Source organism: Dendronephthya gigantea, unplaced genomic scaffold (assembly GCF_004324835.1).
Source record: "Dendronephthya gigantea isolate DGI-Jeju-01 unplaced genomic scaffold, DenGig_1.0 000044F, whole genome shotgun sequence".
Classification (NCBI taxonomy): Eukaryota; Metazoa; Cnidaria; class Anthozoa; order Malacalcyonacea; family Nephtheidae; genus Dendronephthya; species Dendronephthya gigantea.
The window spans coordinates 705367-777455 of record NW_021163054.1 but is presented as its reverse complement, the minus strand read 5'-3'; the positions used below and the strand labels follow the sequence as shown (position 1 = coordinate 777455).

At 36.8% G+C, this 72089-nt stretch overlaps 3 protein-coding genes across 3 annotated transcripts; all 3 read left to right on the top strand.

Annotated features, from left to right (window-relative positions):
• Positions 1 to 32076: 32076 nt before the first annotated feature.
• Positions 32077 to 32610, top strand: LOC114527391. Its single transcript, XM_028549021.1, has one exon. The coding sequence runs from the start codon at positions 32077 to 32079 to the stop codon at positions 32608 to 32610; it is 534 nt and encodes a 177-aa protein (XP_028404822.1).
• An 18111-nt stretch (positions 32611 to 50721) lies between these two features.
• LOC114527413 lies at positions 50722 to 52513 on the top strand. Its single transcript, XM_028549041.1, has 2 exons — positions 50722 to 50802; positions 51461 to 52513. Exons 1-2 carry the CDS (start codon positions 50731 to 50733, stop codon positions 51713 to 51715), a joined length of 327 nt encoding a protein of 108 aa, XP_028404842.1. The 5' UTR covers positions 50722 to 50730; the 3' UTR covers positions 51716 to 52513.
• Positions 52514 to 55936: 3423 nt separating this feature from the next.
• Positions 55937 to 57752, top strand: LOC114527390 (cold shock domain-containing protein 3-like). The gene is made up of 10 exons (XM_028549019.1): positions 55937 to 56216; positions 56297 to 56350; positions 56474 to 56500; positions 56599 to 56640; positions 56756 to 56779; positions 56915 to 56968; positions 57052 to 57078; positions 57182 to 57235; positions 57339 to 57359; positions 57517 to 57752. The coding sequence occupies exons 1-10, from the start codon at positions 56036 to 56038 to the stop codon at positions 57669 to 57671; spliced, it is 639 nt and encodes a 212-aa protein (XP_028404820.1). The 5' UTR covers positions 55937 to 56035; the 3' UTR covers positions 57672 to 57752.
• The last annotated feature ends 14337 nt before the right edge of the window (positions 57753 to 72089 follow it).

The window sequence follows — 72089 nt, the reverse complement described above, 5'->3', positions numbered from 1 at the left end:
TCATATGGGCACAACATGTGGAAAGCATTTCTAAAAGGATTGCTTCGGCCATTGGAGCCCTTAAAAGGATACGGCAGTTCATAGATACAAACACTGCCCTTAAAATTTACGGAGCTTTAATTCAACCGTATTTTTATTATTGTAGCCCAGTTTGGGATGGTATAAATACTACATTAAACGATAAGTTGCAAAAACTGCAAAATAGACCAGCGAGGGTAATCACCAAATCTCGATTTGATGCTAGTTCCAGCGACCTTTTTAACAGACTAGGTTGGGATATTCTTTTAATACGCCGGAAAAAACATAAGGCTGTAATGATGTTCAAAACTCTACATGATTCAAAGCCGAGGTATCTTCGAGACTTATTTCAAGTTCGCAGCACTAGATACAACTTACGAAATTCTGAAAATACTTTATTTGTGCCAAAACCGCAAACAAATTATGCTAAACGAAGTTTTAGTTATAGTGGCGCATTGTTGTGGAATGAGTTACCACTAAATGTGCGAGCATTATGCTCCCTTAACCAGTTTAAGTAACAAGAAGGAACCACCAAAGGAAAGGCAACCAAAGCAAAGGTCTTTAAGTAACAAGAAGGAACCAAAGCAGCTCAGTCAAAGTGATGCATATGTGCAAGCCTTTAGACAGAATCCAACAGATGAATCTCATGTTAAGACATTTTTGACCAATTCCTTCATAATACCATCACAAGCACCTACTGTTCTTCAAAAATTGCATGGTCAGGAGCTCACATATATCTTACAATCACTAGGATTACCTGGGTTAAATGGAAAAAATAAAAAAAGGCAAATTGAAGTATTAGTGAAACATAATGCTGATTGAAAACAATGGGACATTATTTTTCCTGAGAGGGTAAGTCAGTTAATTTGTCAAAAATTGCATACTATTTTCTACAGGAGACTCTTTGAAACAGTAAATGTGGCAGATTTTTGTCGCGTTATTAAACCATGGGACCCAGCTTGACGTGGAAGGAGGTAAAATCAATGGCTTGACTAGCTTTTGAAACTGGTCGCAAAAATTGGGAGTGTGTGTAATTGGAAGAAACGTGTCAGCGGAACAAATTCTTCTTAGCTGATCACTCGTTCTTACAATGACATCTTTTTGTATTGTTTCCGGACTTTTTAGCATTTTATCAAGATCGTTCCCACAAAAGCATATGAATTCTTCCACCTGCCTACTAAAACAGCTCCATCTCACTTTTCCGTTTTCTTTGCCAACTCTCGAATTCAGCTCATTATTTTATATTCTTGGAAATAACCTTCGGATTGCAGGAGGTTCAAACGTGACACCACATATTTTAAATACAGCCTCGGCAATATTTTCATATTTCGCTATTGAATGATGCTTGGTAAATGTGGATCCTCTAAATTGCAGTTTCATTAGGGAATAAATAAGCAACTCTTCAGGGAGCAGTGGGGAGCCGGACATAAAATAGTTCTTTAAATCTTCTACTGAACCCGGTGCTTGATCAGTACATTCAACTTGATGACGTGAATCTACACTCAACCCGCCAATTACAGTTGCACTTGAATGTTCTGCGACGGACATGGGTGAATGGGTTCTGACAGAACTATTACCAGTGGTATCCAATGTTGCTAAACACGGTCGCTTATAAGGGCATTTATTTAAATATTGAACATCAGAATGATCTAAAAATAATGAGATAATCTATTAAATCAATATAAAGAATTAGGTCAACAAGATTAATAACCTCATTAGAATTTATTAAGAGTTAATTAATAATACGACGTATCAGGGCGCTGTAAAACACCCTGTACAGCGCCCTGGACGTATTGAAAATGTGACTGTGACTTGTCGGAGAACACAGTTTGGAGAGAACATTCTCGAAGAATTTGATATCGACGTGTTTGGAAAAGAATCATATTATTGCTGTGAAACAGTGTAGTTCAAGGCATGAATTAAATTACTTATCGTACTGTTTGTGTTTTTATTGCCTCAAATATGTTGAACTCCAGTTAGATATAGAGTGGTCACAATCCACAAAGTTGAGATCACGTGATATCCCAACAATCATTAGGGCAGTCACACGTGATGTAATGCTTTTATCAGTTTGCTTCAATGGTTTGCAGTCGTTTGCTGTACTCGTTCCGATTATACAGAGTTTATTGCAAAAAAACAATACTAAAATTGTTACTGATTTGCCTATATTTACATGTGGCATCTGCAAGATTCAAAATGTGAATGCTACACTGCAGTGTTGTGGAACGTTTTATAATATGTCAGTAATGTCACCTCGGATATCGTCATCCAAAAGCGTTTGAAAAGTCGTAGCGTTCGAAAATCTACTTCTGGAACTAACTTAATGTGTTAAGTCAAGTCAGAAAATAGGAAAACAAAGTAATGATGCAGTGGAAAAGGTCAGTAAATAATTTTTAGTTTCGAATATCTCTTATTTCGAACGTACGTTTTTTTTTATGAAGGCGCTTTGCGTTCTTTGCGTGAGTGTATATTTGGTAATTACATTTTCACTGAATTTCAGCTTCCAAGGAAAAGTTTTTCACTTAGGGAAAAGGATATAAATCAAAATAAAATTTTCCGCGGTTCGGATTTCACGGCCAAACATTGCTCCATCGCCTTCGTCTTCTTCGAGTCAAAACATGACAAAACGAGGCCGAAAAAACTGATTTAAACAAAAAGTCGGTCTCCTTTTAAGGCCTATGTGACAGATAATAACTCTATCTTTGATTGTACAAAATTTTAGGCAACTTTTTTCACCTAGGGAAAATGATATAAATCAAAATATAATTTTCCGCGGTTCGGATTTCTCGGCCAAACATGGCTGCATCGCCTTCGTCTTCTTCGAAAAAACGATGAGCGAAATGACAAAACGAGGCCGAAATAACTTACTTAAACAAAAAGCCGGTCTCCTTTTAAGGCCTAACTAAGTGATATTTACATCTTTGCTGCTTTGTAACAGCTTTATTATATTATATTAATAATAGAACTATTTTAAGAATGCAATTTGCTGACAGTTTATGTTGCAATGTTTACAGTGACTTTTGTTTTCCTTTTTGCGAACTTTTACGTTTATGCGAAGTGCGTTGGACATGATAGCAAAAAAAGCCGGTAGAAGCCGATCTTGACATATATTGCATCGTAAAGCTGAATAAATTTGAAACCATTTAATGTCATTAAATTCACCTAAGGCTACCTAGTGTTCACGCTGCATCTATTTTGATTTCTTTACCGTGTGTAAAAAAGTTTGCTGTTAGTCAAACTGAATATGAAATCACTGGCAAACGAAACATATTTTCTCATTGATGGGGAAAGTTCCTTCATCAAGATGTTCTTAAATTGCACAAGGGAGTATTTTTTTGGAAAATTAATATTTCAAATAGAAGTAAATCTTACCTCTCTCATCACCCTGTTTCCCAAAGTTGCATAAACTTCTTTTTGCCGCCATGATTTCGCTTGACTTCTTGCTTTTCTTGTTAAACGCGCGCTAGATCCAGTCCTCGAGTGCATCACACATAGATCAGGTCATAATGAGCGCGTTTCCACGCCCGTATTTTACAGCGCCGTGACACGACGAAACCTGGAATCGCGCTCCCCTATAGAGCACGAGCAATTAGGCTTTAGTTTTAAGTTGACATTAAAATTTCTTTAGAATGTAGTGTCAGGGCATAACAAGTACGATCGTACTATAGTGGACCAGGAACTGCGTAACCGAGTTTAATTTCTGAACTGCATTGTATTTATAACAAAGGAGAGGACAATGTATTTCTAATCGTTGACGTTTACTATAGGCTGAATATTAATGATATGTATATATTATTTGTTGCAAATATATCAAGAATTGCTTGTAACTTGCTTCAAAGGTCAAAAGTAAAAATTCGAACTCCGTCAATCGATGCGGAATATTGCTTAGAATAATTGTGCCAAGTTTCATTCCGATCAAACAAGTAATGCTAGAGCCTTAGGGTTTTTTTAAAGAGCGTCGCCCCCTAACAAGAAGAAGAAGAAGAAGAAGAAGAAGAAGAAGAAGATTAGCAGCGGTTAGGGACCAGTTCCTGGTCCAAAAATACATCAATCCGATATTTCACGTGTTCTTTTTTGATATATAGGCATATTAGTGTAATTTTAGTTTTTATAGAGTATAGGTCATGCATGTATACATATGACGGACATGCGGTTTTGAAACAATCGTCGACTTAAATTGTAATACTTGTGGGGCATACCTATTGTATGTTAATGACTCTTTTAGGAATTCGTAAACCGCCGTTCATCTGCAGTCATTTAAATATTTTCTGATTAATTTTCTGATAACCACACCACACTTGGCTGTCTTGTTTGCATATAAATTAATTTTTACTCATATTGCGAATATTTATACAGCGCATATAAATATCCTTCTTCTGTGGTTAGGCCTTAAGGTATCTGTGGATTCCCTCAGTTGTTTTCCAAATAATTCCCTGGTCTTTGAGAGCTCTGTTAGCACAAGTGTTGTGCGATTAAGCTGAAACTATTGTATTTCAAACAAGGAATAAAACTCTTTGAGATCAACAATTCGATGTTCTAAACTATTCCAGGGCCTAGGCAAATACCAAATAACGTTTAATTTAAAACACTTGTCTTTGAAGAGGTCGACTTTATCACTAACACTTGTCTTTGAGGAGGTCGGCTTGTCTTTGAAGAGATTGACTTTAGCCGCTATTCAACGAAATACATATATTATAAGCATCGCAGGAAGGGGAGGAAGCCCTCAATCTAAAGTGAGCTCATGATTTGGGTAATGTCGCAGCTCCTCGCAAGAATGATTTTCATTGGTTGAACTTTACAATACTTTTTGTTTCAACCAATAGCATAGCTTTGTTCTTTAGAAAGCATAAAAATGCATTATCCAATTGGACGAAAGCTTCCGAGAGCTGCGACATGTCCCCGTGATTTCAAAGAGGATTTATATATATTTAGTATAATTTCAGCATTGAAGAATGGCTTTCGAGCATTCTGATTGGTTCCTTGCTGGGAAAGAGAGGCCAATCAACTACTATTGCCGAACTTGTTATTAACGATCACATTGTCTCTCTTCTGATAACAGAACAACTAAATAATTATTGCTGCAGAGTGTAGTAGCTCTTTTGAGGAGAGTGGGATCAATAATAACAGACATAATCTCGATAACCATTTTTCTTTCTCTTCAGTCAGTATTACAATAGTACATTGAATAAAATGAACAATCTGAAGACATCAAAAGCAACTGGTTTAAATAAAATCCCAGCACGATCGCTAAAGATTGCCTCGACAATCATAGCTCCATCTTTGACCTATATCTGTCAATCAGAACAGGAGTCTTTGTAGATGACTGGAAGGTTGCACGAGTAAGTAAGTATATATATTTACCAATCAAACGATAGCCGTAAATGTGAGAATTATCGACCAATTTCTATTTTATCTGTAGTAAGTAAGATCTTTGAGAAAAAATATATTTGAACAACTATATTATTATCTAATTGATAATAATCTTTTGTCTTGGTATCAATCAGGTTTTTGACCAAAACATTCTACGTTGTCTCTACTGATTCAAATGTGTGATCATTGGTTGGAAAACCTTGATAACGGTGAACTAAATGGGATTGTATCCACGGATATTAAGAAAGCTTTTGACTCGAAAAATCACCCAATTCTGTTGAATGAATGAGCTATTTGGAATTCAAGGAATGAGCTATTTGGAATTCAACTATTCAAGGAATGGTTTCGATCGTATTTATATAGACGAAAACAAGTATGCAGGGCAAATGGTCATATCTCCTCACTAAAGGAAATAGTACGTTGTGTTCCCCAGGGATCGATTCTGGGGCCTTTACTACTTTTATTATATATTAATGATTTGCCTGACTGTCTTGAGGCTATAGCCTCATATACTGCACCCGGTTTATATGCTGAAGATACTAAAATATATGCATCGTCGAGAAACTTTAACGAACTAGTAAGTAAACTTAATCAGGATCTTGAGAACAAATGCAAATGGCTCTCCAATAATTCTTCACCCCAGGAAAACGAAATTAATGTTTATAGGCTCAAATTAGAATCTTAAAAGCAAAATTGATGCACAAGTGATGATTAATAATATAACTATCACTCGCTTCTCCTCCTTTGGGTGTTTGGGGGTTCAACTTGACGAGAAGTTAAATTGGGAAAAACATATTGAGCACATTTGAGTCAAGATTGGATCCGGAATCGGAATAACGAGGAGAGCTAAACCATTCGTAACGAAAGAAACTTTATTGAATATTTATATTTCAATAATACTACCATATTTTGAATATTCCTCGCCACTGTGGGATAAATGTGGCAGTGTGTTAAGAGAAAAAACTCCGAAAGCTTCAAAACAGAGCTGCAAGAGTTATTTCAGGGGCATCTTATGAAACTCGTTCCCCTGATATCCTCCAGGCTCTGTCTTAAAATAACATTGAAGAAAACGAAAACTAAATCTATTCTAATGTTTAAAGTATTTAATAACCACACTGCTCCCAACCTAAGGGCGTCCTTTATTCGAGTGAACGATATTCAAAATAACTATCAATTACGAAATGGCGAAACTGATTTGATTATCCCTAAACCTAAGAGCAAATATCTTAAAAAAACGTTTAAGTATAGTGGAGCAGTAACATGGAATTCGCTCTCTACAGATGCAAAGCTATCAACTATTTAAGTGCTTTTAAAAGGCATCTTGAAGCCTCGTTTGATTAATACATATTATCAGAGACCTTACAAGATACCTTCTATTCAAATTTTTTTGTTGTTTTTTTTTTATCAATTTTTATGTCTTCATTTTTTTAAGTATGTGTTTTATTGCTTTGCCACTTCTCAGGAAGAACATCAATTTAATGGAGATAAAAATTAAATAAATTGTTTATGTATGTTTATGTATGTAACTATGAGGTAATAGTCGCTACTCAATTGGCTCTCAGCAGCAACTATATTGCTTTTTAAAAGAATATATTGCTGAACTAGGAATTTCTCTGTCATTCATTCGTGTGAAAACAAAGGCGGCAACATGGTGTGAAATTATTTAAAAGATACCTGAATTTAGCAATATACATTTATTTAACAATTTATTTTGCAATTTAGAATCGCACGGCTGCAGAAAAAGTAGTTAGGCGCGACATCAATTAATAACAACGCGAATTCAATCGCTTTGATGATTACGAAACTTTGATTTGACGAAACTATTTCTTTTGATGTACGATTTATCATAAAATGCGAAACATTTAGAACCATTTTTAAGCGATTTGACCCCGTTTTCTGTTACTTTCTGTTACGTTGTTGTTGATTTGAAAGTTTTAGTAGCCGTTTAATTTCCAGGTCGTGCGACACATGTATTCAGGTCGCGTGACTCAAAAACGGAAGCCATTCACTTTGCAATTTATATTCATAAAATAAACTCCTTTTCTTTGTAGCTTTATCAATAAATAAAACTTTTTCAATACTGAAACTATAGTCACCTCGTCTTCGGCGACTAATTGTTAAATATATTATATTATTATATACCACTTGTTATTATTATATACCACAAGTTTGGTGTTCGTAGCATTTCATTGGTCGAGAGCGAATCACGCGAGGGTGACGAAATTTTGATGTCGCCAGCGCGACCCCCTGCAGAGTGAGATAACGTGTTATCTCATGGGAAATAACAACTTTAATCGTGCGACCTTTAGACTGTTTATCCATTTGAAATTAGGTATTTTATGAATAGGTACTTCGTTGTTTACCTTGTAGTTTGGTTTTTCTTTGACAAGTGGTATATAATAAAAAACTTATTTACTGAGAACTCTGAAAACATTATGTTTTGTGGACCCTCGACCATCAATATTTCACTGGGCTTCGCCTCTGTCCACAAAACATAATTTGACAGGTCCACAAAACATAATGTTTCCTTCGTTCGCAGTAAATGAGTGTTAAGTGTTATGGGGGATTTAGAGTTATACAAGTGTTATGAGAGATATAGAGTACCGTGATGATGTAAATTACCCGGCAACGCTCTATTAACTCTCTTTTTAGTAAAATATGGCACCGATAAAAATAATGTGTTTGAACAGTTGAACAAAAAAGAGAGACTGGTTCAAATTTTTATCGATTCAAGGAATGTTAATTGCTTCAAGTAGCAAACAAAAACTCTTCTTTAAAACTATTCTTAAGACCTTTTCGGCAAGAAATCTTTGATTTCGTACATGCCATTTCGTAATTTCGTACATGCCAACATGCAAGGCCTGTTCACATTACCTGTCTCTTACCACCATCACTGACTTTAGATGGACTATGTTCTTAAATATTATTACTGAGGGGAGGCAGAAAAATAAAATCTACGATAACTTTATTACATATGGACTATACTTTAACTTCCAAAACTGGTTAAAGTGGAAGTCAAATCCGTTCGGCGCATAGGTTCTGCTCATAACAAGTGAGAGCCCTCTGATGTGAAAATTGCCTAAATTTCGCATGTTTCTTATTTATTCTAAACATAAACTCCAGTTCATATTTATTTAGAAGCGTAACGAACCTAAATAGTGTTAGAAATTCAGACAGCACATCGTATTTTAAAAAAATAGTGAAGTTCAAAATGTAAATAAACCGTTTGTTTACATACGGACTTGACTTCCACTTTAAATGATGCAGGAAAATGTAAAAACGTTTTTAAAATTAATTATTTTCATGGGCACTGGACCCACGCTGATGGCTTGGGAAGATTTTAAATGACGAATTTGTAATCTCATTACCAATTCGATTATGACTTTAATACGTCCTCAAAAGTCAACAACGCGGGGTTGCGGGTGATCGTCTCTTTAGATTTTATTTCTCTTGTTATTTTAGCTTAGTTGTAAGATTATTTGACGTATTTTCGAGTTTCTTGAATGTTTATATTTCGATATTAGAATGCTTCAGCAAAGACAAGGCGACATCGTCTGGGGCCGGTTGTATAAAAACGTCGTTAAGTTTAATTATGATTAGCGTTAATCACTGTAGTTAACTACACAACTTAACTGCGTTGCACAAAACGTAGTTTGCCGGATGATTAACTAATCACGTAATTAACTTGCGTGGAGCTTGCGTGGGGTTCTTACACAGAGAAATAGCATGAAGTATCCAGAAATTTTTCACCGCTGTTATTGACTTTGGACAAGACTGTGGACTCGTATTTACAAAATTGACAGTATTTTTATGTAAAATATTGGGGAAAATGCCAAAACAAGGAAAAAGTTCAAAATAATTCAACGAAAAAGGCGCTCTTAATGTAAAAAGGTCCCTTTAAGTCAAACTACTGGTTGCAGTTGAAAATGGAGATGGCTAATCTTTGCTAGGATCGTAATTTGGCATCGACACGTCTCCCGAAGCAAAAATGTACTCTTATGCTGCCTAAATGAGAGAAAGAAAAGCATATTGAAAGTTTACAAGCTTCGACGGGGCCTTCTCTGAGTGGATAACGGTTAACAACCTTGGTATGTGCTGATTTTAATGTTTTCTCCCTCCTCAAAAGCTCAAGACGCCATCTTTAACTACGATTTGGAAAGTTAACGATGCCCTTGAGGATAGTTAACTTAATTTAACTACTTTTTAACGGCAGTTAAGGCTAACTACACTTTTATACAACCGGTTTAACTATATGATTAAAGTTACTACTTTTTAACTACTTGTTAACTACTTTTTAACTACTTTTTAACTGCAGCCACCGCTAACAACGTTTTTATACAACCGGCCGCAGGCGGTCTAGGACGTAATAGACCTTTTCGGTAATTACGTCACAACGTGCACCTTAAATGAAATGGATTTCAAGTTTTACTCTCACGAGTTATCTGCAACGATGCAAAACATCTTTCTTCGGGCATGCGTGAAAAAGAATCCTTCATTTTTTCAAGTAAGTATGGAAATAAGTCATAACGCGATAACGAGGAACCTTGGGTGATTTTTGAAGGCTGCTGGCACTCATTTCACATTTGCTGTCTGCATGGAAAAGAGTTTTGCCAAATTTGCAAGGACCATCTGGAGATAGAAATTGAGAAGCTGGTCAGTGTTATTAATGGTACATTGCTTGGAAATTTCCATGAAGAACTAGGAGAAGCGTCTGATGACTGTGATGAAACTATGGATGATGGAAACCATGAGGATGAATCTCTTGATGACATGGGACTGAGGAGAAATAATGTAAACTTTAAATTGTTAGAAATAACTCCACAACCACGACCTGTTGTACCTGCAGTTAAAAGTAAAAATTTAGACAATTGTGAGCAAGAAGTACCACACGTCAAAGTAAGTAGGCCCCACACTGTACCACATGCAATCATGCAAAAAATGGGTATTGACGCTCAAACAGTTTATCAACTAATTGTAAATGTCCGATGTGTCCACCACACACTTGTTCAAGTGCTGACTGCAGGATCAAATATTTTATGCAGCGACATGTAAATGACATAACCATGTAAATAAATGTAAATATATAGTATTAAAAGTATATTGTTGTATATAGGTTGCCAGGTAAGACTACAGTTTATCAATAGAGATAAGTTAACTTCAATAGATAAGCGCTGGTAATAGTTTTATTTAAAAAATGAAACAGATGTTTAAACAAATAATTAAGCCATTTAATATTTCGGTGGAATGCAACTAATAGTTTTGGTAGACATTGAAAGTTAAAAATATTATGCAAACGTATCCTAAAATATCGACCTTTCTTTAAGATACGAACTATAGGCTGTAGTCGTGCCTTTTTTATGTTGTTTGCTTTGATCGAGTTCCGCCGATGCCGATGGAGCCCTACTAAAACTAGCCCGATACGAGGTTCGTCTGAGCATTGCCAACAGCACTTGTATTTAGTTGTAGTGAATGAAAAGATATTAAACAACAACATTAACCATAACCTAAACTTTTATATGATAAACAAAGTATAAACCCTAAAATAAATTTCCTGGAACACTTTTTCGTTGTTGTAATACGGCCTTTGAAAGAAAATGCACAGATTGTACGCGCAAACAAAATTTTTCTCCATCCGAAATAGAAATACGTTTTAAGCCATAATTACTAGGTCTCAATAAGAAAAACTACGAAAACTCAAAAAATCAAACATAATACATCGTTTTCAATTTAATGCAAAACTGAACCTTTTACTCAAACATGCTAGGCGCTTGATAAGAAAGGAACAATTTTTTGCATAAATCTCAACATAGTTAATGAGTTGTATTGTAGTTTTATGTGGTCTCCAAACCATTTATATTCTACATATTAACTGTGAAAAAACTGGCAATTTTCGTTTTGTGAGAAGAACAATTTGTGTCAAACTTTTATATGCCATCATAAGTCATCATCAAATTCCTGATGTGCCAACGCACGATTCCTCGCGCACGTGCCAACGTTTGGTTGCAGTAAAAAGGCATATTGTAAGCCGTTAAACACGATTGAAGTAACGAGAACAAAACAAAATGTTACGAAGGAAGATGCTATTTGGTGAAAATGCTGTAATTTTTGACGACAAACCAGTACCATTAATTCATTCTTTTGAAAGTTTAGGAGTAGAAATTGATGAAAATCTAAGTTGGGTAAAACATATTGATAAAATATGCAAGAAAGCAAGTTCTGGTATCGGAGCTATAAAGCGCGCTAAACCGTACGTCAACACCAATACGTTACAAACCATTTATAAAGCACTGATCCAGCCGCATTTTGACTATTGTTCTACCTTGTGGTCAAACTGCGGTAAATTGCTCCAAGATAAACTGCAGAAATTTCAGTCCCGCGCAGCAAGGGTAATAACTAGTGCCACCTACGATGAAAGGTCACTAGATATTCGTAATACCTTGTCCTGGGAAACACTCGAAAATAGAAGGGAAAAATCCAAGGCTGTATTTATGTACAAAGTGTTAAATGGCTACGCCGCCCCAAGTCTAAAAGAATCTTTCTGTAAAAAGAGTGTGAAACAAAATACTTATAATCTTAGAAGTAGTGAAAAGGATTTAATTCTTCCAAAACCCAGAACGGAATATCTAAGAAAAAGTTTTAAGTACAGCGGCGCCATGCTATGGAACAACCTTTCACCTGCAGCTAAATCGGCAGATACTTTAAACTGCTTTAAACGAGAAATAGCAGTAAACTAGTGGAAGATGCTGAGCCACACGTGTCAAATACGTTTATGTATTTTACATTTTTAACTCCATCTTTTTTTAAACTACTTATACTACATTGTATTATTTGTGTGACGCCCCTCGTGGAAATCAGCTATATATAAATATGCTGTCGAGGCTAGCGTGGGTAAATAAAGTTTTTAATTATAATAATAATAATAACTGTTAACATTTAAATAACCTTTTCTGTAAATCATACTTGCAAATTTACAATCAACAGATCATGTTTATCAAAACAAGGTGGACATAACGGCACAGAGAAAATACTTGAAATAGACTTGGAAACTAGTTCGAGAATCGACCAATCAGACGAAAGTCAACTTTGCTGACGTGAACCTGATTACGTGTAATTAGGTCATGTGGCAAAGGTCGAAAATATGATAGTATATTCGCTGTTTATACTTTATACTATACGTTTTGATGGATTTAATGGCTTGGAGCTTTAGTAGTCAGTTTATAATGTGGCCCAAAGGCAAAAAAACCCGAAATTATTATAAAAACAGCTTACCTGAATGCTAAATGAGATGCTAAATGAGAAAAATTACTCTTCCCACAACGTCACAGGTTGAGCAAGAAGCTACTTCTGCGTTCAATTTTTTGAAGAGAAGAAAAAAGAAAAAAAATGAGATATGAAAAAATATACTGTATACCGAAAACAAAAATATTTTGATAAAAATTGGCAGGGAGACTGACGCAGTTTTTTATTTTGTATCGCGGTATGTCAGTGGTAACTACCATGAGCGAAAGGAACCAAGTGGCGTCAGCAAAGCTCAAAATCCGCCATCTTTTTTGCCTCACTTTTTGGTGGCGAGCAAGTCCTCCAGGGATTATTATATAGCTCAGTGTGACGGATGCAGTTTTCGGCTTTGTATTGTCAGTGTTAACTACCATGAGCAAAAGGAACAATGTGGTGTCTTGAAACATGAAAATATTTTTGCTTTTCGGTAATGTTTTCGGCATATATTTTTCGCATTTCATCTAAAAAGTTTCTGTTCAACAAGTAAATGAAGTCGTAATCTGCACAAAAATACACTGAAAAATAATTAATTTAGTAATAGTTTAGCTGTTTAACATGTGTTGTATGTATTTCACATGATGAAATGTTTGTTTTTGGCATTTATCATGTGCTGTGATCTTTTCAGTTAACGAGAGAAAAGCCGGTTTGAATTATGCAACAGACGGCGCCTAATAAATAATATACTAAAAATACATGCATGCAGAAACCCCTCGCCTCGGTTTAACAAAATTAGTTATTAATTAAGCATAGGGATGGTAACATGATTGTTAGAAAATTTATGTATGTGAGAAAAAGAAATTGAGAAAAGTGTGGAAATATTTTTCTGCACGTGGAAGCACTGTAGTCATAGCAACTCGCAACGGCCGTATATTTTTAAAGAATCAAAGTTTACCCTCATCACAGATTAACACCCAGATGTCTCACTTCTGACTCAAAAGCGTAAGCGATTCGTCACTGCGCATCGCTTTCTGCGCACGCTTAGCAAGTGACTAGAGGCATTCACCCCCCCGAAATAAGATTTCAAAATGGAGACGAACTGAATTGAAGTGAAAAACTGCACGATGTGTCAAATGAGTCGGAATATATGTACACTTATTGATTTGTACAGGAAGTTCCATTCAATGTAAAGATATTCAAACACTTTTTAAAAGAAATATGTTTGAAAATATGGTGATTTCTACTGCTTATAATTTTCCGCTCCTACGACAATCGAAAAAAGATAAAACACTCGTACAATATTGAAAACGAAGTACTCTAAACTCACTTTTCCAAAGCGCGTATAGATGATGATGGATTCGGAAACAAACTTAACTACACAGTCGCCTTCTCTGGCAAATGAGAGGAGGTTTTTTTCCATGTATAAAATAGTTCGGCTCCATTTTGAAATTTCGAGGGGGAATGCCTCTAGTCACTTGCTGAGCAAGCGCTTACGCTTTTTTAATCAGAAGTGAGACATCTGTGTAATCTGTGCCCTCATATTTTTGTGAAAAAATGGCAAAAATACGACAAGATTCTTACCTTTTTCTGGAAGTTAAGTTACTCATCTATAGTCAGTGTTATGGTAAATTATTTTAATTATTAATTACCATGAAATATAACATCAGACGTCTCATACAACTTTCGAAGTTTTTTGTTACGCTTCGACTGGTTTTTGCCCGGGAATGTTTTGATTTTCTTTTCTTTTTGTCATTATGAAAACAGAGTTCATAAATAAAATTATAATGTCGTTTATGACATAACACATTCAGATTTATAGTGAAATACATTTGAGAATATTAAAGTTGTGTTTACCACAAAGGAATTACTTTTTAAAGCTGTGGATGAAATATTATCAAGTCTAAAATCTTCCGACTTTATTATACACGGTGAATTCGGGCAAAAATTTGGTCTTGTTATTTGTTAAACCGTGAAAAGTCCTGACCACATTCGAGTTTCCCTCTAATTTAATTAAAAATACATATATTCTTTATTTTATGAAAACACAAAATTTATAAATTTCATCAAAATTTTGCGAAATGACATTATTTATTGACGTTTAAAAATACAAATTTTTGTCTTGACCAATCAAGAGCTTAGTGGTTCACACTGGCGCATGCGCATAACGTAGAAGACCGTCCATGGCGTGAGGTCCATTGCATAATGGCGGACAACTTTGATTTCGCATTTGCACATCAGGGGCACTGAGCTATATAATAGACAGATTTAGATTGAGGACGCGGACGTAAGAGGACGTGAAATTGCGCGCAAAGGTCTGGGTCGAGAACGCCGTCGTGTCGAGTACCAAAACAGATTTAGATTGTGTAATCAGGACGTCAAGAAGACGTTTAAAGCGTATTAGAATACAAATGCAGTAAAATGAAAAAGATTCCTTTCACAGGCCCAGACTCACCTAATTTTTCATGATTTTTTCCGACAAATTTGATGGGAAAATTGGATGTTAAGAGGAGATTTTTTTAAAAATTGAGAAATTTGGGCTCAAAAATACCGTCATGCTTTGCGAAAAATATGTAAATTTTGTTGTTTTTTGGAACATGGCGACAAAGGAGTGAATTTATTAAATTTTGTTCTGTTTTTGATATGAAAACATACTCGATGGTTCATCTAAGAGACGAAATTTTAAATTCAACATATTTGACTGTAATGGATATACATTAGCTTGGTCCGCGACGTTTCAAATGAGAATAATGCGCCTCGAACACTGGGGCCGTATTCTTCGAATGTCGAACACACAAAGGTATGGTTATCTTAACTCTTTTGTTTCTATTCTTATGTAGTTAGATCTCGAAAATATTTCTATGGATGGCAACATATGTACCCAAATGTTGTGTCTTGCCAAGATCGGTTTGATCTTGACCCCAGGTTATTAAGTTTTTTCCCTTTTAAATGAGCGACCTTTTTTTCAGGTCTAAAAGCCTCATTAACGACGGCCTTAAAAATTATACTGCAAATACACCTTGAAATTGATGCCGATCACAAAAAAACTGTATTCCATGTGTAAAAGCGTTATCGTATGCGCAAATAAACGTCAAGTTATTTTTGTTTTAAAGAATACTGATAGAATAAAAATTCATTTTTGATCGGCAAATATTTTTATTGTATACCATTTTTTCGGACGGTTTAGGGTGTCGATAATCGTATCATATTGTAGATATTTCTAAGTTTAAACCAATTGGCACACTGTGGGACCTATATTACATTATACTACAATGTATATGGAAAAAAACAGTGCCTGTTTCAAGGAATTTTAAGCGAATGGTCCTCGCGAAATTTTACTAACTAAAGATATTAGTCACTCCATTTTCCCTACATTGAGCAAAAATTGAAGGTTTTATTTTGTTGGTTTTAGAATACTCTAGCTATTGGTTAAACAATAAAATGTTTGATAATTATGTAGCTCTAAGATCAAATATCATCATAATGGAAGCCATATTCTAGCAAGAAACTTAAAAAAAGAATTATGAGACTTTTTTATTTTGAAAATGTCAGCTTTTTGCATGACTGAGCACAAACATGATGAAAGGCTTCACTTAATTGAAAAAATAATGTTTAATATTGATTGGCACACTCCAAGGTAGTTTTATTCTTGAAGTTTATGTATCACACTACAAAATAAAGGTGGTTTTAAAAAATTTGGATGGTCCTCGCAGAATTTGACTATTTTCATTTGTATTTCCATTGGGTTCAATTAAGGTGGTCCTGTGATGTTTTCCAATCCCTGGTTAACTCTCAAGGCTTGTCCAGGGTTATAACTTGCTCTAGATAAAAACTTGTTTAAATTGTATTTTTTAGCCTTAATTATCTATCCACAAGGTGTTTCTTTGGCAACAGTGATTTACTTGTTAATTAAATAATTGGATTTTGCATTATTTTTGCCAACATTAGTGCATCTTTTATAACCCTCAGTCTTTCTAGAATATTGGCAAAGATGAAAATATTGCAAAAATTGGCTTGTACAATATGAGTTTGTGTGACAAAATTACAATGTTTCAACATGAAACAGATTTTCTATATACACAACCTGTATTTACTTGAATAGCCCAGTGTTGCTAACTGATTTTTGGATATAAAATAAAGAGCTATGCTGTCAGCTGTGTAAACAATTGGCTTTAAACCCATTTTATATTTCTATGGAGATTGTATATGGTTTTATTTATCCTGGTTAAACAAACACATGTTGCACAAATTTGTGCAAATACAGGCCCCAGCTTGTCTCTGGATCCTACATCCTAAATGCCTATCTCTGGATCCTACATCCTAAATTTGTCTACAGCATCCTTTCTTGTTAACCCCAGATTTGTCCTGATAAATCTCTTATAGAGGAATTTTCCATTGCATGATAAAAAATATGAAAAATCCTTATTTACATATATGAAAAATCCTATATTACTTTTTATTGCAGACTTTCTTTAAAAACAGTGGAAACAACTCAAGATTGGAAAAACACTTTTTATTACTATTATTGTTATAATATTTTAACAATAAAGCCACATTATAATTATATATTACCTATACTTATAGTTTTATAATTTTGGAATGAACTGTCCCATGATTGACCCATCAATTGTCCTACATGAGTACATGTCCTATATCTGTACCCACCACACAAGGAATTGATTGTTAGAATAGAGAGGACAGTTTTTTTTAAATAAATCAAAATAGTTTGACTTCCTCCTTGTTTGTGTTGTTTCTTGAAAGAGATTATTTAGGTCTTTTTATTGTTGTGATAAACTGATCTTCAACCTATAACACAGAGCATGCAATAATAAACCATCCACTCTCCCACTGCAACCCAAATGCGAGTTTACCGGTATCTGAAACTATTGTTCATATTTTCCAAGACGTGTTGAAGACCTAGGAATAAAAACCGTAACATTTGAAATTTTTATTTTATCACAAGGCTTATAAATCACTAAAATCAGTATATTTCAATATGTTACACATTGCCATTGGTGTGTGTCACTCCTTCGCGCTAATAAAAATGTGCCCATGGAAAATTATATCATTCAAAATACCAAAAAAATTGAACGAACACTCACCTGATGTTCTTCTTTATTTCAAGGAGCTTTTCGCCTTTTGAAATTCTCCAAAAGTTAGTAAAACAGCTGTCACTCGACACGAAAACTTGACCAAACTTGTAAATTCAAAATGGCCGCGAAGCATATTCTAGCGAAGGCCTGGTTGCTAAGTTTTGAGCCTTTTTCACAAAAAATACGCGATTTTTAAAAAAATCTCCTCTTAATGCAAAACAGACATGGTAAAAACCACAACCAAATATTGACAATGTTTTAAATTTATGAACAAGTTAAATCGTATAAAGTTTATTACCTCGCGTGCGTAGCGCAGCGAGGTCTTAATTTGCCCAGCGTTTATTTTTCTGTCGTGTCGAGAATTTTATTGGTTGAGGCCAAGATCCGGCGCCATATTTGGAAAACTGAATGCCGTGCTGAATGCGAAATTAAGCGCGTGATCGTGGCGTGATGGCCACGACCAGGGCCACGACGCATGATCTGCTCGCCGGCTCACCCTGCTGTTTTCAATCTCATTGCTTCTCTATTCCTGATCAATAGCGAGCAATTTCGACAAGCTCTTTGAGAAATATGGCTATCCTTCGTTTGTTTTTCAACGACAATCCCTTGACTCGCCAGGGAGCTGTATGTAACACAGAAAGGCGAGAAGACGGTCAACGTGCTGTCGACAATTCCTTAACATGCCAGGAAGCTTTATGCAATGGAAGAGAAAGGCATGGAGATAGCCAACGTGCTATCGATAATCCCTTGACTCGCCAGGGAGCTGTATGTAATCGCAGAAAAAGGCGAGGAGACGGTCAACGTGCTGTCGACAATTCCTTGACATGCCAGGAAGCTTTATGCAATGGAAGAGAAAGGCATGGAGATAGTCAACGTGCTATCGATCAAAGACAAAGCAAATCTATGAATCTATCGAAATCTTATGAGAAACTGAATCTACCAGACAAAGACAGTACACATGATACTGAGAAATACGTGCAATCACGCAGACAAAATGTCACACGCAGAAAGCGCGATAGAGAGCCGTCAAGAATAACAGTGAATTACGACACTGAAACAAGACAATCACGAAAGTCGCATGTCAGAAGACGTGATAGAGTACCAAAAGACTCAATTTGTCCACGTGAAAGCAAAACCAGAACCGAACAAGGAAATCGTGAATTAAATTCGTCAACAACTTTTACTGGAGATGTCAATATTCCTTTACCAGTCCGTGGACAAGACCTAAGATCACGCCATGATAGATTTCTGTACGACAAACGTTACAAAATATCTGTTTACTCAGTGAAAATCGCAAAAATCAATTACAGTGCAAAGCACCATGTTCGCCCACGTGATCGAGAGCCGAGCAGATTTCCTGCTAAAAAACTATGTCGTTTTATGAGAAAAAGCAGAAAGTTGAGAAGTAGCTTTCGAAGATATATTAGGAAAAATGTACCGAGATCATCTCCATAGGCGTACGGGCCTAGAAATTTTGGGGGGGCGGGGGATAGTCTGCCCGACGAGCGCCGAAGACCGAGAAATCGGAAAGGGGAAATCGTTTTGCGGTGTTTAGGCAGCGGCGTAGCCAGGGTCACTGTTTTGAAGAGCCGAGACGCGAACGCCGAAGGCGTGAGCCATACTAGGGGGGTCCGGGGGCATGCCCCCCCGAAAATTTTTGAAAATTAGCGACCCGCAAATGTGATTTCCTGCATTTTCCGCGTGAGATTTTGCAGAATAAAGTCAGGATTCTGAGGTCTATCTAGTGCATAAAGAACATGATTTCCTCCCCCCAACTTCAATTAAATCTCGGACTAAATTATGTACAGTTGCTATAAAAGTTAGTAAAATCAAAACTTACAAAACAATAGAAGTGTTTCGTAAGTTCATGGTGAGTTTTGTTGCGCCAATCAGTTGTGGCACATAGGGTAGCCAGTGGCACAAACGGAAAAGCATGTTTATTTCAATTATTTTCGTTTCCTTTAATTCGGGTTTACGCAAGCTGCAAGCATATGTATTCTACCATATTCTACCATATTTGAGCATTCTTAAATATTTTTATGTAGTGTGGAGAACATCAGTAGTACAAATTGCCCGACTCGTAAATACAAATTGCCCGACTCGTAAATACAAATTGCCCGACTAATTAATATTTCTGACTAAACCAGCCCCCCCCCCGCCTCGTACGCCTATGATCATCTCGTATCTTTCGCTTACTTGATGCATCAAGTCATGAACGCAAACGATTGCTCAATGAACAAGTAAGGTACTGTTGTTGTAGACCAAGTTGTCGTCATATAAAATCCAAACAAAAACAGTGTTTGCCACTACGTCTAACATGCAAAATTGGCAACTGCAAGAAGCGTAAATTATGTAAAATAGTTCCTAATTATTCAACAAAATTTAGATGCAGTACATACAAGAACCTGAACCACATGATAAATTGCTGCAAGTTTTATCTTAGTGGAGACATAGAAACGAATCCTGGACCTGTATTTGTTGAGCCTAGTAAAACTATTCACGCACCATACAGCCAGGGTAATGTTGCTGTATTTGGCACCAACACAGGTCAACAATGTGTTGCTATGAGTTTATGTGCTTTAATATTTAAGTACAGTAATACATCAATAGCCCAACCAGAAGATCTTATTGAAATTATGAATGTTGGAAATGAATTGTATTCTGCTTTGTCAAGGTTATCTAGACAAACATATTTACTGTTAACTGAATTACCGAACACGATTACATTTCTAGATACAAATTACCAACTTGAGTTCAGTGAAAGTTACACTGGTGGCCTCCATGTATATGATATTGATGAAAACATTCCTTATGTTATGCCTTTTGTTTGTGCTATGCAAATTTTGTTGCAAGAAAATTATGCTTCATTCCTTGTTACAATTGGATGCAATACGGTGTCAGTATATTTGATTCCAAATGGCCACCTAAAAATATTCGATTCACATGCAAGAGATTCCTTTGGTATGGCTCAATCACATGGGACATGTGTATTGTTAGAAGTAACCTCTGTTGATCACTTAGCTGAATATTTCAAAACCTGTTACAGAGGTGATGTTTTGTTTGAACTGAAAGGTGTTAAAATTGCTACAGCAAATGAACAGTCGACAAGTAGCATAAATGACCATGTAAAACCAGATGGGTTGGTGTCAACTTTACATGAAGGAACTGACCAAACCGACACATTCACATTTCCAGAACTTTGTGCAATATACATTTACTCTATTTGCTTTTCCACAATTAAATCATGTACATACTGGGATAATTTAACAAGGGATGCTATAGCAGAAAATGCTAAGTTATTTTATGAATCCCTGAAAATAAAAAATAAGATTATGCCTGAGGACTTCCCACAAAGGTTATCAATACTTGATGCTGAGGTGGACATAGTATACACAACAAGGCAATATGGCATTTTATCTGTTCCGAATAAACATCTATAGAACATCATTATCATCCAGAGGCCTGGAAACCAACGGCCTCTCTGTTTATTTAACTCTCTTTTGTTTGTCGTCATTCCGTGACGAGCATTGTCTTGTATTTAATAAATACACATAAAGGAAATGGATGAAGTCCTATCTCTGACGACAAACAAATAAACACACACCGGACCTGCCCACAGAGACAATTACTCAGGAAGCAAAATATCTTCAACGTAATACCAAGACGAAGTCGAAAAGGATCTGTCGATCAACAACACAGCTGGCGCCATATTTACCAATTGGAATAAATTACCGCCACTCAAACGTGCTTCCACCCGACCAAGGTAATTTTCCAATTAAACTTCACGAAGAGACAACATGCCAAGTCATCGCTGAACCCCGATTGTGAATATGAAACGGCAGATGTTGAAGACGCCCTTGCAGCGGTATTGTTAACAGTACACTCTAACGGAAGTCACAACAACAATCAAGCGACCACAACCATATCCAAAGGCGAAAAAGTAAAGCGACCCACAATTTCCCGGAGCGGCACAAGCGAGGACTGGTCATATTTCTTATCACGATGGAAGGACTATGTCGATGCCACAAAAATAACGGGCCAAGACAAAGTACTACAACTTCTAGAATGCTGCGAGGAACAGCTACGTAAAGATTTAACACGCAACGCGGGGGGGTCCATAGCAAGCAAACCCATCGACGAAGTCCTTCAGGCAATAAAAAAACTGGCTGTCAGAGGAGAGAACCCTATGGTAGCCCGGGTACAATTACATAACATGCGCCAAGATCACGACGAGCCCATTAGAAACTTCTGTGCACGGGCACGCGGACAAGCGAGTACATGCAACTTCTCGATACCCTGCCCAAACTGCGAGACTAACATGAACTATACCGACAACGTACTGAGCGACGTCATTACCCGTGGCCTAGCAGACAACGAAATTCAACTCGACCTCCTGGCAGACAAAAAACAGGACAAAACGCTAGAAGAAATCGTACAATTCGTAGAACGCAAAGAAATAAAAAGGTCAGCTGACCAACTACTCCAGAAACAAGGAGCAGAAGCCACCGTAGTACAAGCGGGGAAAACGCGCTGACGAGACATTGGATAAAGGCAAGAATAAAGCCCCAGAAACAGCCACACCATGCAACTACTGCGGCACCAGCGGACATGGACAAAACGCACCACCAAGGGTCAGACGGAATACTTGTCCAGCATACGGCCACACATGCGAGATATGCAACAGACCAAACCACTTTCAACACGTATGCCGCAGTAAAGACAAACCTAAATTCCACAGTCCACGCAAGGGAAATGCCAACTCAGCTGAAAGTGCACTGTTTGACAACCTCTGTTCCACCCAGACAGATGAGAAAGAAACAAATAATGCCATGCTGGACCACCACCTTTACAGCAATATCGCCAACAAATGGGCAAGAAAAGCATCACGGACACAACCCTTCATCACCGTCCAAGCAACCCTCCACCCAGATGACTACCATAGCCTAGGGCTTAAACCAATCTTCCAATCGCCCCGATCCAAGATGGTAACAGGGATGGCGGACACAGGATGCCAAAGCTGCCTAGCCAGCATGCCCATCATACGCCGTTTTGGATTGCGTGAAAAAGATCTTATCCCTGTCAACACGAAAATGCACGCGGCAAACGGGAAAGATATCAGAATCATCGGCGCCACCTTCCTTCGCTTCACTGATGTAAAAGACTCCGGAAAATCTCCAGAGACCCGGCAGATGGTATACATCACCCACAACACTGATAAACTCTACTTGAGTCGTGAAGCTTGTGAACAACTAGGCATGATCACTAAATCATTCCCAACGATCGGTGAAAACACCTCAACATCACCCACCACAATGCCCACTACCACCACAGCAACCAGCGAACAACATAAAGCCCCACAGCCTGGCAACAACCGAAGAGCACCATGCAGCTGCCCAATTCGCAGTAAACCGCCAACCAAACCGGACAAACTACCATTCCCAGCCACAAGTGACAACCGACAACGCCTACAAAAATGGTTACTAAATTATTATGAAGCGAGCACATTTAACACCTGTGAACATCAACCGCTACCACTCATGGAGACTGTCCCTTTGAGGCTAATGGTTGACCCTAATGCCAAACCTGTCGCCCATCACACACCAGTCCCAATTCCCATCCACTGGCAGACGGCAGTGAAAGAAGACCTGGAACGGGACATTGCGTTGGGCGTGATTGAACCAGTACCAGTCGGGGAACCTGTAACATGGTGTCACAGAATGGTCGTGTGTGCTAAGAAAAACGGAACACCGCAACGCACTATTGATCTACAAGCACTCAACGCACACGCAACCAGAGAAACACACCACACACAAAGCCCCTTCCACCAGGCACGTTTGGTCCCCCAAAACACGAAGAAGACAGTCTTCGATTGCTGGAACGGGTACCATAGCATCCCCCTACACGAGAACGATAGACACCTCACCACCTTCATCACGCCCTGGGGCAGATACCGATATAAGACAGCCCCACAAGGATACATTGCATCCGGTGACGGTTACTCTAGGAGATTCGATGAACTAGTCTCCCACGTGCCCAACAAGACCAAATGCATTGACGATACCTTACTATGGGCAAACGACTTAGAAACAAGCTTCTTCCAAGCCTTAGACTGGCTAGATCTATGCGGCAAGAACGGCATCACCTTAAACCCTGATAAATTCGTATTCGGCAGCGACACTGTAGAATTCACCGGATTTGAGATAACAAACAACAGCGTCCGCCCATGCAGAAAATTCCTTGATGCAATACTCCGATTTCCTACGCCGAAAAACATCACCGACATCCGATCCTGGTTCGGACTCATCAACCAAGTATCATATGCCTTCGCCACCGCAGACAAAATGCTACCGTTCAGAAACCTTCTGAAACCCGGCTCTTCCTTCTACTGGGACGAGAAACTGAACATTCTATTCGAAGAGTCCAAGCAAGTAATCGCCCGATCGATCGAGGAAGGTGTACGCATATTCGACAAGTCCAAACCCACTTGTCTAGCCACTGATTGGTCGAAACATGGATTAGGGTTCTGGCTCTTCCAGAAGCACTGCTCCTGCACATCTGCGAAACCATTCTGCTGCCCAACAGGATGGAAAATCACGCTAGTCGGCAGCCGATTCACCCATGATTCAGAATCGAGATACGCCCCGATCGAAGGAGAAGCCCTAGCCGTCGCGGATTCACTTAACAAAGCCAGATTTTTCGTCCTTGGATGCCCAGATCTCACCATCGCAGTTGACCACAAACCGCTATTGAAGATCCTTAGCGACCGTTCACTAGAGGACATTCCAAACTCACGACTGCGAAATCTAAAGGAGAAAACGTTACGGTATAGATTCAAACTAGTCCACATCCCTGGAGTAAGACACAAAGCAGCAGACGCCCTATCCCGACACCCAAGCGGCCCCAAACAACCGAACGCGCTACCGCTGCCAGACGACACTGCTGCCATAGCGACCCGAAGTACACCCATCAACGCCATCAGACAATTCTTCCTCGACGGTATACGATGCATTGAAGAACAGGAACACGCATCCCACGAGGAAAATATAAGTCTCACAGCTACATCCGCCATTAACACGCTTGCCATCTCATGGGACAAAATTAAACTAGCTACAAACAGTGACCCCACCATGGTGGAACTAATGGCCATGATCGAATCCGGCTTCCCAACATCCAGAAACGATGTACCAACCCAACTTCAAGAATACTTTCAATTCCGCGACAATCTCCACACAATCGACGGCGTTATCCTATACAAAGAGCGAATCATCATCCCACAATCACTTCGCCGCCACATCCTGGACATACTCCACTGCGCACACCAGGGAATCACATCGATGCGCGCACGAGCCGATTCCAGCGTCTTTTGGCCCGGCATAACGACCGCAATCACCAAGCTAAGACAAAATTGCGAACAATGTGATCGCATGGCACCATCACAACCCAATCGCACCATCCAGGATGACCTACGATTACTTGGCACACCATTAGCCCCTTCCACAACCCCGCACCACGCCCAACAACCACCACCAGATAACATTGAACAGCAAACACCACAGCACGACTGAGCTGACATGCACAATGAAAACCCAACCCAACCCAACCCACAACACCAGAGACAACCCATTTCCCCCCCACGCCAACTCAAACAAACCTACAAACACATCCACCACCCACACTAAACAACCACTTGCGCTAAGAAGACTTATGGACTTCAATAACAAAGGACTAAAAGAATAAAAACTTTCATATTCTGAACAATTAAGTCTTTCATTACTGTTACATTTTATTCACGAGTTAAAGACTTAGGGGGAGATAGAACATCATTATCATCCAGAGGCCTGGAAGCCAACGGCCTCTCTGTTTATTTAACTCTCTTTTGTTTGTCGTCATTCCGTGACGAGCATTGTCTTGTATTTAATAAATATACATAAAGGAAATGGATGAAGTCCTATCTAATCTACTTGTGAGGTCAATCTCAATGAATACTGCAACCAACACTGGGTTTTTAGTGTGGTTTTCTGATTTCTGTTTAGCTGGCATATTCAACCATAAAAAATCTGGTACACAGTACTATTTAATTGCATACAATAGGTTGCTAGAAAAAATTGGAATTGAAATTTGTGATAACCCAAGTTTTCTCATTGATAAACTGTATGAATTTTCTATGAAAGTAAATCGTGAAAATGTGTCATATGATATTCAATTTTTACTATGTTCACACAAGTTGTCAAATTCAGATAGACAGAGAGTAGTAAGAAAACACAAGTCATCTAGAGAGAAAAGAACAATATCAGAAAAACGTAAAAGTAATTATAAAAATTTGGAGCCTGCAGAAAAAAAACAATGTTTAGAAAAAAAGCAAACAAAATCAAAAGAAAATTATCGATCTATGGATCCTTTAAAAAAGAAAGCACTTCTTAGTGTAAGATCTGAAGTGTACAAATCAACAAGTGATATGAAAAAGAAAGCCCTTATTGAAAAAAATGCTAATAAATATGGCTCAATGAACCTTTGTGAGAAACAAGAGCTTCTCAATGAGAAAGCTGAAAAGTACAAATCCATGCGATCAGACATAAATCACTGTATATCAAAATTTAAAACTAGAATAAAAGAAGGGCCATTTTTTGTATGTTCAGTTTGTCAGCGGTTGCTGTATAGGAAATCAGTTATTTTATTGCAAAATCATACATATGACAATAGTATGGCTGAAGTAATCACAGATATTAAATCATTTGATGGAAACCGGTACATTTGCAAAACATGTCACTCAAAAGTTTCAAAGGGTAGAACACCATGTCAAGCAGCATGTAATGACATGTATATTGACAAAGTACCAAATGAATTGATGTGCTTAGAAAAACTAGAGCAGATTCTGATTGCACAAAGAATAGTTTTTGAGAAGATTATTGTGATGCCAAAAGGACAGCAGAAAAAAGTTAAGGGAGCAATATGTAATGTGCCAGTTGAATGTGACCAGTCCTGTAATATTTTACCTCGACCACCAGAAAGATCTGGCATCATTATGTTAAAACTCAAAAGGAAACTTGAATTCAGGGGTCATGTGTATTTCCAGGCAGTTCGCCCTCAGTTTGTTTTGAATGCCTTAAACTGGCTTAAAGTCAACAACCCATTGTATCATAATATAAAAATTGATATTAACAGGCTTGAAAATAATTTGTTAAAGTGCCACTGTGACGAAAATTTGTCATCAAAAAGTGTAAATTTTTTTTCAGAAATGACTTTACCAATGTAAAAATAGCCCTTATTCAAAATTTCAGTCGAAATGGAGCAGTACCCGCTCCAGTATAAGTGTTAGAAATGTCCAAAATCATCATCCGCCATTAAAATCCGCCATCTTTATTTCATCTTTTTGAGATGGCTCGTGACGTCATAGTCTCAACACTCCACAATAACACACTGGGAATATTACAGGAAACAAAGCAGTATTTATACCAGTATAGTGCGGCATACACGATATAAAATGTCAATTTCATCCAAATCTAACAGCGTTTCGGAGTCTTTGACCGAGTCAGATTCTTCTGTAGAATCATCGGTTTATTCAACAGCCAATTCGGGGCTATCGCGCGATTCGAACGCTGAAGTTTTTGCGCCGTTTGACAACAGTGTTGAGCCACTTGCGTCACCCGAGGAAGTAGCTGAATACGAAGAAGCCGTGGCCGTCGAACAGCAATTGGAAAATACGCTGCGAATACGTTTTGAGGCACAAGTTGACGTGACTTCTTGGTAAGTGTATGTATAATTGTTATATACACAGCAGAACAAACATTATTTAGGCCTTTTCTTGTTTGCTAGGTGTGAATGTGGCAATTGTTCCCTCGACCACCCATTTGCTGAGACGTTTGTTCATCTGAAAGGAAAAATCAGTGCAGGAAAGTGTTCAAATAGAATTGGTAATTCAGTGCATATCACACATGCAGTTACAATTACTCACAATTGTTAATTTTATTTTCTATTGATTTAATTGTGTGTATCCATTGTGTCTGGTTAATGGCCAGTTTTGCGTACACGTTTGTCAATTTGGCGTTGAGCTCATCTAACTGTTTTTCTTTTGTTTTGCAGCTGCGGCATGGAGTTTCACACAATTCTTGTTCTGGCTATACATGGTAATCGATAAAGCAGAGTATTGTAAATGAAACGACTTATAACTTGCAAATATCAGGTAAATATTCGTGTTTACAACCTCTTCGTTGCATAAACTAATTTTATCCACAGGCAAAGCCGTACTCTTTTCGTCATCCACTGATTCTGGAGTGAGCAAATTCTGAAGCAATATAAATAATTTGTATTCGTATTTATTGCATACATATTTTTGACCCCTTTGCCGACTAAATTTGACCTCTATTATCAAATACAAATTTGTAAAAACTTATTCCCCGATGGAACCTACCAAATTTTCACAATTTTCCACGTCTACCGTTTCATCAATATTCCTTGTTATACTTGCATTGTTTTCCTGCGAATACTCTTTTTGCATGTCGTTTAAAAGCTATATTAATCAAAACAAATAGTTCATTGCGCGAATCTATAATTAGCCTATAAAATATCCGCTACAATTACTAACCTTTCGCCGTTCTCTTGTTGTTAGGTCTGGCACCGCATGTGGTTTTCTCCAAATAGTTGGAACAGCACCGCGCTTGAGTCGTCTTGATGAACCATCCAAATGAAATAAGCGCTCAAAACTATTGGTCGAAAAGTGGTCGGAGCAAACCATAAAGCGATGATTTTTTGAACCCGGGAAAAAATTGGCGCGCTTAGTTTGAACAAATTTTATCCATATTCTTCTCAAAAATTCGTCAGATGGACTAGAATGCAGTGAAATGCCTGCGTTTTCGTCAGACATATTACTGCAATTTTGTACGACACAACGCGGCGATGGCGTATTGAAATAAAATATATTTTTCTAACTGTGTCTGTAGTGTTCCTATAATATAGTATATTATCGCGTGTAGCAAGTGTGAAGACTATGACGTCACACATGGCCTTCTGCGTGAACTTTGCCAATATGGCGGATTTTAATGGCGGTCATAAAATTACGAACTTTATGCGCACATAACGCAGTCATAAAATGACTTGACACACTAATATTTTGCGAGATATTATATTAGTATATACTCTTTACAATAAAGGTAAAAAAAAGGCAATTGAATTTTCGTCACAGTGGCACTTTAAGCCTCCAGGTTCAGCAATACTGTAATGATTGCACAATAAACAAAGACAACATGCCAACAACAGCACCATCACATATTACAGATGCAAAGGATCATGATGTTGATGATGACATTGAAGAACAAGATGACCCTTTAAATGAGCATCGCCAAGCACCTAACGAGACATGCTTGCAATCTGTATTACCAGATTACCCAATTACAATTACACAAAACAGTAATAATTGCTCCTTAGGTACTGAGGTATACAACATTGCACCTGGTGAAAACAAGCACCCTGTTTCATTAATGATGGATAAAAATTGTGAAGAGCTTGCATTTCCAGCATTGTTTCCAAAGGGTAGATTTGGCTTCACACATGAACGGCAGATTAAATTGTCACCAGTAAAATACTTCAATGCTAGACTTTTGCATTATAGTGGAAGATTTGCAACCAACCCAGAATATCTGTTCTTTGCCCAGTTTATAACAGAACAAAAGAAGGTATCTGACAGTATCAACATAGCCTTGAAAAAAATGCAAGGACAGTCTGTTACTGCATCTGAAATAAAATCAAATGTAAACAAATTAAAAGGGTTGATATGTCAAGATCAGGCATATCTGTTTTTAAGAAATATTCCAGGTGCACCACCATATTGGCAAAAATTTATGTATGAAGTAGTAGCTATGGTAAAACAATTGGGAATTCCATCATGGTTTATGACATTATCATGTGCTGATCTTAGATGGCCTGAATTATTTCAAATTATAGCTAAAACACAAGGTAAAAACATGACAGAAGAGGAAGTCGAGACTTTATCTTACAATGATAGATGTTCAATGTTGAATGTTAATCCTGTTGTTGTTGCAAAACATTTCCAGCACAGAGTTGAAACATTTTTCACTGAAGTTTTACTTTGTCCAAGTAACCCAATTGGGAAAATAATCTACTATGCACTTCGCATTGAGTTTCAGATGAGAGGATCTCCACATTTACATGCATTGATATGGACATCTGATTGCCCTAAGTTGACTTCTGAGAACAAAGATGCTTATATAAAATTTATTGATGACCATGTACAGTGCAACCTCCCAGATAAAAACACCGAAGCAGAGTTATATGAGTTAGTTAGCACTTATCAAAAACATAATCATTCTAAAACCTGCAGAAAATACAAAAATATTAATTGTAGATTTAATTTTGGACAATTTTTTACAAATAGAACAATTGTAGCAGAACCTCTCACTGATGAATTAGATGAGGTAGTCAAAACAAACTTACTTGAAAGACGAATGCAAATTCTGAGCTTGGTTAAACAGAAAATTGATGAGAGTCTTAACCCATCCAAGGCAGATTATGATGCTTCATTAACTGAGACAAACATTTTAAATTCTTTAGAAATCAGTGAAGATCAATATTACTGGGCACTATCCATTTCACCTGATTCAGACTTTGAATTGCATCTTAAAAGGCCTGTAGATAGCTGTTTTATTAATAACTATTTTGTTGCTGGAATTAGAGGTTTTGCAGCAAATGTTGACCTGCAACCTGTTTTCAATCATTATAAATGTATAACATATGTATGTTCATACTTCACAAAAGATGAGACTGAATGTTCACAAGCTATTATAAATGCAGTCAAAGAAGCAAAAGCTGCCAATATGGATGTGAGAGAAAGCTTGAAAAAGGTTGGTGCTGCCTTTCTATCCACAAGAGAAGTGAGCTCGCAAGAATGTGTCTACCGTGCAATGCCTGAACTTTGGTTGAGAAAAATATTCCCCAAAACAGTATTTGTAAACACAAATGTCCCAGAACAGAGGATCCGGATGACTAAAACTCAGCAAGAGCTTGATGAACTAGATGATGATAGTACTGATATATTTAAATCAAATATCATTGAACGTTACATCATTTGACCAACATCTATACCCATAGTTGACAGCATGTGTCTTGCAGAATTTGCTGCATACTACTACAAAGATTATAAAGTAGATTGTGAAACACAAGATGCCCAGCCAGGTCTGCTAACAGATGACATAATTGAAAACCAAAGTACAGTCAGCAATACAATAAAAGGTTTGCCAAAAACAATTAAATTGCTTAACAAAAATGAGTATATGAAATGCCGAAAAGTAAAAGCTGTGTTAAGGTACCATATACACCAAGTAAAGAAAAAAAAACAGAATTATATTTCCACCACCTACTTATGCTTTATTACCCGTGGTGAGATGAAAAGAATTTGTTTGCTTCTGACCAAACATATACATCCAAATTTTATGAAGCTGATGTCCACAAAACTGTCCAATTCAACAGATCAGTATTTGAACCTGATGCAGATGCTATTAGTGAAGCATTTGACCTACTGAAAGTTAACGAAGGCAATGTTGGTCCATCATTTGATGCACTTAATGACCAGGAGAATTCAGATATGCTAGATGAGATACCAGACAATTTAAACCAAAATGAATCATTCAATCAACAGATTCCATCACATCTTGACCCAGCACAATGTAATAATGAGTCCACAGCTGGAGCCATAGCAACATACCACCAACCAACTCAGATATCTGATGATGTTTTATGTCAAAATATCAGATCCCTAAACAAACAACAGCGTCTTGCATATGATATATTCCTCTCATGGTGTCGCAATAAAATGAAGAACTTAAACAGTCTAAAGCCAGTTGAGATAGACCCAATCTATCTGTTCTTGACTGGAGGTGGTGGTGCTGGAAAAAGTCATGTCATTAAGACAATATATCACACAGCAGTTAAGACATTTAAACACCCTCCAGTTAACCCTGAGTTACCAACTGTACTGCTCATGGCACCAACTGGTGTAGCTGCAATAAATATTGATGGCACAACAATTAATACTGGTCTTGCTATCCCTAAAGAAGCTGGTGATATTGTACCACCATTGTCTGACCAAAAGAAGACACAATTAAGATTAACATTGTCTGAGTTAAAACTTATTGTAATAGATGAAATTTCTATGGTAGGAAATACAACTTTACTTCATATCCACCAAAGATTGAAAGATATATTCGGTACACCAAGTTCTATGTTATTTGCTAGAATCTCTATTATAGTTGTAGGTGATCTTTGTCAACTACCACCAATACGTAAGAAATTTGTTTTTGATACTTACAGGAATAATATTTATAATTTATGCCATCCATGGAGAGTATTTCAAATGATAGAGCTTGTTGAAATCATGAGACAAAGAAATGATAAAGCATTTATTGAACTTCTTAACAGAGTAAGAACTGCCACACCAACAAAAAATGATATAAAGGTAATCCAATCAAGATCAATATCTCCAGATGACTCTAATTATCCATCACATGCACTCCATATTTGGGCAGAGAACTCACCCGTTGACAAGCACAACAATGAGAAATTGCAAGAACTTTTTGGACCATTGTTTATTTTAAAGGCTAAAGACCAATTCCCACCAAATGTCAAGAAACAAGATATTGATAGGGTTCTAGCAAGAAAACGATCTGAAACAGGTGGACTTGATTTGGAAATTCATATTAAACAAGGTGCCAGAGTGATGCTCACAACTAATATTAGCATTGCAGATAGACTAATCAATGGACAAATGGGAACTGTCTTCAAAGTTGATGTTAATCCAATTAACCGGAAACCAACTGTTCTTTATATTAAATTTGATGATCCAAATGCTGGTAAAAATCTTCTAAATGCCACTAGCAATGTGTTGGCAACATCAAGTTGTCCCAATTGAACCTGTGTTGGCAAAGATCAAGATTAGGCCAGGTAAACCATCATCTCCAGAAATACAGAGAGTACAATTTCCTGTGACACTAGCTTGGGCATGTACTGTACATAAAGTTCAAGGTTTAACACTTGATCAAGTGGTAGTCAGCACTGAGTTAGTAAAACAGAGAGCATTTAACTATGGACAAATTTATGTTGCCTTAAGCAGAGCAACGTCTATACAAGGTCTATATATTTTAGGGGAGATTGCAAGTAAAGATATCAAAACAAATCCAAAAGTTCTTGAAGAATATGAGAGACTGAGGAAAGAGTCTATTGTTTGTCATCCAGTCACTACCTTGCAACATGATAGTGAAGCTGTAACCATAACACTTTTAAATATCAGATCTCTTAAAAAACATTGCATTGATATTAAATGTGATTCAAGACTTTTTACTAGTGATGTTATAGCCCTTACTGAAACTCAGTTGGTTCCATCTGATTGCGACAATGGAATTATTGATACCCTTTGTCCCTTTAAACTGTATCGCCAAGACCATGTCAGTGATAAGTATTCAAGTATGGCAATCTGCTCAAGAAATACTGTTGATGTCAGAGATTTTGAATATTTCCCTTCACTAAATGCAATGAAATATGAAGTGGTTAACAACTTTTCTAATGGGACACAAAATGTTCTTCTCCTCTACCGAAAACAGAACTCTAATGTCTCACAATACATAGAATGTTTAAGATATCTCCTCACAAGTAGTACAGTTGATATAGTTCTTGGGGATTTTAATATTAATTACTTTAATGATAATCAAGTTGAACATCTTAAATCATTAATGGAGTCTTTGAATTATATTCAAATTGTAGCAAAGTCAACATTTGTATCTTCTGGAAGCCTATTAGATCATGTCTACATCAGATCAACAGCAGTTCAAATAATTGAAAATGATGTCGTCAGTGTTTATTATTCAGATCATGATGCTGTGAAACTTACAATTATCTCTAAATCCTAAGCTATTATTTTAAAATTTCAATTACTGTATACCAAGACTACTGCACCTACTGTGACATACAAAAAAAAAGAAAATGTTATCCCACTGTAACTGTAACCGTTGTGATGCTGCTCTGCCAATATGGTTAACCATCAGTCTTCTACATTATGACCTATACAGACTATTAACAATCTCTAAGGTTTAACTGTTTTTTTGTACTTTTTAACTGGTTTTTTGTACTTTTCAGTCTTGTTTGATGTTTTTATAAGTAAGCGGCCTAGCACAACCAGAACCAAAGCACCACTTAATGGTGTGTGTACTGGTATCAGTCCTGAAAAGGATTGATACATCAGTCCTGAAAAGGACTGATACAAAACCTACATACATGGGCATCACCGACCCCATGATGACAAGTGACAACACATGGTAAGTATATTGTGTGGTTATCATTATTAAGCAATGTAATGTGTCACAGGCCTGTCAAAGTTTAATATTCTTTGTCATAAAAGCAAATTGATTGCAATGCTGTTAAGTCTAATCATATTTTCCATGTATTTTACAGACATCAAATTAATAAGTTCAATAACTGTATGGAACTTCTGACACCATCTACACTGCCGAGCCAAAAGGGGTACGATGAACTCCATTCAAACATTACTGCTTCAGTATAATTTATGTGGAGATGGTATGTTGTGCCAAACAATGAAACAATTTTACAAACGTTGAACCCTGGCCTTGTGACACCATCTACAGTTTGCTTAGGCAAAACGGATATGATGAACTCCATTCAGACCAAACATTTCTGCTTCAGTGTACCATGGAGATATTTCTGCTTCAGTGTACATGGAGATGGGACAATATTGTGTCACACAATGGAACAATTTTACAATTGTTCAACCTGTGGTGCTCCCTTACTGACACTATCTAAACTGTCGAGCAAAAAGGGGTATGATGAACCCCATTAAAACCAAACATTTCTGCTTCACTCTACATAGATGGTACATTGTGCCACATAATGGGACAATTTTACAATGGTTGACATGTTGTGTTGCCTGGTCATATTATCATAAACTCTATTTCCTGTTCATTCAAACCAAACATTCCCGCTTCACCAGACATGGTCTATTCAGTTTTGTCCATATACCAGGTGTCAAATGGTTGAAGCAGTCCTGTACAGTACTATCCATTTGAATTTGATACTGTGCTTAGATGCTATTGGATTATAATAAACTGTACTTCACTGTTCATTTAAATCAAACCCTGCATATGGTCTAGCTGGTGTGGTCAGCAAACACTATTACCTAATTACTACAACATGGTCAAGGTACTGAGTGTCATCAATGTGTGTCCCTATGTCCAAAGTGATTAGGAGTGAAAATTCCTAGACCAATCAAAGCATTATTATTATTCATGAAGCAGACTTATATATACAATGGTTGAATCTGTACTATCAATTTCAATGTCATGCTGTGAATGTCAAAGTGTTTGGACACATGGCTATCAAACATGAATATTCATCCATTGACTGTGTGGACATCTGAACTGTAGCAATCAAACCAGCTAATACAGTGGTTCAATTTTTACAACCTGAATTTTGGGCTGCCTACTATCTGTGCTTATTGTACAGTGGATGTTAGAACATTATTATACTATATTCACCATTAATTCAAACAGAACATTACTTGGCCATTCTGCCTGGAAATGTAACTTTTCTACTGATAACATTCTACTGAACAATATAGACTACCCCATCATTTGAATCTGAAAAAATATAGTGAACTAAATCTATGTACTGTATCATACACTATGTAGCAATAAAAAATCATTGTTGTCACATAAATTTCCTAGGTTGTTCATGTTTACCAATTATAAATAATTTTTTTATTAAATTAAGTTTTGCAGTATGAATCCATATTTATATGCATTGTTATTGTTGTTAAATGCAACTCACACCACATCATTGCCAGACTTTTTATACTAGACAGATTTTAAACAAACATATTATAACAAGACTTTATTATTTTTATGAAACAATTTCGAAAAAAATAACATGAACTGCTCATATAAAATATCTTCCCTACTTGTAAACTCCGTTGACCTTGGCTTAGAAAAAGTTAGACATAAATGGTCTGATTAACATCAATTGTAACTTTTAAATAAGACTTCTGTATCAGGAAAGGTATTCACAGGTTAAATCAACTTGAAATCACTTTCAGTTAATTCATTTTTACTGTTAGCTCCTTTGATAAACAATTTTCTCCTCATTTGTATATTATAATAAATATTTGTAATATAAATTCAATTGAGTAATTAATAGTACTTTCACCTCTTGAAAATCTTTCCTCTACAGACTGAATATATATAAAGAACATCTCAACAATTCTACATTTTACTATTCATTATTTCATAGTCACTTTAAATAGTATAATTTCTCTTTTATATACCCAGAATTTTTACAACAAAGATACCAATAAAAAAAGGCTAACCAAAATACTAGTACAACATTTAACGATGTCATTAACAAAAAATATAAACTTGAAGCAAATAAACAGTGGACCAGGTCACAACATGTGAAATGTCAATAAGCATACTACTCAGTCTACTGTCACCTCAACTGTGCAAAACATGACAAAATAATCGTACCATTACGAACAGTTTATTCAACTTCGTGTGCCGTAACTATATCACTCGTGGCAACCAACTGATCCTCAAGACCTGCACTTTCAATTTCCTCCAAGTGACTGTTTGTCGAGCACCCCGCTGAGCTTTCACCACTTTCATCAACTTTCGCTAGATCGTCAATGATATTCCGCGTGTTATATTTGATTCGCAAACCGGTAAGATCTAGAATGCTATCCGTTAACTGGTCGTCGTCTTTCTTAGTGGGCTCGTTGATAACTTTTCCCAAAACTCCCTCAAACACAGTTAACGATAAGGGTGGTTTCTGGGCTTCCTCCAAGATCGTGAACCGAACGGATATCGATTTGGGACAATCCACCACGCGCATTCGGCATTTACAACTGTCGCAAGTAATTGATTTTCCATTAACACTTCACTGGAGTTTCTTCTGACAGTCAAGACGCTTACATTTCAGAAAACGATCGATGTTTTCAATCTCCTCGATGCGATCAACAACCACCACTTTCATCTCCTTTAACTCATCAAGAAGAGTTTTACTCTCAGTCTCATCTAACTGCTCCATTCCTTCCTCTTTCATTTCCAGAAAATTGGAATCTTTTGTAGAAGTTAAGCGTTTCTTGCCATTATACAGACGAACTCTAACGTTCGAAACACTGTAAACATTTCCTGATACAACCTACATTGCAAAAGTGGAATTTAACAACTATTTTGTGCCAAACGGAGAAAGCAACGTTATTTTTACCTTTCTCGGCTTAACATTTAAAGTCATTAATATAGTTTACTACCAGAACAATTACAATAATATACGGCCTGACGACCACAACGCCACATTATAGCCTAGCCTCCTCCGTGCTACAAGACAGGACTACATTAACTGAGTAAAAAAAGTAAACTTTTATTTTCTAGTTTAATATCAAGAGAGTCAAACCTCTCCGAGGTCAGTGCCAGCAGGAAAACTTGTTCCATACCTATTTACCCATTTTCCACTTGCAATGGAGTTTAACTATACATTTGAAATCGAAACGTTTCTATAAGTAATCTATACTACCTAAAAACAAGGCAGCCTGCGCGAAGAGTTTTCCGTAAAATGGACAATACTAGTTTTAATATTACCTTGTAGATGTCATTCTCCCACAGCGAAAGATTTACAAGCGCCGTACCATCATTAATCACCGACTTCTTCATTTTCAGTTTGCCAGCGCCTCTGATTTCGATTTGTTCATCAGTGGTTATCTTCCCCACTACTTCCCCTACCAATTGATTCGCTTTGATCGACTCCATCACTGTCTTCAGAGAAACTCTCGTGCTTGACAACGAAGGCTCATATTGGTAGTCGCATTCATGAGGACTGGCGCCCGATATCTTTGTCAAGTTGTTAATTTTCACGGACGGTTGGCCGCAAAACTCTGCCTTTACATAATGACTGATCTTCAGCGGACTCATGTTGACAGCTGCCTCCTCCAATATCTTTCTTTTTGTGCGAGAAAACACACACACCATTTACATGATCATCTTTTAGTTGTATTTCAAACTCGCTGTATTCTGCTTTCTTGCCTTTTTTTACAGGCGAAAGCCGATGGACATAGCCCACAAGTTGATTCATTTGAGACATGGTAACGTTCAGTACGGTGTGCGCGCAAAAAGAGACCACACCTGCAACGTGACTCTAGTGTTATGCGTCTGATTTCCCATCACGTGTTACAATCAGTGATCACTATTGGTCACTCTCCATCCGGGCATCGCATGTTAAGACCATGAAGAGCTCGTGATCAGAGCGTCACCAGCGCATGTCACTTTTTATAACAATAAAGTCTGTTCATTGTTTACAAATGCCAACTGACAAGTCACAGTAATCGATGTAAATAAATATAAAGTCGGAATATGAATATGACATATTCACTTTAAAATAATGGCAGCTTTAGATGGACCCATAACATTAATTTTAGTTGTCCGAAACAGATCTCCAGTCCTTCACGAGAGTTTAAGCATTCTCAGTATTCAAACCAACACGTTGAAACATTGTGAGGCTGGCAATGTCTGATCAATATTGTTATATATCAGCTGGTTTCAACAACATTGTTCAAGCTACAAGTGTTAAACAACGTTGTTCTAACAATATACAAAAAGCACACACTGTGTGCATGTGTTCGCTCTGCAAATTGATAGACTAGGCATGTATGTACCCTTGTCGTAATGATTTTAAGATTTTAACTTGCAATGATATTATAGAGAAACAGTCAACTGTGCGTTTCTATAGTTCAAATTTTATTTGCTCGGTATCCCAATTGTTATTTCCTGCTAAACGCAAACAAGCATGGGGGGAGACAAAAGCTCTTCTCAGAGCCTTTTTGGTGGCGAAGTCCAGGGCTTTCGAGTTTTCCCTTAAGCACTCCTGTCCGCATTGGGGACTTCAGCAATCTCTTCAATTCTGCTTTGATTGATGTCACTCTGCTGTGCCCAATTCACTTTCGTCTATTTTGTTTCGACACTATCGACATTGACGACGATTAAACGGGGTCTGTCTATACTTCGCCGGATTATGTCATAACGGCTTGCTTGCGTCTTTATTTATTTACAGCAATGGCATAACGGCCTGCTTTGAATTTGGTAAACAGCGGTACAACCGCTTGCTTTTCAACTTTACCAGTAGCGCAACGCTTGCTTTGTATGTGGTCCTACACGTACAATCAGTACCTGGCCGCAAACAATCAGAATCAGTCCAAGCACAAAAGCTCGAAGAACAAACAGAGGCGATGTTCGAGAAATAACGTACACCTATTCACAACTTGAAAATTCACAAATTCACAAAACAAACGGCAGCACTTAGATCGCTTGCCCTACGCGCGACGAAGTTCTGCATCTGTTGCGTTACGATCGTACGCGCCTCGCGGTAGACAATATGTCTAGCGTGTACATTTCTTTCCTGCAGTGTATCGAAATTAATTATCTGGGGCCGGTTGTATGAAAGCCGGATAGCGCTATCCACCGGATAATGATTTTTTCAACCGTTCTAAAAATGCTCGAAAAGCGATAAAATTTCATTTTTGGAACCAGCAATTATTAAAGAAGATACTCGATTTAGGAATACTAAGATTCAATCAAAGTTATAACAAGGCAACGGGCGATATTAAAGCGATTGAAAAAACCACTATCCGGTGGATAGCTCTCTCCGGCTTTCATACAACCGGCCCCTGCTGCAGATGTTGTAGACAATAATATTGTTACATTTTCGCGTGCGGCCATATTTAACGCCAATCAATGACTATAAGTACACTGACACTTTCAAAGTTATATATAATGGTATATTATATTATAGTATATATAACTCGGGAAACGGATTTCGCGAATGTTTGCATGTATAGACTGCAGGCACGCTATGTAAATAGTAAGGTTATCAATTCAACCGACTTTCGACAGAAAGCTGCTGCGCGCGCAGGAGGCGACAGCTTTCAATAGAAGAAAAAAATTCAAAACAAAAAACTTCAAATTTAAATCAAAACTTCACCATCAAACTCAAGCCAGGAAGCTTGAGAAATAAATCATTCCTCGTCATGGTGATGATTCAGCGTTTCGCTTTCAGCCAGCAAGGAGTGTCGCTGTCACGTTGATATGCGCATCCCCGTGTTTTGGGTATCCCCATGCTTAGATCCCTAGTGATATGCGCATCCCCGGTGGGCATGCTGAAACACTGAATGTCAATGACTATAATAGGTGACGCTCCTCATGAGTCATGCACGCGAGGTTAATGCCTAGCAGGCATCTTGTTTTATACAATGTGCCTAGATTGTGACTAAAATAGCTGAAGTGAACTTGTAGCTTTAATATTTTGTTTTAATGATTATCTTTTGTGATTGTTCACAATACACATAATTGATTTTGAAATAAATTTGCCGTTGAATGTCTGTAGTGTACTCAAATTTCGTGATGCTGTCGTGATGTTTTATGGTTTTAGCTGTTTTTTATACGAAATAGTTTATGCCAATAGCTGTGCCAATAGTTTGTGATGGCCCTTGGTGGCTTACAATCTGTTCACGATGCTTTAATGCTTGCCAGAGAAAAGCAGTATATTTCTAATACCGAATTTATTTTGCTGTTTGAATATAATTTATCCAAACCATTATTTCCATACTGGAAATTTGAATCATTTGATCTGGATTCTTGGGATGATGAAGAATGCAAGATTGAGCTGAGATTTGCCAAGTCACACCTGGCCTTGTTACAGCGTTTGCTCAGAATTCCTGACAAGATCACTTGCCAGCAAGGAACTACATGCTCTGGTAGAGAAGGACTATGCATCTTTCTTAAACGACTAGCTTACCCATGCAGGTATTCCGACATGGCTATTCGTTTTGGTAGAAACCCATCCGAGATATGCCTCATATTTAATAAGGTTCTAGAATTGGTCTATGATGCAAACCATCACCGCCTGGAGAGTTGGAATCAACCTTTTTTGTCACAAGAGCTGCTACAGACTTGTGCTGATGCAGTACATGACAAGGGTGCCCCATTGGAAAACTGCTTTGGATTTATTGATGGCACAGTTCGCCCAATAGCTCGTCCAAAAACTACCAGAGAGAAGTGTACAATGGTCACAAGAGGGTGCATTCGATTAAATTTCAGAGTGTTGTACTGCCGAATGGTCTTATTGCTAATCTTGCTGGGCCTTATGAAGGTAAAAGACATGATAGTACAATGCTTCGTGAGTCACAGCTGCTAGCTTCTTTAAGGGAGGTTGCCTTCTACAACAACCAACCACTCTGTCTTTATGGTGATCCAGCCTACCCATTGGGGATACATTTGCAAGCACCATTTAGAAATAGGGAGCTTACACCTGAAATGAGGGAGTTTAACAAAGCTATGAGTGCTGTGAGAGTCTCGGTGGAGTGGATGTTTGGTAACATCACGAAATATTTTAGCTTTGTGGATTTTAAAAGGCAGATGAAAGTACATTTAACTGCAATCGGAAAGATCTATTGTGCCTCTGCATTACTCCAGAATGCCCATACCTGTCTGTATGAGAATATTGTCTCTCAAACATTTCAGCTGCAACCACCAACAATTTATGAATATTTTTGGTGATATTTCACTAACAATGTCTCATGGCTGTAGCTTTGGGAGGGAATAGTTGAGAAGAGTGACATCCCTCTGATATTGGCTGACCTGTCACCAAAATGACAAATTTATTGGCAAATCATTCTATACTCTGCCAAAAATATTTCAGTGACTCAGATCAAAAGTAATAGTTACAGCAAAACATATAAATAACACTGCATTAATTAGAAAGTTTGAGAAAAATGGTATATCTACCAAAAATTTTGCCCCCCCCCCTTTCAACAATTTTGGTAAAGGAAATGTTATTTCTGGGCAGATTATGACATAGACATAGACAGATATAGACAAAATATTACACATTAATTAATTGGCATGAAGAGTTTGACCTTTAAATAAAGTTGTAAACCTGTTTTTGAAACTGTTCAAAATAATTGACTTAATTCACAATTTAAAACTTGTGTTGTAAATAATTACATATTATAATACCTCAATGTTATGTATTTAAAACTTTTTTTCAAACAGTTTTCCCAAAATTTGTGTTTGCTGTTGCTGTTGTTGCATCATAGCCATCATTTGTTGTTGCATAAATTTAAATTCTTGCTGTTGTTGTTGTTGCTGCTGTTGTTGTTGCTGCATTTGCTGCTGAAGGTATTGTTCTGAAAGCTTCATCTGCATTCCAAATTGCTGTTGTGTTTGCTGCATCACTTGCAGAATTTCCAAATGTTGCATCCTCTGTGCGTCCGTATGTTCTCTTTTCTCAGTTTCCTTCACCCTTTTTTCTTCTTTCTCCAACTCTATCCTTTCTTGTAACCATTCCATCATCTCCCCTGATTTTCTTCTCTTTTGTGTTGCTGCACCACTTTCACTTGTTTCTCCCAACCTTTTTCTTGTTTGCCCGACCCTCTCCATCGCTCTCTTCCTTATTTCCAATGCTTGTTCTTTTTCATTCTCAATCCTTTGATTTTTAGCCTCTGTCTCATTTTCCATCAACCGATCAGTGTCGTCTTCCATATCACTCAATTCTTCCAGCAACATTTCGTCTTCAGTCAGCTCAGCACCACCTTCACCTGTTGATCTCTCTTCTCTGGCCATTCTAGCTCGATATCTTTTTGATATCATCTTATAGTGGTCTCTTACTGCCCTTGATGTGACATCTTGACCCATAGCACTCATGTTGTCAGCCACCTTTTGCCACTGCATTCCCCGTTCCCTCAACCTCTGCTTGTGGAAAAGAACACCCTCTGCGGCAACCTCTTTCAGCAATTCAAGGTCTTTTGCTTTTGACCAAACCATACTGCACCTAGTAAAATATTTAATCACAATACTAGCAATATAAATAGCATTGTACTCTAGTCAGACATCATACCATTGATACCAACAACTTCGTAATAATTTTAATAATTTTGCAGGTCGGATTTTTAGTTACCTTTTTTTTGGGCAGTCACCTTCCTTGTCTTCCATAGCAAGAGAATTAGCTGTAAAAAATCACAGTTATCTTTAGTTTATATCTTTGTATAGTAATTACTAAATTACAGCAAATTAACAAGGTACTAGTACACTAAATCGATGTTTAATACTAAAATAATATGAAAAGCGATATATAAAAACTATGAAAACTATCTCTGAAAACAAAAGTAAAACCGTATGCCCAAACATTACGGCATTAAGCGAATTCGTGGTTTATGTTTTTGAGTTTACACTGTGACTGTATATATGTTTGTTTATATAACCAAATACCGAAACCACTGCAAAACTGGAAACAAATTTTGCCAAGTAAATTATGCAAATTAAATCAGCTTGATCTGCATAATATACGAAATCAACAAGGACAGTAATTTGTAACAAAGAATAAATTATGACTTTTATTCCTTTACATACCTTTTTTCAGGAACAAAATAAACAAAAAAACTTGACGTCCTAGGCAGGACGTGAAAACTTGCTTTTGCCGTCCTGAAAATCACGCCATATTTTCGCGCCATATTACGCTATTCAACGTCCTCTTGACGTCCGCGTCCTCAATCTAAATCTGTCTAATAATTCCTGGAAGACCGGCTCGCGGCCAAATCGTGTCCGCAAAAACATGGCGGATTTTGAGCTTTGCTGACGCCACATGGTTCCTTTTGCTCATGGTGGCTACCACTGACATACCGCGATACAAGGGGAAAAACTGTGTCCATCTCCCTCCTGGTTTTTATGAAAATATTTGAATACTTTTATTCATCTTTTTCGCTTCGCGTTTTTAAAATAACGATAAGAGAAAATGCCTTTTTGCTGCGCTTTTGGGTGCCACAATTCTTTTAACAAGGAAAAAAACTTTTCCTCTCACCGGTAAGTTTCCTCAATACAATATTAAATATTACTTGTAGTTTCAATAAACACATAAATAGTTTTTTTCACAAATGTAATACCGGTGTAGCGGTCTGAGATTGTCACCGTGCTGAGATTGTATTGTCACTACTGCGCATGCTCTGTTTGTTAGTGTGCCTGCGATTAATACGGTCCGTGCTGAGATTGTATCAATCGTAAGCAATCGCATATTTGTTTAATTGCGAACACGTGTTTTGAAAATTTGGAAGTTATTTTCGGCATTTTTCTGGAGGAATCTTTTGCTCATTGTCATCCTTCTCGTTGGTATTTTGTGAATTAAAGATACTTGAAGATTGTGCATTCTACAGGTGAGCATTTTTCGCTAAAATATCTTTCTGTCTTAATATAATGGAGATGTATGAAGTAAGCTTGCACAAGCTGCACTAAGTGTGTTTATATTGACAGATTCGAATTATATTTGTTACTACAATCCCTATATAGATTCCTTTTTGTTGTAGTTCTCGGAAACGATGCCTGCTAATATTGTTGGTTCGTGCGATATCCTACCTTCTGGCACCTCTCAAAATACTGGTGAGTCTAAACCGTCTGAAGAAAAGTTAAGTTCAGAAGAGGCAAGAAGAAGAAGACTTGACTTGCATAAACGTCAGTGTCAGAACCTGATAGAATATCTCAAAACTAAGAAGTGCAGATCAGAGCTGGACAAGAATGAAATCAGGAACATAGAAAACAAAGCTGCGACACATATGTTTGACACCACAAGTAAGTGTTCAAGTCATTGCTTTATGTCCCTATTCTTACTGTCGCTATTACTGACCCAAATCTTTGTCTTGGGTTTACTGCAATCTACAGGGTGTATCAAAAAAAGTTAGACAATTTTGAAAGTGCTCTCAATTCCACAAATCTGCTCATGAAACTTAATTTTTTATATGTATGGATGGTTTTAGTACTTGAAATATAAAAAATATAAAAAAAAATCCAAAACAGTAAATTTTTCAAAGAAGGGGCAACCCCCCTGCTTGCTCAGCTAAACGTGGCTTGCGCACAGAATTGCTAAACGCTATTCTTTATTTAATTTTATGTATGAAAAGGTCGACATTTGTTTCATTTATGATGATAATTGGCGAGATTTAACCGAATGTAATCCTCCGAATAGCCTATTAAAACGTCGTATGTTTCTCCGCTGGTGCTCTTCCTGCTTTGTTATAAACGCATAAATTTACATAATTTGCATTGAATTAATAAATTGCATTGAATTAATTAGAGCATTTCAAGCAAAGAACATTTGAAATCTCACATGTACTGGTAGTTAAATTGCACTTTTACATAAAAACAGTTATTTAACATCTGAATTGTAAAAACAGGTAAATTTTACAATTTAAAAGTAACGAATTGCTCTTAGTCTTCAACGTGTCCTCCATTTCTTTCTGTGCAAACTTGCGCACGTCTAACCATGTCAAAAACAGCACGGCGTATCATTTCTCGATCTTGTCTAATCACATCTTCCACGGATTCGTCGTTCAAGTTCGTCGAGATTTTCTGGTGGCGTTATGAAAACTTTGCTTTTAAGATAACCCCAAAGAAAAAAGTCAAGCGGATTAAGATCTGGTGATCTGGCAGGCCATTCCACGGGACGATTCAGTGCGATTATCCGGTTTGCAAAAAGTTTGGTTAATCGAGCAGTTACCTCTCTTCTTCTGTGAGGAGGAGCACCGTCCTGTGCCCACCATACTCGTCTAAATGGGGCATTACGCCTGTTGCGATAACGGGGCAACCGCCGTAAGGCAGGGACAATTTCGTCATTTACTCCAAGTAGTCCAACCGGTAAAAAAGGGACCGATAACAGTTCCATTTCCCATTAATCAAACCCAAATCGTCAACTTATGTCGGTCGTCATTTCGCTGATACTCGAAATCTATCGGTTTTTCGCCTTGTGGTTGGTATTCTCGAATGTTGCGGGTGTTGACCGAAGCATTCAGTGCAAATCCTGATACGTCACCGATGAGCAAATCGTCAAGAAAACGGTCATTCCGATCACGTAGCCACTGGCAAAACTGTACTCGCCGCAGATTATCACCGGGAAGAAGTTGGTGGCGTTTAATCATTTGATAGGGATGGAATCTCAAATCTAAACGTGTTATGCGGTTGAAAGTTGCCGATGACAAACCAAGTCTGTTTCGACGACAGCTTAACCGCGGCCTTTCACCATTCAAAACCTCTCCATTGGCTTCTTCAATAACATTGCGTACAGCTTCAATGTTCTCAGCACTTCTCGCTGTTCTTAGACGACCCGAATTACCTCTGTTTAAGTTACGGCTCGTCCCGTTATCACGATATTTCTTAACATTGTAATAAATTATTGCACGTGAAGGCATTCGGACATCTGGATATTCGTTCCTGAAACTTTGGCGAACCAAGTTTATGTTGTTGCTACAGAGGAACTCTGACACCATAAAAGCTCTCTGCTGTGGCGTAAATTCGGTTAAATCCCGCCAAAACTCTATCATAAATGAGACGAATGTCGAACATTTCATACATAAAATCAAATAAAAAATAACGTTTAGCATTTCTGTGCGCAAGCCACTTTTAGCTGAGCAAAAGTTTACAACTCCCCTGCTTTGAAAAATTTACCATTTTCGATCTTTTTTATATTTTCTATATCTCAAGTACTGAGACAAACCATACATATAAAAAATTTAATTTCATGAACAGATTTGTAGAATTGAGAGCACTTTCAAAATTGTCTAACTTTTTTTGATACACCCTGTAGTGTAGCAGATTCCATATAGTTATATTTCACAGTTCTTGCTGTAACACAATGGACTTAACTGCTTTTAGAGAATGAGCTGATATACATCGGGCACAAGAAAGATTTAAAGAAGAAAGTAATTATGGAGTTGGAGGAAATCTCGGATATTTTGCACCAATACCACTCAAATCCCATGGGTGGCCATAGTGGAATAAACAGCACACTGGCTAAAATTTCACAATATTACTCATGGAATGGTATGAAAGCTGACGTGACTGAATATGTAAGTATATTCTATGGAGAAAAATTCAGTTATAAGTTGTGTGTAGAATAATTCTATAATTTGGGGATGGGTGATATTAAATAATGGACAACATGATCGATATACATGTATTTTGCAAATCATATATATCCTACTGGTTACATCATTAATAATGTAATAACATCCATGTATTAACATTTCTGGCCACCTTAACAGTGTCAAACTTGTGATCGATGCCAAAGACTTGAAAAAATAAAGACGCAAGCTCCTGAATTAAAATCAATTAAGGTCAATTAAGGCCCAATTAAGGCCCACTGAAAGAGAAAGCTGCAGCTGGTATTGCTAATTCTATTAAAACATTTCTTTGCAGGTATGTACTATTATACTATTTATCATACTTTAATATAGGCCATCAAATAGTGAGTATATTGTGTGTAACAAGGTGAAGGCTATTTCAGATATGTCAGAGCACCTCGTCACCAGGCCTCCAACTCGTACGCGGCCACAATATCCAATATGGCGACCAGACATGAGGAGTGTATATTTTAAAAATCCTTAAAAATACGTTAAGTGTACATGCAAATTCAGTATATACGAGTAGACTTTGTAGTTTAATTTTTTCCGCAATAAAATTCATTTCAGAATAATTCATACAAGTACATTATTGTATACTTGATAGAATATAAGGATAAACTTACTCTTCCTGCTGTCACTTGCCAGCCTAGCCGCTATGTGTATATCTGCCAGAAATTACTCAGAGGCAACGGAAGCAATCAAGGGCAGACGAGGGATAGCACAACAGGTAAGGCACCTTTGTGTACCAAGTCTGTCTTTATTCAATTATTGAAAATTATATGAACAAACTGCAACAAACTAGACAATCTTAACTTGGAAAACTTAGACTGGTAAGATACATTCAATTTCCATGAGCATATATAGGGCAGGCTCCCCCGCTCCCCAGAAATTACTCCGCCTTGAAATTACTTGTTGTGTTAGTACCTCCGAAGTGATTAATTTGAAATTAACTATGTTAAATTTGATTAGAAAGGTCTAACCCCTTTGTCGAGATAACATTGATATTTTGTCAGCAAATCACTAGGTTCAATCAGGGGAAATTTGGCAACATGATGCAAAAATGTGTTTGTGAGAGTCTCAAGACAACTAAGTCTCCACTATGTAGAGTTGAAGATCAGATGAGTGACAACAAAGTCAAATGCAAAAAATGTTGCCAGAGCTTCCATGTCAAATGTTTAAATCAGGGATTGCAAACTACTAGACAAGCAAAAGAATGCACCTTAATTCTTCTGCCCTTCTCAACATGTACACTAAGTGAATTTGCTACTCCATGATAATACAGGGTTGTATGTATGTAGCCTGACCATGCACTCATTTTAAATACTCTCTACCAGGCAAGTTAGTCTTAAAATTTTTAGTAGAACCCACACCTTGCAAACCACAACCAACACACTCTGTAATCAGATCAAACTTTAGTATTTGAACAAGAACAAAATGCCAAGTGTTTTGGAAAAGGGGCCTTTTACTGAAAATTCATGGGTGGGGCTTAGGAATTTCCTAAGGGGTAAGCAGAGAAGTGTCATGTCATTTTTTTTTCACAAACATGTTAGAGGGTTTAGTGTCTTGCTCACTTTGAGAAAATTTTGGAATGTCAAGACTCTTGGAAACACATTTTACTGCATTGTTTTACTGCCAAATTTCCCCTGATTGAACCTAGTGATTTGCTGACAAAATATCAATGTTATCTCGACAAAGGGGTTAGACCTTTCTAATCAAATTTAACATAGTAATTTCAAATTAATCACTTTCGGAGTAACTAACACAACAAGTAATTTCAAGGCGGAGTAATTTCTGGGGAGCGGGGGAGCCTGCCCTATATATGCTCATGGAAATTGAATGTATCTTACCAGTCTAACTTTTCCAAGTTAAGATTGTCTAGTTTGTTGCAGTTTGTTCATATAATTTTCAATAATTGAATAAAGACAGACTTGGTAAACAAAGGTGCCTTACCTGCTGTGCTATCCCTCGTCTGCCCTTGATTGCTTCCGTTAATTGCCTCTGAGTAATTTCTGGCAGATATACACATAGCGGCTAGGCTGGCAAGTGACAGCAGGAAGAGTAAGTTTATCCTTATATTCTATCAAGTATACAATAATGTACTTGTATGAATTATTCTGAAATGAATTTTATTGCGGGAAAAAACTAAACTGCAAAGTCTACTCGTATATACAAAATTTGCATGTACGCTTAACGTATTTTTAAGGATTTTTAAAATATACACTCCTCATGTCTGGTCGCCATATTGGATATTGTGGCCGCGTACGAGTTGGAGGCCTGGTGACGAGGTGCTCTGACGTATCTGAAATAGCCTTCACCGTGTAACAAGGGTAATTATATTATATGACACTGAGGATGTTAATGTATTTTGTAGGTGGGGTGTTCCCGCTAGACTTCTGTCAGATCAAAGCAGAGAGTTTGTTGCACAGGTAAGAGAAATATTAATATATGAGTGTTTATGCGAATTAACAACTACCTTTTCTACCTTTGCTGTTCTAATTTTAGGTTAATAATGAAGTTTGTGAGAAACTCAACATAAAAAGATCCATAACAAGTGCCTACCACCCCCAAACCAATGGTCTAGATGAACGGACAAACCAAACCCTGAAGGTCAGAATATCAAAGCTGGTCAATGAAAGCCAGGATAACTGGGATCAGTATCTGGACAAGGTTGCTTTTTCCATCCGTACCCAAAAGCAAGGGTCCACTAAATATACTCCATTCTACCTAATGTTTGGTCGCCATCCGAGGACCCCAATGGAGGTACCTACAGTACTTATTATATAGATCACTAGTCATCATCCCATTGTTATATACAAATACCAGATTTCTTTGCCTAATGTCTAACAAGTTCATGCAACACAAGATAAATGTTATAAGTTATAACTGTGTACCAATAGTCAATGCTTGTATTTGCAGATGGGGGAAGCATCAGAGGAGATCTCAGATATTACTGGCGAGAAAATAGGAGATGAGGAACTAGATGAAATCATTGAGGCTAGAGCATCTATCATGACCAATATCAACCAAAAGGTTAAGTTCTTTTTAACTACAGTGTATAAAGTAGATGTGATCAAAATAGGGTTAGCATAGACCATTAAAAGACCAGCTCTGAAGTTTTAAGAGATCCAAGAGCCTTCCGTTTGCAATGGTTAAAGTAAGGATGTATGTATTTTTTATCAGGTGAAAGAGAATGTCGAAAAAGCTCAACTGAAGCAAAAGAAGGAGTATGCCAGGAGAACTATGAGTATGCCTTTCTGTTTGTATAAATTTGAGTATGCCTTTCTGTTTGTACAAATTTGAACTGACAGCAAGTAAGCAACAATTCAAATTAATTAAAAACATTCAAATAACACCATCTGCGTGTATTTTTCCCCGTCACTCGTGTTTTATTCCTTAAAATTGTGTTGCTAGATTCATATATGATTAATATTTGGAGTTCTGCTTTAAATTTTTAAGTTCAGTTTGGAAATTCAGTCAGAAGAACCAGGGAGTATACTGTACAATCTCAGCACGATGACAATTTCAGACCGCTTTACAACGTGCCAGGATTGCAGGCTCGATTTCGAGCATGCGCAGTAGTGACAATACAATCTCAGCACGGTGACAATCTGAGACCGCTACACCGGCCGAGATGGCGTCAAACTTTTTTACAGTATTACCTAAATACAATGTACACAGGCAGACAGATTACAGATATATGACGGTTTTAAAAATTATTAATCAAATTAGCTATTATAAAGCGTTTCTTATAGTTCATAGGTGTATATGATATGAAAAAATGAAAAACTGTGGTACAGTAAAGGCAGTAAAACCAGTAAATACTGGCAGTGAACGTCAACTTGAGTATATTTATAGTTTTATGGCCCCTTTCTAAACATTAATTAGTTTGAAATGTAGATTGTAGATTTCACTTGTAGATTTCCTGATCTCGAAAAAAATCCTGAGTTGCATGCTGTATGGGTGGAGAACATGAATAAGGATGCAGTAGTAAAGTTTATTCCGACGAAAGGGAGTCGTCTTTGCTCGGAGCATTTCAGTGCGGACATGTTGCAACAGGTTGGACAAAGAATGATGCTGCTGCCAGATGATGTCCCTACTCTATTTCAGGGCTCTCAGGTTTGTACTTTGCACTACTTGTACTACTACCAAAGTAAGGGAATAAGGAAAACCTATATGAATGATACCAAATATCACGTAATACTGCAATTCCTTTTTGAAATTATTATCAGAGGCATGAATTATTGCCCTAGGTGTGAGCAGTGATATGTGAGCTATTGCTTTTATTCAATAAACTGTATAGAAAATGTCATAGCTAGCTGGAGTACAATAAAGTATTCTCATTTGCACTGTGCTCTAAGGATGGCAGTCAGCTCAACTGTAAATAATCTACTTTTGCTATATTTCACTTTATCCTGTTTTAAAAAAAATAATATCCAACACAATTGGGGTGTCATGATTCTTAAATAGGCAAAATATTTATCAGGATTAATCTATTTAATTAGGCCCTGGCTGATTGAGGTTGACTGTTTTATATTAAAATTATCTCAATCTTCCAGCATATGGATTTGGAATTTTCAAAACTTGAAACATTAGGTAATCTGGAAAGAGTTCATGTAACCATGCAAACAACTTTAAATTTCATTTGGTTTACAAAATGCTAGAGATTGAGTGCTCAATATACCATGTACAGTAGGTAGAGCAGATATACTTCTTAGATCATAATGATGCTAATCATATCAGCCCTACCTAATTTATTGACATTTTATACTGTCAGGTTATAGTGAATGAAGATCCTGTTGCAGTAGATGATCATTGCATTGGGAATGAGGTTATAGATGCAGGTTATGATGATAATGAGTCCATGGAAATAGACGTCATGGATGAAACAGTGAGTGATGTTGCTGATAAGGAAAGTATGCTCGAGATGATTGATGATGTATCTGAAGAGAACATGCTCAATATACAATCAGAGAGTATGGCTGACAATGTAAGTATGACTGAAAAAAAGAGAAAGCATTCTGATGTGTAAATTAGCATGAGTGAGGTAAGCAATTTGAATGAAACAGGTAAGAATGCTGTCAGTCATGATCACACATATTGTGTCAGTAAATCTCCCAGTAGTTTGAAACGACAAATGGATGATATGGTGGATGAAATGACAAACATGAAGAGAAGATTAACAACTTCCCAAAAGAAAGCCAGACGGCTAAAAAGAAAGGTTAGCACATTGACTGATGTGGTAAGTGAACTGAAAGAGAAAAATCTTATTAATAGTGATTGTGCTATTATATTAGAGAGTACCCTTTCCGGAGTTCCAAAGGAACTCATGAAAAGGATAACATCGCAAAAGAAAAATCCTGGCGCGTATCCGCCTGAGCTCAGGTCATTCGCACTGACCTTGAAATTTTATTCGACAAAGGCATATAATTATGTCAGGAAAAGCTTTAATCTAGGGTTGCCACACGTATCGGTGATTCGATCATGGTACACCTCGATGGACGGCGAACCTGGTTTCACGAAGGATGCGTTGACAGCTTTAAAAGCGAAAGTTTTAGCTGCAAAAAGAGATGGTGGCAAAGAAGTTGTTTGCGCTCTGAACTTGGACGAGATGTCCATACGTAAGCATGTCGAGTGGGATGGTAAGAGAATGCGTGGCTATGTCGACCTCGGAACGGGTATTGAAAATGACTCGCTGCCTGAAGCAACCGATGCGCTGGTGTACATGGCCGTTTGCGCAAATTCGAGATGGAAAATACCCTGTGGATATTTTCTGGTGAATGGACTGACTGGTGAACAGAAGGCAAACCTGACGAAAGAATGCATTGAGAAATTGTACGAGGTTGGAGTGAAGGTGATTTCATTCACATGCGATGGTCCTTCTACCCACCAGGCAATGTTGAAGGTGCTCGGAGCCAAGCTGTTAACTGATGACCTGCAAGTGTATTTCAAGCATCCGTGTGACCCCGAAGCCAAGATCTATGTGTTTTTAGATGCTTGTCACATGATAAAATTAGTACGGAACGTCATGTCGGACTGGAAAGTCCTGAAAGATGAAGATGACGACACCATTCAGTGGCAATTTATCGAGAAATTGCATCAGTTGCAGGAATCGGAAGGTTTACATCTAGCTAATAAGCTTCGAACAGCGCATATCAAGTGGAAGCCCCAGAAGATGAAGGTAAATCTTGTGGCGCAGGCGCTCAGTTCGAGTGTTGCTGATGCGTTAGAATACTGTGAAGGTAAGCTGAAATTACCACAATTTCAGGGATGTGGTCCAACAGTGAAGTTTATTCGTATTTTTGATCGCCTGTTTGATGTTCTGAATTCTAGAAACCGGCTGGCGAAGAATTACAAATTGCCAATCAAGAGATCGAATTACCAGTACACGAAGAAGTTTCTGGACCAGGTGAGCGAGTACATTCGAAATCTGAAGGATCCAGAAGGCGTATCAGTTTTCAAGACAAGAAGGAAAACAGGATTTCTTGGTTTCCTTATTTGCATCAAATCAGTTTTGGGATTGACTGACGATCTGGTTATGAGTGAGAAACCAGTCCTGGATTATCTCTTGATGTACAAGATGAGTCAAGATCACTTGGAGTTGTTCTTCGGTGCTGTGCGAGCATGCGGAGGGTGGAATAACAATCCAACCACACGCCAGTTTGTAGCCGCGTACAAACAACTGCTGATGAGACACAATATTGAAGGAGGACGTGGAAACTGCATCGACTAGATACGACTTAGAGGTGAGAGAGCCAGCAGCCGTCGATCATGATTATTGTGACGTGTCGAATGTCATAGAACTGTCGGAATACAAAGAGGCTGCAATATCATACATTGCTGGGTATGTGGTGAAGATGGTAATGAAAAAGATCAAATGTACGAAATGTACAACGGTTTTGACGACAACCGAAGAGGAGATTCCAGATTTGTTCGTAACGTGGAAGTCGAATGGTGGTCTGATATTGCCATCACATGGTGTTATCAAGATCTGTGAAGAAACGGAGAAGTGCATCGTAAGAATGCTGAACTCAAATCAAGGTGGTTTACCGCAAAGCGCCAGGATTTCGAATGCGATTCCCAAGACTGTGTTAGAAATCTGTGTTAGAGGTGGGGTCTTCAGCACCTTAGATGAACACATGTTTGATTCGAGTGCAGTCGATAACCACGTTCTTGCTTTGATCAAATGCTGCTGTCAGAGTTACGTGACGATCCGTATGCATCATTTATGCAAGTTGAGGAATGCAAGAATGCACGAGAAGGTAGTACGTAAACAGTTCTCAAAGCTTGTGCTGTTCAAACACCAGTAGAGTTCACTGGACCTGGGCACTCTTGTGATGCTTCCGAGGTGATTGCCTGAAGTGTGCATTGCTGATAATGCAAATTGTCAAGGATACCTGCACATTGTTGATGTGTTCGAGGTTTGACAAAAAGTTTGTGAATCTACTATATATGGTGTTTGATAAGTGTAATGTGTATACACGTACACAGGTGTATGGAAGATTAACACATCGTAATCATAATTAAGGACTGAAAAATTACTACAGAGGCAAGTATATACATATTGTTTTTTCTATATTTCTGATACTTGCCTGCATAAACTTTACACGAGTTTACTACAATTATATTTTCGGTTTTTTAGATGAAGATTAGAAACGGAGATGCCATTTGATGTACCCGAAAAAATAGTTTAACCAATTTGTAATTTAGAATGTAAAATTAAATAATGTAATTAATAATTAACATTAACAGTAGATGTTGAATTTTAACAATATGCAAGTAGTAATATTTCGTATACAAGATCTGCATGCAATAATAGTAGCTACAACAATTTTCATAAGCCTTTATGAGCTGTCCTCTCCATCATAAACTAGCCATGCATAATGTGTTTCGTGTCCCATTTTTGAATTGACAACTGTGAAAGATGCTCAAGATTCTATTGGAGATCAAGAAGTACCAGTTATACATTTAGATGTTGACTATGCAATATACTATGGTAAATTCCCAACGAAAAAACATGATGATGAAAGGAGATTTAAATACTGAGGGAAATTAAAAAGTTGATAAAAATATTCAGGATTAAAAAAAGTTAATAAAAATATTATCATCATCATCCTGGCTGAACAATAGAAACTTAGACATCAAACTTATGCTATCATGTGAACTAAAAGATGCAACACATGTACTCAACACCATTCCTGTCAAGTACATGCAATGGTCAATGAATGCAACACAGAGGAAAAAGGATGCAATCAGGAGGTTAAAAAGGATTGTTAAGAAAGAATAGACCATGAGGATTTATTAATATATTCTCAATATTGGGGGTCAAGCAGTTAGAAATTCATCAAACTTATGCTATCATGTCAACTAAAAGATGCAACACATGTCCTCAACACCATTCCGGTCAAGTACATGCAATGGTCAATGAATGCAACACAGAGGAAAAAAGAAGCAATCAGGAAGTTAGAAAGGATTGTTAAGAAAGAATAGACTATGAGGATTTATTAATATATTCTCAATATTGGGGGTCAAGCAGTTAGAAATTCATCAAAGGTGCCAGTGAAATAACATATGTTTTGGTATAGTTATGAGGAAAAATAATTATTAGGTTAATTTATAGTCTTATAGATGTCAAACTTTAGTATATTAAGTATATATCATGTTTGCCATTGTGATACAAGAATGGCTTTATTCAAAAACATCAGGCTGACAATTATTAAAGAGAGTCCTTATTTTAAAAATAATTTCACAGGGATTGAAGCGTGCAGCATTATCTAGCTTTCATTGTACAACATGTCCGTGAAGTCAAGAACAATGTAAACAAAAAGAAAGTTGTTTACAGTGTTTACAAAGCACTGTCTAACAGTGACGGCGAATATTCAGCGGTCATAATACATATAGCAAATTGTGTAAATGTAAGATAACTAATAGCATTTAGCTAAACTAATTTAAATGACTGTGAATTATTTATATTAGTTTTAAATAATTTTATGTACTATTAAACTGTAAGTCTATAATATATTACCTTTTATTACTTTGAACTTTTTAAAGTTGTTTTTCAGAGATTTGCCTCACATTCAAAACAAAAAGATCGAAAAGGACCTTTCATGTATGTATGAACAGTTGAGAAATACTACGCACCTAAGGGAGTATCCAAGTTGTCTGCAAATTACATGATGTATTGTTAATTACATTTTGTTAGTTACACGCCCACTAAATTCCGCAATCACACCCACAAATTTTGCGAGGTTGCAAATATTGATGATTCTAATGATACACAAACAATTCTAATCGCGCAGCAAAATGCGATTACCTATCAAACCAGATTACCTCAGAAACCAGATTGGCTAAAATGTTCAAATTAGAATTTAAATCCTTTGAAGTGCTGAATACTTCATGTTGTATCCATATTGCGCCCATTCTCTCCACCAATCAAATATCAAATTTATTTCGCGCGCTTTTTGATTTACATATCTTTTATAGCTTTCATATATCTGAAAAGCACGATTATAAAGCAGAAAAAAAACTAAAAGGTTTTTAGAAAGGCATTATTTTAATGATTTTCGCCAATTACTGCTAAATTACAATATAAATACTCTATGTTTTCCGACAGAAAGCGGGATGGCTACCGACAGCGAGAAGCTGCAAGGAAGTGGTCGTGATACTGGTGCATGAATGATAGTTGTATTATTTTGAATTTAGTACAAAATATTTTCACCGAATTCTAGCAAAATTTGCTTAATGTTAATTTTTTTCAATTTAATTTTATTTTGCGTTTTCGCTGCAGCAGAAGAGAATGAAGCTACGATATCGGAAGGTGGGTTTCCTTGACAATTTTAATATAGGAATATATAAACGGTCCGGTGAGCATCAATCATACAGCAAAAATTTATACAGGCATTTTTTTAAATATAGGAGGAATGGATCTGGAGACAGATGACATGGATAAGAAAAATGGTACAACAGAAAAAATTATAATGCACAGCTAAACAATTGTCTTGATAAGAATTTAAATAAATCTTTCTATTTTAATTGTGTGATAAGAATTTAAATAAATCTTTCTATTCTCTAGACAAGAATGTGCCATTGTTTGAAGGTACTTAATTTTTTTTTATTTTAACATAGTCATTGCTTTTTATATACTATACTGAAGATGACTTGATTAAACTGGCAAACATGGCCAGCTATACATATACCAACTAAATGTTTTAAACAACTTTTATTCATTTAGGGAAATGTCATCATTGCAGCCTAAAAGGTCACAAAGCATTTCAATGCACTGAAGGTATGCCTTTTCTTTTCGTTTAATACATTGCTATAAAAAATGACTTGACATATAGAACAGCTATCTTTTCTCCTTTATATAAGACAAGAAGATAAGAAATGATTTTAAAGGTATTAACATTTTGCTATATGATCAGGTTGTTTTCATTTGTGGATTCCTAAAGCACCAAACATAACTTTAATATTTCATAATATTAATACCGTTCTCGTTTAGGAAGTTGTTATAATTGTGGCCTTAAAGGCCACAAAGCGAGAGAGTGTCGCAAATGTATGTTCTTCTTTCCAGTTTATTTATCTTCATTCACCTAAATTTAAAATAACACAGTTATAATTTAGTAACTATATAGTTCTGCTTTGTTTATTTGTTGCAGCTTATAATCGAGATGGAAACAGTAAGTCATGAACATTCCAATGAAGATCTTCACAGATAGCATCCATTTACTCTATGTTGTCCTGTTATTTAATTAATTTACCAATACTTAATTTGTTAAGGAAAATATTTACCATTATCCACTATATTTGATGTCACTAAATCTCCTTGTTTTGTAGAAAGAAAGTGTTTCAAATGTGGAAAGGTGGGGCATTTGGCCAAAGCCTGTAGATCCAAGTCATCCAACATCAAGCCCACACTAAAACATATACTACAGAACTGTACAAGCTGCACTATGAACTTCAGTGCATCCACTCTACCCAACAAAGATTAAGATTAAGGGTATATTCTAATGATTCCAGGATCATTATGTATTGTAATATTCGACATTCTTGGTTTCCTGAAGTATGCAAAATCTTTGGTTAATTCTATTTATGTATTATATTTTACATGATCAGGTTAATCTTTGTTGGGTAAAGTGGCATTCAATTAATTTGTTAATTTTGCACAATGCAATGGAATATCAATAACAACAATAAGCATTTGAAATTGAATCCTTTCATACCTATAACATGTTTTGTTTGCATTGCCCATTCTTCAAAAAGAGCTTTTTGTGTAAAAATTTAATGCATTTGATTAAAATATATGCATTAATTCTTGTTACAAATGTCAGCATTATTTATAATAAGGAGGCCAGAATACCATAGTGTATAATTTCTTTGAGCATTTCAATTTTCATTTACTGTTTAAAAGAATCAATGAGTTGAAAATAATTCATGTCCCCAAACTATGCATTAAGCTTTTCTGATGTTAATTGTGCAATATTAGTTGATTAATTAAATAACATGAATTCAAAAATTATTTATACAAAATTGTTTATAAAATGTTAATAAATTATTAATAATGCCAATATATATTGCTATATGCTCATGTTTTAATTTACATATTGCTGAAATAAATATTGAAATAACTCTTTTGCATATAAGTATTTTGTAATTCCTCACCTTTAAAAACATGAAAATGCACCGAGTAATTGAAGCATTATTAAAATTGTAGTCATCAGAGATTGGATCTAAAAAAAAGTATTAAAATTACTTTCCATATACAATTTTAAATTCGTTTTTACAAAATGTCGATTCTTGTAAACATTTTGCCTGCCAACTGCTTTATACAGTATCCTGTTAGTACCGTTACAGATATATGGTTCTCTATTAATTTACATCTGTATATAAATGCAAAAACTACAACTCTATCGCTGAAACAAAGCCCATATTATTAAGCCAAAATAATTTAGTAGCTCGTATTTTTGACTTGGATAGCTTATTGACAGGAAAGGTAGAGTTAATTCTGAGGCATCAGGGATGCAATTCAAATTCCAAGAGACGATATTTTGAAAAAAAAATTAATACCTGAGCTTGAGTCAGTTCATCTGCAATCGGAATGAAAAAAATATACCGCTTTTTGTCACTTTTCTCACGCCTTTCTTTCGCTTTCGTTATTGACATTCAACAGCAGACAAATAACGTGTTAAAGCTCATAGTAGATAACATATTTCTCAAATATTGACGAGATGTGTGGTGTGCAAATGTGCAAGAGACAAAAGATCGTTTTCCGTTTTCGATATATCGATTAATTATTATAAAATTTCAAATTTCAAAATCCAGAGGGGAGAATACTGCTGTAGCAGGCTCAGAATTGAGCCTGGTCAGTGGTAAATACCATGGCCAAAAGGAGCCATGTGGCGTCAGCAGAGCTTCTGCGGTTGCGCAGAAGGGCGAAGTCCGCCATGTTTTTGCGGACAAAAAGATGGCGGCGAAGTTACCGAAAAATGACGAGCCGGTCCTCCAGGAATTATTATATAGCTCAGTGATCAGGGGCCGGTTGTTCAAAAGCAGGTTAAATTTAACCCTGTGTTAGTGCTAAACCTAGGTTAAAATCCTTAACCCTAGGTTAGCTAAACCTGGGTTAAAACTGTGTTGTTCAAAGCAGGGTTAGCGGTAGGGTTAGTTAACCCAGGTTTAAAATATTTAACCTAAGATTAAATGTATTTTAAGGACTAAATTGGATATAAGAACGTTTTCGATTGGTCAATAAACGAGCGTCAAAACTTTACCCGACGAGGATATATTGTTAGTAGAAAGATTATATGCCGTGAGGGCAGGGTCGAAGGGACGTTGTTTTGAACAGTAATTTCCGTGCATGGAATTTTGGAAAGATTCGAAATGAAAGGCCATTTTCTATGATAAACAATGTCGATGTGAAACAAAATTAAGCAAATTATAAACAATCTATTTTAAAATTTCAGGCATTCTTTTATTATTCAAAATTCAGGAACAAACATAGCCTTACCACTTGCTGCCAATCAAAAACATCGAATTTAAGCATCCGAAACAAATATTTCGATTACAATGTTTCAATTTGTACGGTTGTATTCATTTATTGTGTATTGCATTGAATTGAAGATAAATAAATCAATACATCAGCTGAAACCGAACGAAGTCAAACTTAAACAATTATTTGCTGTCGAAATTATTCGTAAAACCTTTCAAAAGTGTTTAATTCATGACGAATTATACGTGTTTACGTGTTTCAGCTCCCTATTCATCCATTTTGAATCGAAGTTAACCCAGGATTAAAAAGTTAACCCATCTAGCTAGCAGGGTTAATTTTTTTATCAATTTTAACCCAGGGTTAACGCTAACCGAGCTTTGTGCAACGCAAATCAACCAAGGTTGAAAATTTAACCCTGGGTTAGGCATTTTTAACCCTGGGTTAGCGTTAACCGGCTTTTGAACAACCGGCCCCGTGGGTGTAAATATCCGAGCGGAATTAGTACCCTCGCACGGTGCTCCGCACCGGCTCGGGGATAATTCTCGACCATATATAAGAAATTCGATCATGGTATGAATTATGAAATATTCTCGAGCACAGTGTGAAATTCTCTAACTGTATATATAGTTAATTTATCTCGAATATCGGTTGATATTCTCATACGTAGATTAATATTATATTCTCGACTACCGCTTTGTGTTCTCGATACAATTTTGTCACGTTTGGCTTGCCATAACTTGCTCGCAGTGGCGGCTCGCAGTTGATTTCACTGCTTGCTCGTCATTTTTCGGTAACTTCGCCGCCTTTTTTTTTAAGCCACAAATATGGCGGATTTCGCCGACATCACATGGTAACTTTTGCCCATGGTATCTACCACTCAATTCTGAACCCGCTACAGCAGCATTCTCCACCCTGGCTGTGCTCCGGGATTTTGTAAACATCAGGTTTTTCCCAATAGTTTTCTATATTTTTTGCCTGAAATCTTGTTGTTCTGTTTTTTTGGTTATATTTTTTGGTCTGACCTTCAATAAAGTGTTTTTTTAAGATGAACACAAATCGTAGACGCTGATTTTGACAATGCGAGAACAAATATATATTAAAACGTTAAAAAATGTTGACAAATCTAGATTTATTTTTCATTTTACGAAATTCAACAAATACTTGAACTTTTTTGGCACTACTGTCGGATATTTCGAGTACAACTGGATATTAATGGACATCAATTAGACTTTCCTGAATCCTGAACTGAAGAATTACCGAAAGTATGCAATTAATGATGTTGTCTTGAATGTCTTCAGGACTGTATATCTATATATGCATAATACAAACAATCAAAGGCCAAGCTCAGGCAAGATGCTGGGCAGCTGACTAATACTAAGTGCAGGAATATAGTTTCCACCAAGAGTCATATTTGCATAATATACTTTTCATTTAGTCGTCAGTTTGCAAGTACCTCAATGGGCTATAAAAGTTTTCAGCATTGTCTAATTGCATTCCTGGACACCTGGTTATAGTAATGAATAATATTAATTTCGAAGGTCCACAAAACATATGTTTTCTGAGGTCGCAGTAAATAGGTTTTTTATTATATACCACTTGTCAAAGAAAAACAAAACAACTAGGTAAACAACGAAATATCTATTCATAAAAGAATACAAAAAGTTCAAACGCCGGCCCTATAGTTGCTGATGAAATTGAAGGTAACATTGCATGCAATTACAAGCAATCAAGCTTGATTTATTTCATCTTCATCCTGAAAAATAAAAATGGAAATTTGATCAAGATTTATTCACAAGGTGCAAGAAGCTAAAAAATCAATTAAAAGTCATGGTAATTGATAAATTGACTTTGGATTTGTCAAGGCAAACAAGATAATATATTAACTAGGCTTTAACAGCCATTATCACAGGTTGAAAGTTTAAACTGTTTGCAGCAAAAATCTTATTACTTTGTATCAACACCCATGCAATCTACACTTCTCAGACTGCAGAGTTGGGCACTTTTCAACGAGAGCTCGGGTGCACAATAATGACAAGCCCAAGAGCGGGTGCGCGAAATAGCCTGTGGTGCGCACCCAAGTGCGGCCCAAGTGCGCTGTAGCTAAGAATATTGACGATTTATTTGGATTCCGTTTCACCTGTGGCGTGCGAAATGGATGGGCTTTGAATGGACGACTTGCGCTTTAGACTAATTTTTGATCAAAGTAACTAGAGGAAAATAAATCACCCTAGCTAGAAAGATCTTACTTAAATTAGTAAAACTGCCAAGTTTGGCTGCGAAATTTTGTAAAATATGGAAAATATAGCCATGCGAAGTTGGCAAATTTTGTATACTTTTGTATTATGTGCGAAATGTGTAACTAATTTAGTTACAAACTTTCGGTCGTAATACAAAAGTATACAAAAATCGACAACTTCGCATGGATATATTTTCCGTATTTTACAACAATTCGCAGTCAAACTTGGCAGTTTTAATTATTTTAGTAAGCTTTTTGAGAAAATGTCCTTTTTATCACCGAGGTAAGAAATTAGTCTAAAGCGCAAGTCGACCATTAACTCATTGAATAACCCTTACATCAACCCTAAATAGCCCTACTTACAACGTTGGAATTACAACTCAAGCAAAGTTGGAATTTAATCAACCACCTGATCGGTAAAAATATCAAATCAAACACTATATCCCAACTTAAAATAGACAATTCTGTCATTTCAGACGACAAATTGAAATCTGAGGCGTTTAATGATTTTTTTGTCAATATCGGGGTAAAACGTGCAGATAAATCCCAAGACAATTCCCCAAACACAAATTCTCACGGTCGTGAAGACCCTAGGCCTAACCCTACTTTTGACTCTCATCTTCCTTTCAATTTTTCTGAAATTAATGAGGAGGAAGTAATACATCAATTGCGAAGTCTCAAAATCTCAAAATCCACAGGATTAGACAATATCCCTGCCAAAGCTTTAAAAATTTCTGCGGATATTGTTGGCCCGTCATTAACCAGGATATTTAATCTTTCTATTGAAAAAGGTCAATATGTTGATGAGTGGAAAAAAGCCTGGGTTACTCCTTATTTACAAATCTGATGATAGGTTAAAGCGCGAAAACTATCGCCCTATATCAATCCTACCTATTGTCAGTAAAATACTTGAAAGATGCGTTTTTAATCAAATCTACAAATTTCTTAATGACAATTCGCTCCTCTCAAAATATCAACATGGTTTCCGGCCTAAACACTCAACTCTTACTGCCCTGACTCAGATGTGCGATGCTCTCTACGAAAATATGGACAATGGTCTACTGAGTGGCATCGTTTTTCTTGATATTCGTAAAGCCTTTGATTCACTTGCTCATAATATTTTACTTCACAAATTAAAAGACCAATTTGGAATATCGGGCACTGAGTTGAGATGGTTTGATTCTTACTTAACTGCTAGGGAACAAGTCTGCATTGTCAATAACATAATGTCATCGTCAAAAAGGACTGTTTCTGGGGTGCCGCAGGGATCTATCTTAGGTCCTCTGTTATTTTTACTTTACATCAATGATTTACCCGATTGCCTTCAAAAAACTATTCCTTATCTATATGCTGATGATACCCAAATTTGTTGCAGTGCCAACAGTTTGTCTGAATTAACAGAAAACCTTAATCACGATTTGAATAGAATTGGCGTATGGCTTTCTAGAAATAAACTACAACACCATCCAACTAAGACTAAAATAATCTTTGTTGGCTCCAAACATCGTATTAAGTCAATTACCTCTGATCATCCACTGACATTGAATAACCAACGGATCTCCAGAGTTCACTCATTTACATGTTTGGGGTTCGAACTAGACGAAAATCTTACCTGGAGTCCACATGTTAAGGCGATTTGCAAAAAAGTTGGTGCAGGTTTAGGTACATTGAGACGTATTAAACCATTCGCACCAACAACCTCCCTCCAAACAATTTATCGGGCTCTAATTCAGCCGTACTTTGATTATTGTTCTCCTATTTGGGGTGTCTGTGATCAAAACTTAAGGGATAAACTCCAAAAATTTCAAAACCGTGCAGCCCGAATCATAACCGGTGCGAGATACGACATTAGATCTGCTGATGTTCTTCCATCTCTTGATTGGGACAACTTAGAGACAAGACGACGTACTAGTAAATCAATACTAATGTACAAAGTCTTGAACAACTACGTAGGTCCCACATTGAAAGAAACCTTGATTAGACGCAATCAAATGCAAACTAACTATGAACTTAGAAATGGTCATACAGACCTGGCTCTTCTTAAGCCCAAAAGAGAATTTTTAAAAAAGAGCTTTAAATATAGTGGAGCTAAGTTATGGAATAGTCTCCCTATCAACACCAGACTGGCTGAGTTCAAAAGCCAGCTGAAACGTAACTCCAACGTAACGAATATATTCTAACCATAATATCCGGGGTCACACCAACTCGTACAGAATCCTTATTTTCCTACATTTTTGTAATTTTTAATCTTGTAGACGCCCCCCCGTGGAAATCAATTTATTGTTGTCGGGGTTAGTGTCTTTAAATAAAGTTTTACATACATTTACATACATACATGTGCACAGCGTTTTGGCGAGTAGTAGCGAGTTTACGATTGTACATTTTTGGACGACGGCGCTGTGAGTTTCCCGTAATACGCATGCGTTGTAGTATTGTGCTCGCTTCCTTTGGTGGCGACGCCGCCAAACAGCACGTTGAGAAGGCGTCCTAAATTTTTCAAGATGGAGGAGATAGAACAAAAGACATCAAGGTAAATATTTTACAGTTTTAGTTGTTTAACGCTGTTTTTTTCCACACCAGTAACTTAATAAAGTTTTAGGATTAAATTCAAATCTTAGTGAAACTTTATGCTGATACACAGCAAAAAATATTGGAGACAGAACACCAATTTCAGTCATGTAATTATGAATTTTTATATGAAATGAAATGTTTGCTCACTGACACTGAGTTGTAATAGATTTCTAAACATTTTATAATCATTACGGCCGATTCGAGGCGAATTTTATGTTATCAAACAAATCAAAACAGTAGCGTATACCACAATACAAATTCAAAGACAAAGTATAAATATTTATATCATTATTCAAGTGCTTCTTTAGAAATTTATTGTTTTCACAATCAATGAACACAAAAATATTTGCATAGGGGGACTATGCATCGGGCTAGGCTATTGAATTAAAATATTAGTTAGAGCTATTGACATGTATAAATGTGGGAATGGGAGTAATGCATTGTGTAATTGTTTGGAATGTTTATTAACCCATTAAGCTTTAGAACTTCCCCAATGGCATTTGTAAAAGAAATATTTGGCATTTATAAAAAAATTAAACACGTGAAACAATTGCGTATCTGCAAAAGAAGTCAGACGTAGATGCCCAACTTAAGAGAGAGGAATTGAGGTTGAGACAAATTGAAGCTGAAGAAAGAAAGCAACAGCAAAATAACATTATATCACAACAGTAAGCTCTTACTAAAGCCTTGACTGACAGCATTGCTGCACAACAAAGGCAACAAGAACAACTCGTGCATCAAATGCAACTACAAAATACAGCTCTTCTCTCACTGATGCAAAGCATTACTAAGAAGGACTAAACAATTTTTAACATTGCATTATGTTTCTTATTATAACATGTTATACTAGTTACATGTTCACTTGTTATTGTCATTTTAGTTAGAACATTATTTTTTGATGTTCCAGGGCCTCTTTTAATGCTTCAAGGCTGGATGGGTCTTTTTCTCGGCAGCCTAGTTTTGGGCTTTCAAGTGACCTATGCCCCCCTCTTCCCAGTTCAGTCTGTTTAGAAGAATGTTTTAGTACTGTATTCCCATGACCATATTTTTGTCCAGTGGATGAAATATATATAAAAAAAATTTTAGGAGAGTGCCCCCAGACACCTCCCATTTCTTGTTAACAACTTTTTAGTTGGGCCTGTTATTTTTTAAAGAGGCCCTCTGAATCTGTGATGTCCATAAATTATTCTAAACGCGAATATGACGTTATATATGACTTTTGTACACGTGTTGTCGAAATATAAACTTATTACGAATTAACTCTTAACACTCAATTTAGTATGGCTTATTTTTAAACAAAGTATTCATTTATGGATGGAGGTTCTAATTCAAAAACTGTGAGGTTATTGGGCCGTAAAAACAACATCTAGCATTATGAAGTAACGTGCAACAAATATACATTTTTCCAACTGCGCTAAGTTGAATTTTTAAGTTCTTTTTAAAGTCAATGAATTTAAAGTAATGTCCCCAAAAACCCACTCTACAGATACTCGTACACTGCTCATTGCTCTGTTCCATTCTAGTTGTTCAGGGGTTAATCGTGCGCCTTTGAATGGGCATTGTAATTGAGGTCGATGAGGATAGGCTGGGTCATCGTAGATACAAACAGGATTTCCATTTGGTAAGAGATCTAGCTGTTGAAGCTTGTTGTATAAATCAGACTGGGCAAGCATGGTGCTATCATGGCGTTTTCCCTCAACTGGGCCAAAAAGGTTAGCTACAAGACCATTAGGGACAGCCAATGATTGGAACTTTATTGCATGTACTCTCTTATGCCCATTATAAAGAACGCTTTGATTTTTCCCACGTTTGCAAACAGGACGAACCGTCCCATCAACAAAAGCAAAACAATTTTCCAAGGCACCACTTTTCTGAAAAACTACACGACAAAATTCTTCTATATTGTCTGAAGTTAACCAAGGTTGGTCAAACGTTGAAAGCAAATGATTCCATTGAGTGTACAAAAAGCTCATGACAGCATTACTGATCATGCAAAGTTGAGGAACTGGTCTGCCAAATCTTGGCATCATATCTAGGTATCGACAAGGATAAGCAAAGCGTTTCAAAAATATGCACAAAGCCTCCACTCGGTCTACCAAAAGGCCGTTGTAGCATTTGATAACTTCTGGTAGCTTCATAGCATCTACTAGAATGTAAATGTGCTCTTTCAAAAAACGAAATTCTGTTAAACATTCGTCGTCACTTAATTTGTCCAAGTCAAAATCATTGTATTTCCAGTAAGGCAAATCTGGACTTTTGGCGGTATATAGGTCAAAAAGCAAAATAAACTCTTCATCATCAATTAAACTTTTCGAATTTTCAAAAATTTTTTGCTCAGCGCCAACCATGGTGGCGCCTCAGTAGATAAGCCCCCCATATAGCGGCAAAAGCACGCGATGCGTGGACCAAAGCTGTCATACTTTTAAGTTTAAAAAATCCAGTGACTGCTTGAAAAACTTGAATCAATGACAATGAATGATGTGTGCAGTGTGCCCGGCGAAGGGTTTTTCCGTCCCGTGGGTATGGGCTACTTTGCTTTGGATTTGCTCTTTGACTTTATGGTCAGTTTATTAAATTGTATATTTTGACCCTTTAAAGGCGTATTTGATTTGCCAATGTTTCGGTGCAAAATGTGCAATTCTGGCTAATATTTCATGTAGCCTATATAGCAGTGCAGTTTGATTTAAATTTATGTATATTATAAAAGTCTTGTCTTAATATAAATTAAATATAGGAAAGTATATCGAAAGCACTTAGAGATGCTAGTGTTACAGAGAATACTATAACAACACTAAAAGATGAAGAGGTGAGGCCCGATAAAGAATAAATAAAACTATAATCCAGTTTTAACTGAAAAGAAAGACAAAGTATGTATCACTTTGTGTAAAAGAAACTAATATTCATCAATGAGATGAGTTTTCAGCAGGCTGAATTAGGTGCCAGGTTTAGAAAATTTCCATCTACTAGGTACATCGTTTCACACCTTTACACCTTGAAGTTGAATTTTAAATTTTCCATATTTGGCTTTGGAAATCTTAGAATGAAATTTGTTTAAAAATTTACAAGTGTGCTGGGAAGTAAATGATATTAATATTGATAATATATATGCATATATGTCCTAACAGTGACACTATGTCAGAGCATTGTTGCCTGCAGCGGTTGCGGGTTTCAGCCATGCACCCCACTAAAAATTCTTCTACCCCTCCTGTTAAAATGTCATATTTTAAAACTGCTCATTTGCTGTGCATAGCCTAAATTTTTTTCTAAATAGTATGTAAAATTTTGGTACCAGTACACACAAATGCATTTCCATGCTTTTATTAGTTCTGGCCCGAACTAATAAAAAAATCGGGGTTCCAGCCGGTTTTTGGGTGCACCTCTAAAGAAGGGTATAGCAAAACTTCCTGAAACATGAAATAATTAATCTCTTTCAGTTACTTCATGAAAGAGATCTGGAATAGGCAAGTATAGACTTATTGCATGGAATTGGACTGAAAGGGGTCAGATCCTTGTCATCAAAACAGTTTTTGGATCCCCAACCGATCTAGAGGTAACAACATGTCAATCATTGACTCTATAAAACAATCACTCAATCAGAATTATCAATTGCACTGTTTTTTATTCTCTGAATAGTATTGCCTTCATAAAAAATGCCATAATCTGAATATATGAATTTAAAACACAATACCTGTTTATTTTGTCGACTTAAATACTAACTTAGTTTAAAATTTTAACTTAAATACTAACTATAAAAAAATTTAACTTAAATACTAACTTTAGTTTAAATTTAAATTTAGTAAATATTTCTTATATTTTTTTTAAAAAAACAACCTGAACCATCAAAGGCAAAGATTATAATGGTGCATCTGAAATTCAGGTAACATGTATTGTATTTACCACAAAAGATTTGACTACTTAATAATACATCCTCCTACAGTATATATTTAACCATTCAGCTATATATTATATTGAATTTCAACATTCCAGTAAACACTTGAAATACAATGTGCATATAGCATACTAGCTATGAAAGTATGAAATTTTCTTAATTTTGAAATTATGCAAATTTTAGCTTCAATTTAGTTGTGATCAGCATCCTTGATCCATTTTAAAACAGCTTTCACCAGAAAGAAAAAAAGAATTACAAGCCAAACCATCCTTTCACATTTCCCCAGATGTAGACAAAATGAAAAAAGATTGGGTTCACACATTTAAATTGCCAAGTAAAAGCACTGTAAGTACATGTACATCTTTCATATGCGCTATTTCGGTAACCCATTTTATGCTCACCGATTAATTTTAAACAATGTGTAGCCATTTCCTATTAATATTGATATGTATGTGCATCATACCACTGCTACCAACTTCTACCTTCTTTCAGGACAAATTCTCAGTGAGAAAACGTATACAAAGTCTCATGCCAAGACAAACTAAAAGTCTTGCAACACTAACAATGTTATAAAATAATTAGTTTGGCCTCAATTGTAGCCCGAAATTCTCAGTCCGCATGGCTCTAATTTCAGTTTTAAAATGGGTTATGGTACCAGCTAACTTACTGTAAATGATAATTACACAGAAAGTCGATAACTATATGTCTTATTTTTCTATCTGCGGCCAACGTTTTTGCAAATGGTGTGTATATATATAAATATATATATATATATATATATATATATATATATATATATATATATATATATATATATATATATATATAATGTCATTGTATGAGAACAGTAAGCCAGCACGAAATCGAGAGTCAACTACATGAAGCCAAACAGAAAACCATTCAGTCCTTAGTATTATTTCAAAAAGAAGGAAGCGGTTGGATATTAGACGAGATCCTTCATCTTGACCTGAGTATCGCTCAGTATTCTCCAGTTAAAGGATCCAGTTATATCCCTCTACCCAGCAAGCTAAAGACTAAGAAAGCTATCATAAACGTGGAGAATTCTGATAACAAATGTTTCATGTGGTCTATCCTCGCCGCTCTGCACCCAGTGAAACAAAATGCAAAAAGATTGCATCATTATCAACAGTTTCAAGATGAACTAGATTTGGATGGTATTAAGTTTCCTGTTACTGTTGACAAGATTGGAAAATTTGAGCATCAGAACAATATTTCTGTGAAAGTGTTTGGCTTTGAGGATGTACTCTTTCCCATCTACATCACAAAGGAACACTTTGATACCCAAGTAAACCTATTACTATACTCCCAGGGAACAACTAGACATTACTGCTTCATCAAAGATCTGAATAAATTACTCTACAGCCAAAACCGGAGAAAGGCTCGTATGTATTACTGTCGTTACTGTCTTCATGGATTTATCCGAGAAGACCTCCTCCAAGAACACGAACCCCACTGCTCTCAACACGGTCCACAACGTATTGAACTCCTGAATGAAGATAACTCAACTGTTCTTTAAAGACTACCACAAGCAGTTGAAAGTGCCCTTTGCAATCTACGCCGACTTCGAAAAGTGTTACCACCAAAATCAACTCAGTTAAACCGTATCCGACCATACGAAGTACCCCAAACCATCCATTGTGTATCGCAGAGAAGATGCAGTCGACGAATTTTTGAAGTGTTTAGAAGAAGAGCAGAAATACATTCGAGAGAAACTGGATTGGGTCGAGCCCATGCGAATTGAGAGAGAAGAGCAAGCGTTTCAAGATGCAGACCATTGTCATATTTGTGGATATGAATTGGGTTCTGATATATATTCCCTTTGCCCTGTGGAAGCAAAATAACTTATAATTTCTAAATAGTATTTATGCCATGTTTTCAATGTTTTAGGATAGTGAGCCAACATGTTCCAAAGTCTCAGTTAGTATAAACACTGAAGACATTGAGAAAAGATCTAAAATTTTTAATGTGGGAAATCTGTCTCCTTATCAGAAGGCTGTCAATGATGCAAGTTTTGAGTTATGCAAAACCAATGGTTCGCTTTTACTAAGCAGAGGCAGGTTATTCGAATTAGCCAGACAGTACCCCAGAAGCCCCAAAACCAAAGCGAAAGTATGTTTCTGAAGATATTCGAAGTTCATGTATCCAAGACATCAATGAGTCAATCTCATCCATTGCTGACACAATAAAGCTACTTTCTTAACAAAAACAACAATTGCAAGCCGCTGAAATTAATACAACTATTCTAGAGAAATGCAGGATGTACAAAATGTCACCCTGTTTTGAATGCTTCGTTGTGTTTAATTAAGCAAGGGATAGCACCTTTGACTGTATTATACCGAAAATATTTCGGGTCAAACTATAAATCCGACAAAGCAGTTCGCCGCATCGTACAACTTCCGGTAGTTGTATTTAGAGCATTTGGACAGCTTTTTGTCACTAATTTGTTATTGGTGTCGACTTTTTAAAACTGGTTACATTCGTCTCCAAGTTTGTTCTTGAAAAACGAATAACCGGTGGGTTAAACAAAGAAAGTTTAAAAATTCTTTGTGAACTGGCAAGTAGTGAGAAGGACTGTAGACTTATTCGTGTGGCAGCAAGCCAGGGGCAATCAATAAATGAAGCAAGAAATTCCATGGGAATTGCGAACTTTAGCCATTGAAAGACAAAGAGTGCACGAAGCTATTCAAGAATATGTGGAGATCAAAAATGCTGTCAATGAAGTTGCCCAAGCAAAAGAAGATGTGATAACGTCATTTGGTTTAGCTTCTTTAGATTACGAGGATAGTAGTTGCTCTGAGTTGTCAATTGACAGCGATGGAAACTCGTGTGACTGGAGTAGTAAGAGTGAAATTGAAAATGAAGAGGTTGAAAATTCTACCAGCTGTGATAGTCATTCGCCATCAATGCCTACGTTTGGGAAGTTGTCAGACACTCTACAAACAAATGGCCTAAACTGGCTATCTTTCATTGAAGAGATCAAACTTTCCTACCGAATGCTTACAGAAGAGAAATTAGATCTTATGCATGCTAGTACAATTTAATCAATTTCTCGACAAAAGTGACCGTATCACACAAGATGAGAGAACTTGTATTAAACATTCTCGGGATGCATTTAATAATCAAGACAACAGCATACAAGAGAGGGAAACCAAGATGTTATTACCGACTCCGAAAGCGATGATCCCGAGGATTGGGTACGTTTACGGCAATTAACAACTGAAACTAAAGAGATGCAAGAAAAGGTAAGGAAGCAGCGAAACATCTTCAAAAAAAGATGAAAGCGTCTTATTGCCAAGGAAGTTACTCGATGTTGCCTTCTAAAACGAAGACTGCGGAAGCGCTTCAGTAAAACTCTGTTGAAGTATCCGCAAATTGGTGCGGACATTGAAGCATATGCTCGCGACAATCGTATTGGTGCAGATTCATGGCGTAGGACAGGAGTATTGAGTTTCACGGGTAACATACGAAATAGCCCAAAAATCACATACAATAGAATTAAAACGCAAGAAGTATGGAACAAAGTTTGGCTATGGCACAATTGTGCAGTTATGTTTTGCTAAAAACAAGAGAAGGCTGTCGGCAAAAAGATACTTTAGCACAGCGAGAATTGTTTCAAAACGGGCGCGTAAAGGATTTTCAATTAAGTTAAATGTTGATGCCCATTGGAGCTGCGCTTTTTATAAGGCTCTCGACTATCTTCAGCT

Coding starts and splice junctions, on each gene's coding strand:
- LOC114527391 (XM_028549021.1), top strand. CDS start 32,077: ATGAGACAAAGAAATGATAAAGCATTTATTGAACTTCTTAACAGAGTA.
- LOC114527413 (XM_028549041.1), top strand. CDS start 50,731: ATGTTGCAACAGGTTGGACAAAGAATGATGCTGCTGCCAGATGATGTC. Junction 50,803..51,460: donor CTCTATTTCAGGGCTCTCAG/GTTTGTACTTTG, acceptor TTATACTGTCAG/GTTATAGTGAATGAAGATCC.
- LOC114527390 (XM_028549019.1), top strand. CDS start 56,036: ATGTTCAAATTAGAATTTAAATCCTTTGAAGTGCTGAATACTTCATGT. Junction 56,501..56,598: donor TGAAGCTACGATATCGGAAG/GTGGGTTTCCTT, acceptor TTTTAAATATAG/GAGGAATGGATCTGGAGACA. Junction 57,360..57,516: donor TTATAATCGAGATGGAAACA/GTAAGTCATGAA, acceptor CTTGTTTTGTAG/AAAGAAAGTGTTTCAAATGT.